Genomic DNA, 70,498 nt, shown 5'->3' on the forward strand with positions numbered 1-70,498 from the left:
GGAGGCCGTGGGAACGGGCAGTGGAATTAAAACAGTTAGCCACTGGGAAATCCTGCCTGTTGCAGGGGGAGCGAAGGTGCTTAATAAATCGGAGCCCCGATCAACATCGAGTAATGTTGGTCAAGTGTTGGGCCAGGGCCTGATATCACTTGGGTTGCCTTTAAATCTCTGCCCTCGCCCCTGAAACCTGTGCCCTCTGGTTTTAGACTCTCTTACCCTGAGAGGGAAATAATAGACACCCACCTTATCTACAACCCTCGAGCTTTTGTAAAGGTGGTTAGGTCACCATTAGCCCCTTTTGCTCCGGGGAAAGCATCCCACCTGTCCAGTTGTCATCGCAGATTAACTGGGCTCTGGAAGCTCACTTGTAGCCAGGGAGAGCAGCATGGCCCCGGTCGCCCACGCTGTCCTGGAGTTTGGCTCTGTCCCGGACGGGCAGAAATCGGGGAGGGTGTGGGCTGGGGAAGCTGCTGCTGATGGAATCACTGAGGCTGTCTTCCGCAGGTGGTTCGGCAAATGTTGGTACATTCACGAGCTGCTGAAGTACGAGTTCGACATTGAGTTCGATGTGAGTGGCGATGTCATTCCCTCGGAGACTGAGCATTTGTCCACCCTTCTGCTTGGCACCTTGTTCACCCCCTCCCCCCACCTTTTGCCCTGACACTTCTCTACTCTTACTCCTCTCTCCCCCTCCTTGTCAGCCCCCTCCCATCAACTGCCCTGACCCTTCTCCGTTCTCCCACGCACACCTACTCTCTTTCTGCCATCCTTCTCCCCTCTCCAACTGCACTGTCACTCCCACTTCCCTCCCTCCTCCATCACACATTGCTCCCACCCATCTACCTCCTTTTTCCTCCCAACTCCCCGTCACTCCCACTCCCCTCTTTCTCCCCCTTCTCATCCCTCGCCAGTTGCTCCCACCCGTCTACCCTCTTTTTTACTTCCCCTCTAACTCCCCCGTCACTCCCACTTCTCATCCCTTGCTGGTCACTTCCACCCTTCTCACCTTGTTCTCCCCCTGCCTGTCACTCACACCTCCCCCACTTCTCCCTCTCCCCACTTCCTTTCCCCGAATGGTCCCAACTACCACTTCCCCCAGTCAGTCAGCACGTCCCCCAGCACTCCCACTCAGCCCCCTTTGTCTCCCCACTCTCCCCCTTATCACTTCCATTCATCACCCTTCTATCCCCTTACCCGTCTCCCATTATCGCCTGACACTTTCTCCCCCGCCCCTCCCAGCACACGCCTTTCTCCCACCCCCTATAATTCTTTCATGTTGCTCCCACCTCCCCTCTTTCACCCTCCCTCTCCACACCCACTCTTCTCCCCACCCCTCCCATTCCCAGCCCCCCCATGTCTCCCGGTGCCACGTCTTCTCCCCACCCTCCTCCCTCCTGCCTCATTCCATCTCCTCACTTTTCTCCCCCTCTCCCTTATTCCTCCGGGTGATGGCAATGGTGTTACAGAAGGAGGGAGTGGGTAGCAGAGGGTAGTGGGGTTACGGGGGGGGGGGAGTTGTGGAGTGGGTCAAAGAGAGTAGTGAGGAGAGGGAGTGGGTGAGAGAGGGTGTTGGGGTTACCGAGGGGGGAATAACTAAAATAACTGGGCCCAGAACACACACACTCTTATGACTCAAAACACTCTTTTTATTTTACTTCTGCACAAGGTTTACAGCATGGCCCCTGTCACCCACACCGTCCTGAAGTCTAAGCAGAAATCTACTAATTTTAAACAGAATTGGCTTATCAGTTACGGATTTTATTTATTGTAAATGGTATACGTGTGAACTGACTCACAAGATCAATCGCCATTCACAATAGAGGTGCTAAAGTCAATCGAAACTTTAAGCAGAGAGCCGATGATATTTTGCAGTTAGTGAAGACAATCGAGCCTTAGTTGTTGAGTACATTTCACATCCATCCTTTATTCTTATCTCACCTGTCTTCGCTATATCCTATTGTGTAAAGGGAAGCTTATGTTTTAGGAAGACCTTTCTGTAAAAGTCTCACTACAGAGGCCTCTCTCGTTTGGGTTGAGTATACACTATCTTGTCTAGTAAGTTTCCGGCAGTCTGACTTCAAAGGTCTAGCTTGACTATAATGGCCCCAGGCTATCCTTGCCTTTCCATGGCTTCCACTGTAGGAGAGGGCAGTGGAGTTGTGGGGTTAAGGCTGATTTATACTTCTGCGTCAAATGACGCTGTACCCTATGCCCTACCCTACCCCATAGCCTGACGCGCACCTCTCCAAAAATGTAACCGCGCGTCGTGGTGACGCAGACCGCTACAACTGTGATTGGTCCACTTTGGTAGCATCGGATTTCCTCCTGGCTCTAGGCATACTGTGCGCACACTGATGCAAAATAAATGGTTGGAGACGGTGAACCAAATCGTCAAGCCTACCATCCGAAAATATTTGAAATGCATTTCCTTGTCCATGTCTTTCAGTGGCCGGACAAGCACACAAAATTCACCCTCCTTCTGCCTGAATCTGTTCAATGGTCATACACACCATCTCCTCCGACGTCTCCTCTCTTTTCTGCGTTGCAGTAATTTCAATAAAAGTAACCCTTGTTCAACATTTATTAGCTCCAACTCCAACATGATGCACTCAGTCACCATTAGAAACTAGCGTTTTGGCGGTGAATTGCAGAGCGATGCAGGCACAACAACGCACAGGTGTAAATGCTCACAGTGGCACAGGCTGCTTATGAAGGCTGCGGCGTAGCCTACTACGCAGAAGTACAAATCAGCCTTTATGTGGGGGCGGGGGGAGGAGTGGGTGGGGGAGGGAGGTGGGGTTACAGAGGTGTCTGGGAGATGCTGTGAGGGTTTGGGCTGGTGCTGGGATTGTGTAGGGAGTGGGGCGCGGAGGAAACATGCCAGGGAGGAAGTTGGGGGCTGGGGGGAAAGGGGTGTGTAGTGGTCAAGCAGAGATGACAAAACCCCTCCTTTCCTGAACCTCTGCAGATTCCCGTCACGTACCCCACGACGGCCCCCGAGATCGCCGTCCCAGAGCTGGACGGCAAGACGGCCAAAATGTACAGGTAGGAAGTGTGGGAGGGGTGTATGGGATGGGTGGGGGGAGTGGAACAGAGAGGGAGGAAGGAACACAAGAGTGTGGAAGGGGGGGAAGTAATGCACAGGAGGGGGAATAAGAGAGGTGTATGGGAGGGGAGATGGTAGTGTGTGATGGGGGAGGGGGAGAAAGTGGTGCACATGAAGGAGAGGAGAGGAGGGCTGAAGGATGTATGCAGGGGAGAAAGTGAGTGGGAAGGGGCGTATAGGGTGGAGGCAGAGAGAGGACAAACAAGGTGAATTTTGCACTGTCATATCCTTTCCCTAGCTCCACCATCCCCACCCCACCCCACTCCAGGGCAGAGACTCTCTGCTCTATTCTGTGCCTTGGGGAGCTACACCGCACAGAAAGATCCCACAGAGCGCTGACGAATCAGGAGCGGCCTCTCCTTGCACGTCCCAGCTGCCCTCCTTGGCACTCCCTCCTGATGACCCACCCTGTTGAATGCACCAACTCCCCCTACCCCCGACAACCTTCCCTCCACTTGACCCCCAACTCTCCCCTCCGTGTCGGGCACCTTGGTGACCTTCCTTGTTGCCACCCCCGACTTCACCCATTCCGCAACCTCCTTCCCCAACTGCAGCTGTGTCGTAGTACCACGCTGGAGCCTGACAGGATTACAGAATCAGGATTAATCAGAATCAGGATTAATGTCGTTGGCACATGTTGTGAAATTCGTTGTCTTTGAGGCAGCAATACATTGCAACACATCCTAGAATAAAATGTGAATTACATCGGTGAGGCCAAATTTGGAGAATTGTGTACAGTTCTGGTCACCGAATTAAAGGAAAGATGTCAACAAATTAAAAAGAGTACAGAGGAGATTTACTAGAATGTTACTTGGCTTTCAGCACCTAAGTTACAGAGAAAGGTTGAACAAGTTAGGTCTTTATTCTTTGGAGCATAGAAGGTTGAGGGGGGACTTAATAGAGGTATTTAAAATTATGAGGGGGATAGATAGAGTTGACGTGGATAGGCTTTTTCCATTGAGAGTAGGGGAGATTCAAACGAGGACATGAGTTGAGAGGTAACTCAGAGAGTGGTAGCTGTGTGGAACGAGCTTCCAGCAGAAGTGATAGAGGCAGGTTTGGTTTTGTCATTAAAAAAAAAAATTGGATAGTTATATGGACAGGAAAGGAATGTTATGGGTTGAGTGCAGGTCGGTGGGACTAGGTGAGAGTAAGCGTTCAGCACGGACTAGAGGGCCGAGATGGCCTGTTTCCGTGCTGTAATTGTTATATGGTTATATATTTTAAATAGTTAAATAGGAAGTGTTAAAAACAGAAATAAAAAAAGTAGTGAGATGGTGTTCATGGGTTCAATGTCCATTCAGAAATCGGATGGCAGAGGGGAAGGAGCTGTTCCTGAATTGTTGAGTGTGTGTCTCTTCAGGCTCCTGTACCTCCTTCCTGATGGTAGCAGTGGGAAGAGGGCATGTCCTGGGTGGTTGGGGTCCTTAACGATGGATGGTGCCTTTCTGAGACATCGCTCCTTGGAGATGTCCTGGATGCTATGGAGACCAGTGCCCATGATGGAGTTGACTGCGATTACAACTCTCTGCGGCTTATTTCAATCCTGTACTGTAGCCTCCATCCCCCCCCCCATACCAGACGGTGATGCAGCCAGTCAGAATGCTTTCCACGGTACATCTGTCGGAACTTTTGAAAGTTTTTGGTGACAAACCAAATCTCCTCAAACTCCTAATGAAATATCGCTGCTGTCATGTCTTCTTTGTAGCTTTGCCACATAGACATAGGTATAAAGTCAGTAGAGCAGGGCAATAAGCACACAGGACTGTGGTTATTGTGCCAATGTGAGCTCAGTGGGGTCTGTCAGCTAAGATATCGAGGATCCGGGTGTACAGGGAGGTACCGAGGGCCAGGTCATGGGGTTAGCGAGGATATTATTGAGTAATACTAGGCTTTACAGCATACAGAGTCCGTGCCAACTATTTATACCGATCTCATCTTAAACCCCCTATTCCCATTGTCCTCCCCCCTTATCCACATGGGCACTGTGGAGACAATTAACCCACCAGCTCCGCATGTTTGTTGGGATGTGGGACGGGAACCTACTGGGCCACAGGGAGGGTATGGAGACATCACACGCAGACACACACACAACACACAAAAAGCCCTCTCTGCAGGAGTAAATCTCCCTCTCCCTCCCCCTGTCCCTCTCCCCCCTCTCTCTCTCTCACACACACACACACACACTGTAATCACATTTCCCTCTGAAACTTACTGGATACTAGAAGGCCTGGATAGAGCAGATGTGAAGAGGAAATTCCCATCAGCGGGAGAACCTGGAAACTGAGGGCACAGCCCCAGTATAAGGAGACGTTCCTTCAGAACTGAGACGAGGAGGAGCCCCTTCACCCACAGGGTGGTGAATCCGAGGATTTTGTTGGCGCATAGAGCTGCAGAGGCCAAATTATTGGATGAATAAGGCAGAGATTGATGTGTTCCTGATTAATAGGGAGTGGGGTGGTCGGGAGTTACCGCGAAAAGATGGGCAAATGGGGCTGAGAGAGAAACGAGAACTGTATGGGGAAAAAAACTCATAGAACAGTATAGCATTTGATGTTATGCTGAATACTTAACTTTCTCCACCATCAATTTAACCCTTCCCACCATAATCCTCTGTTTTACTTACACGTGCGCATAGAAAAAATACAGCTCAGAAACAGGCCCTTCGGCCCATCTAGTCCATGCTGAACTATTTAAGCAGCCTACACCCATCAACCTGCACTGGGTCCATACCCCTCCCATTGATACACCTGTCCAAACTGCTCTTAAACGTTGAAATCAAGCTCGCAAGCACGACTTGTGCTGGCAGCTCATTCCACACTCTCACCACCCTCTTGAATGAAGAGGTTTCTCCAAATGTTCCCCTTAAGTGTTTCACCTTTCACCCTTAACCTCTGGCTGTAGCCCCACTCAACCCCCAGGGAAATGTCTGCTTGCATTTACCCTGTCTATACCCCACATAAGTTTGTGTCCCTCTATCAAATGTTCGCTCAATATTCTCGGTTCCCTGAACTCTAGTTAATCTTTCACTGATCCTGTTATAGTTACTATTCTATAGATTTGCTGAGTATGCCCGCAGGAAAATGAAAATGGGTTGTATATGGTGACATATATGTACTTTAATAACGAAATTTACTTTGAACTTTGAATAAAGTCAGAACCTATTCAATCTTTCCTTACGAATTAAATAATCCAGTCCCAGCAACATCCTTGTAAATTTTCCCTGTACTCTTTCATGCTTATTTACATCTTCCCTGTAGATAGGTGCCCAAAAGCTGCTCACAATACTCAAAATGAGGCCTCACCAGCGTATATAAAATTTCAGCATAACATCCCATCTCCTGTACTCAGTACTTTGATTTATGAAGGCTGATCTGCCAAAAGCTTTCTTATTACCCTATCTATCTGTGACACCACTTTCAATGAATTACGGATCTGTATGCACACCTCAGTCCCCTACGATTATCTAAGAGTGTCTTAAATATCTCTATTGTTCCGATTCCCATTCTGACGAGTTGGTCCAAGCGAACTGGCATGTGCGAAGATGAGTCCACCCTCAGGGTGGAGGAGCAACACCTTGAATTCAATTTTGGTTCCCTCCAACTCGATTATCGATTTTTCCTTCCTCTAAACATACCCCCCTCATTCCCCACTCTGACCTTCTACTTCTTCTCACCTGCTTATTACTTCCTCCTGGGTCTCCTCCTTGCCTTTCTCCTGTGGACCAGTCTCCTCTCCTGTCAGATTCTTTCTTCTCCAGCCCTCGATCTTTCCTACCTACCTGGCTTCACCTGTCACCTTCCAGCTAGCTGCTTTCCTGTTCCCCTCCCTTCTCAGTCCTCAAGGATGGTCTTGGCCCGAAACGTCTATGCTGCCTGACCTGCTGAGTTCTTCCAGCACTTGTGTGTTGCTTTGGATTTCCAGCATCTGCAGACTTCCTCGTGTTCATTGTTGCATCAGCCTCTACCATTACCCCAGCAATGTGTTCCATGCTTAGAATAAATCTGACCTCTCCGCTGACCATTCCTCCACTCACCTTTAACAGTTGTCCTCCAGTATCGGCCATTGCCGCCCCAGGAAAGATGCCTGACCTTCCTTAGGCACATCTTAGATATCTCAGTGAACTCTGTAACGGTTACATTCTGGGAGCCCTGTTTACCAGTGGGTGACAACTCGCCACTCCCATTCTGATTGTTCACACTGCTTCTTTGTTCTCCATGCAGAGGGGGGAAGATTTGCCTGACGGACCACTTCAAGCCACTGTGGGCGCGCAATGTGCCGAAGTTTGGGCTGGGGCACCTGATGGCCCTTGGGGTGAGTTCCTGAAGAATGTCTCTTCTTGGTTGGGCAGCTTCACTCCTTGTCTGATCCAGGGAATGTGTGATGGGATGGTGGGGACGGAGCTTCACTCTGTGTCTGACCCCAGGAGTGAGTGATGGGACGGTGTGGAGGGAGCTTCACTCTTGTGTCTGACCTCGGGAATGTGTGATGGGACTGTGTGGAGGGAACTTCACTCTGTGTCTGACCCCAGGAGTGTGTGATGGGAAGGTGTGGAAGGAGCTTCACTCTGTGTCTGACCCCGGGAGTGAGTGATGGGACGGTGTGGAGGGAGCTTCACTCTGTGTCTGACCCCGGGAGTGTGTGATGGGACGGTGTGGAGGGAGATTCACTCTGTGTCTGACCCCGGGAGTGTGTGATGGGACGGTGTGGAGGGAGCTTCACTCTGTGTCTGACCCCGGGAGTGAGTGATGGGACGGTGTGGAGGGAACTTAACTCTGTGTCTGACCCCGGGAGTGTGTGATGGGACGGTGTGGAGGGAGCTTCACTCTTGTGTCTGACCCCGGGACTGTGTGATGGGACGGTGTGGAGGGAGCTTCACTCTGTGTCTGACCACGGGAGTGAGTGATGGGACGCTGTGGAGGGAGCTTCACTCTGTGTCTGACCCCGGGAGAGTGTGATGGGACGGTGTGGAGGGAGCTTCACTCTGTGTCTGACCCCAGGAGTGTGTGATGGGAAGGTGTGGAGGGAGCTTCACTCTGTGTCTGACCCCGGGAGTGTGTGATGGGACGGTGTGGAGGGAGTTTCATTCTGTGTCTGACCCCGGGATTGTGTGATGGGACGGTGTGGAGGGAGCTTCACTCTGTGTCTGACCCCAGGAGTGTGTGATGGGACGGTGTGGAGGGAGCTTCACTCTGTGTCTGACCCCGGGAGTGTGTGATGGGACGGTGAGGAGGGAGCTTCACTCTGTGTCTGACCCCGGGAGTGTGTGATGGGACGGTGTGGAGGGAGCTTCACTCTGTGTCTGACCCCAGGAGTGTGTGATGGGAAGGTGTGGAGGGAGCTTCACTCTGTGTCTGACCCCGGGAGTGTGTGATGGGACGGTGTGGAGGGAGTTCATTCTGTGTCTGACCCCGGGATTGTGTGATGGGACGGTGTGGAGGGAGCTTCACTCTGTGTCTGACCCCGGGAGTGTGTGATGGGACGGTGTGGAGGGAGCTTCACTCTGTGTCTGACCCCGGGAGTGTGTGATGGGACGGTGAGGAGGGAGCTTCACTCTGTGTCTGACCCCGGGAGTGTGTGATGGGACGGTGTGGAGGGAGCTTCACTCTGTGTCTGACCCCGGGAGTGTGTGATGGGACGGTGTGGAGGGAGCTTCACTCTGTGTCTGACCCCGGGAGTGTGTGATGGGAAGGTGTGGAGGGAGCTTCACTCTGTGTCTGACCCCGGGAGTGTGTGATGGGACGGTGTGGAGGGAGCTTCACTCTGTGTCTGACCCCGGGAGTGTGTGATGGGACGGTGTGGAGGGAGCTTCACTCTGTGTCTGACCCCGGGAGTGTGTGATGGGACGGTGTGGAGGGAGCTTCACTCTGTGTCTGACCCCGGGAGTGTGTGATGGGACGGTGTGGAGGGAGCTTCACTCTGTGTCTGACCCCGGGAGTGTGTGATGGGACGGTGTGGAGGGAGCTTCACTCTGTGTCTGACCCCGGGAGTGTGTGATGGGAAGGTGTGGAGGGAGCTTCACTCTGTGTCTGACCCCGGGACTGTGTGATGGGACGGTGTGGAGGGAGCTTCACTCTGTGTCTGACCATGGGAGTGAGTGATGGGACGGTGTGGAGGGAGCTTCACTCTTGTGTCTGACCCCGGGACTGTGTGATGGGACGGTGTGGAGGGAGCTTCACTCTGTGTCTGACCCCGGGACTGTGTGATGGGACGGTGTGGAGGGAGCTTCACTCTGTGTCTGACCCCGGGAGTGTGTGATGGGACGGTGTGGAGGGAGCTTCACTCTGTGTCTGACCCCGGGAGTGTGTGATGGGACGGTGTGGAGGGAGCTTCACTCTGTGTCTGACCCCGGGAGTGTGTGATGGGACGGTGTGGAGGGAGCTTCACTCTGTGTCTGACCCCGGGAGTGTGTGATGGGACGGTGTGGAGGGAGCTTCACTCTGTGTCTGACCCCGGGAGTGTGTGATGGGACGGTGTGGAGGGAGCTTCACTCTGTGTCTGACCCCGGGAGTGTGTGATGGGACGGTGTGGAGGGAGCTTCACTCTGTGTCTGACCCCGGGAGTGTGTGATGGGACGGTGTGGAGGGAGCTTCACTCTGTGTCTGACCATGGGAGTGTGTGATGGGACGGTGTGGAGGGAGCTTCACTCTGTGTCTGACCCCGGGAGTGTGTGATGGGACGGTGTGGAGGGAGCTTCACTCTGTGTCTGACCCCGGGATTGTGTGATGGGACGGTGTGGAGGGAGCTTCACTCTGTGTCTGACCCCAGGAGTGTGTGATGGGACGGTGTGGAGGGAGCTTCACTCTGTGTCTGACCCCGGGAGTGTGTGATGGGACGGTGAGGAGGGAGCTTCACTCTGTGTCTGACCCCGGGAGTGTGTGATGGGACGGTGTGGAGGGAGCTTCACTCTGTGTCTGACCCCGGGAGTGTGTGATGGGACGGTGTGGAGGGAGTTTCACTCTGTGTCTGACCCCGGGAGTGTGTGATGGGACGGGGTGGAGGGAGCGTCACTCTGTGTCTGACCCCGGGAGTGTGTGATGGGAAGGTGTGGAGGGAGCTTCACTCTGTGTCTGACCCCGGGACTGTGTGATGGGACGGTGTGGAGGGAGCTTCACTCTGTGTCTGACCATGGGAGTGAGTGATGGGACGGTGTGGAGGGAGCTTCACTCTTGTGTCTGACCCCGGGACTGTGTGATGGGACGGTGTGGAGGGAGCTTCACTCTGTGTCTGACCCCGGGACTGTGTGATGGGACGGTGTGGAGGGAGCTTCACTCTGTGTCTGACCCCGGGAGTGTGTGATGGGACGGTGTGGAGGGAGCTTCACTCTGTGTCTGACCCCGGGAGTGTGTGATGGGACGGTGTGGAGGGAGCTTCACTCTGTGTCTGACCCCGGGAGTGTGTGATGGGACGGTGTGGAGGGAGCTTCACTCTGTGTCTGACCCCGGGAGTGTGTGATGGGACGGTGTGGAGGGAGCTTCACTCTGTGTCTGACCCCGGGAGTGTGTGATGGGACGGTGTGGAGGGAGCTTCACTCTGTGTCTGACCCCGGGAGTGTGTGATGGGACGGGGTGGAGGGAGCGTCACTCTGTGTCTGACCCCGGGAGTGTGTGATGGGACGGTGTGGAGGGAGCGTCACTCTTGTGTCTGACCCCGGGAGTGTGTGATGGGACGATGTGGAGGGAGCTTCACTCTGTGTCTGACCCCGGGAGTGTGTGATAGGAAGGTGTGGAGGGAGCTTCACTCTGTGTCTGACCCCGGGAGTGTGTGATGGGACGATGTGGAGGGAGCTTCACTCTGTGTCTGACCATGGGAGTGTGTGATAGGAAGGTGTGGAGGGAGCTTCACTCTGTGTCTGACCCCGGGAGTGTGTGATGGGTTGGTGTTGATGGAACTTGGGTGTTCCGTGGTTTCAGACAAGACAGTGACTGAGCAGCCCTTCAGGTTTGGGGAGGGGAGGGGAGGGGGTATTCTCCTCATCCATTGACTGGCTTTTTTTCTCTCTCCCCCAGTTAGGACCGTGGCTGGCTGTGGAAATTCCTGATCTAATTGCCAAAGGGCTCATCCAGCACAAGACAGCAACGGACAAAGCGTAGGGGGTGGGCGAGGGGAGATCCTTGGAGGCGAGGTGACACAGTGCTTGGGCTACTCTCCGTGGCAGAATGAGTGCCTCCTCACTGTTCATTGCCCTCTGTACAAATCGCTTGGAGCTATGGTCCATTCTCCTGTCCTCGTCCTACTCTTGACCCGTCCATCCATCCCCTTCTCCGTCCTTTCATTCCCTTCATACTTCCACTTCTCGGTTGTTCCCTCTTGGGTGGGGACGAAGGCACAGGTGTGCTTCCATCCAGGGTGGAGAGGATTGGCACACAGATTCGGGATGGAGATTGGTTGGGAGGCCTGTGGCCCACGGTGGCTCAGCGGGTAGAGCAGCTGACTCAGGAGATCCCGGTTCGATCCCACCCTCTGCCGTTGTGTGTCTGTCTGTCTCTCTTTCATTGTCTGGGTAACACACACACACTAAATGCTGGAGGAACTCAGCAAGTCAGGCAGTTTCTAAGGAGGAAAATGAACAATTGATGTTTCCGGCTGAGACTCTTCACTGGGTGTGGAAAAGGGGCGGGGGGAGAGGCTGAAAAGTCAGCTGTTTAATTCCCTCCATAGATCCTGCCTTCCTTGCCGAGCTCTTCCAACATTCAGCGTATATTGTTCAGGCATTCCTGCGCCGACAGAATCTCGTGTTTGTGCGTGTCTTTCTCCGTGTGTCTACCCCGTGTATCCCTCCCACCTCCCAACTTCTGACGGCGAGTTAATTGTTCCCCCACCCCCACCTTGTTTATGGACGAGGGGGAGAGGTGGGTTTGATGTTGGATCAGTGTAAGTAAGTGGCTGAAGGCCGGGCGAAGACTCTGGGCCGGGAGGCCCATTCCCCGTGATATCCTTCCCGATTCTGCTCTCTCCCAACCCCCTGTGTTGGGAGGTGCCCGAATTGCATACGTGGGGAAGAGCGTGGAATGCTCCGACTCTGGCCCTGGTGCGGTTCGAGTATACAGCCCAATCCCAGCCTCTCTGCCTCAATTCCACATCATTCGGGGTGACACCTCCCAAAAACAAAAACAGGGAACACAGCCCTGCACTCTGTGGATCCTCGACCTCCCAAATCCTTCAACACTGCGGGCATTCCTCTGAGCGCCATCCCCCTGTCAGGCTGTTCCTCTCCCTACCCCACACAGACCCTTTCCCCTGCCCGGGGTTAACAGGGCCGGGATTTTTGCTGGCCTGGAGGTTTAGGTCGGAGCTCTGACCGCCGTTCCGAGGACCAGCCTCTGTGCCGAGGGCAGGGGCTGGAACGGTGGGCCGGGGTGGGCAGTGATTTCATAAGGGGCGGCTCACCTGGTTGACACCTTCTCACCTGTTGTGTCGTGTAGAATGTGTAATAAAGTGTGGCAGACTGTTTTGCCGTCTGTTTGATTCCTTTTTTTTTTGTAACACAAGTCATTTGTGGTGGTGATTAGCCTGTGTCAATCAGCGCATTGAGTACAGGAGTTGGGATGACATGGTAAAGCTGTACAAAATGTTGGTGAGGCCTAATTTGGAGTATCATCTGCAGTTCTGGCCACTTACCTACCGGAAAAATATTAATGAAAGAGTAGAGAGAAAATTTACAAGGATTTTGCCAGATTTGAGGATGAGTTATGGGGAAAGGTTGACTAGGTTAGGACTTTATTCCCTGGCGCACAGGAGAATAAGAGGTATACAACGTTATAGGATATATGCAAGTAGGTTTTTTTCCCCACTGATGTTGGGTAAGACTAGAACTATAGGTTAAGGATGAAAGGGGAACTTGAGAGGTTGGTGAGAGTGTGGAACGAGCTGCCAATGGAAGTGGTTTCGACGGTAACATCTAAGAGAGGTTTGGATAGGTAGCTGGATGGAAGGCGTTTGGACACATATTATCTGAGTGCAGGTAGATGCAGACTGAGGATCAGACCGGCTTGGGCCAGATCGGCCAAACGTCCTGTTCCGGTGCTCTATAACTAACTGATAATCGGCTGTTGGGAGTTCCCGGTTAACTGAGCAATGGTTTTCACATTCACTGGAATCCCAGTTCCTACTGCCCTTAAAACTGATTGACTGGAAAATATTATAATACAATGCAATGTATTTATTTTGAGATACGACACGGTGACAATGCCTTCCAGCCCAACGAGTCTGCCCTGCCCAATTACACCTATGTGATGAATTAACCTACTAATCCCGTGCGTCTGTGAAATGTGGAAGGGAATTGAGACCTGTGTGATAGTGTTATGATAACCGCTAAGCTACTGCCCCAAAACAATGTGAATTAAGTGTATGTTTTGTGAGGTAGTACAGAACATAAACAGGCCCCTCTGTTCAACCTGACCAGGTAGAAATACCTCCATAACTTGTTCCCATTGGCCTGCTTTTGGCCTGTACTCTACTAAGCCTTTCCTATCCATGTACCTGTCCAATTGCCTTTTAACTGTGCCTGTCTCAACCACTTCCTCTGGCAGCTTCTTCCTTGTTCTGTATGAAGAAGTTGCCACCTCAGGTCACTTGATTAATCTTCCCCACTCACTGTAAACCAGCGTCCTCTTTATTCCCCAACCCCATTGTCCCTATCTACAGCCCTCGTGATTTGATCTATCCCTCCAATATCAACCCTTAGTCTCCTCCTTTCCAATGTAAGAAGTCCCAAGTTGCCCAGCCTCTCCCTACAACTCAATCCCTCCAGTGCCAGCACCATCCTCGTAAATCTCCTCTACACTCCTAGTTTAACGGTGTCTTTCCTATAGTGGGGCGACCAAAACCGGACAAAGTACTCCAGATGGGGCTTAATCAATGTCTTTACCACTGCAACATAACCTCCCAACCCCTGTCTCAATGCCGTGACTGATGGAGGCCAGTGTGCCAAACGTCTTCGTCTTGGAGTCAAAGAGTTATAGAGTACTACAGCACAGGTCACCATGTCTAGTCCCAACTTCTGTACCCAGTGACCTGATGGGGATAAGGGTCGACGTGCCAGATCTGTGGTATGAAGAGCGATGGCATTCATGTGAACAATTCAGCTTCTGTTTTGGGAAATCTGGCCACTTAGTCGGCATGGATGAGTTGGGACTGAAGGATCTGTGCTGCATAGCTCCACGAATCTGCATCACGGAGCTCTCCTGGGTGGGGGGGGGGGGGGTGGTGTGGTTTGGAAGGGTGAAATTTGCGATGTACACGGGATCTGGTCGTGGGAACAGAGTTGGTGCCCAAACCCAAGGGGAGCAGAGGGCAAGCGGGAAAGAGAAGGTGGCATATGTTCCAATAAAACCTCGCAGACACTAGAATTCTGAAATGAAATCAGGGTGTGCTGAAAACGTTCAGCAGATTATTTAGTGGCTGCGGAGAGAGATTCGGTTCAACGTTGCAGTTGCTAGACACTTTACTGAACAGAGAAAGAAGGGACACTGGTTTGTTTCATCAGCAGAGAAGATAGACTAAGAGAATACCTCTGATAGGGTGAGACCATATGGCATATGACAGTTTATTTCATCATTCAGGAACTTGATAACTGGGGCACTGTGGTCGCATAGTGGTTCGCACAACACTATACAGCTCAGAGCTTCAGAGTTCAATCCCTGTGTCCTCTATAAGAAAGCTTGTACGTTCTTCCCATGTCTGCATGGATTTCCTCCGGGTGCTCTAGTTTCCTCCCATGTTCCGAAGACACACCACTTAGTAGATTAATTAGTCAATGTAAATTGTTCTGTGGTTAGGTTAGGGTTAAATAGATGGGCTGTTTGGCGGTGTGGCTCTTCGCACTAAATTAAATTTAGCAAGACTTTGTGGACTGAAGAGCCTGCTACCCTGCTGTACTATATGCTATGAACTTATCCTATATTCTTCAGAATTAGTTTTAATCACTGACTTAAATGACGTGAAATTTGTTTTACTATGGCTGCAGCACTGTGTAAAGGCAAAATTACTCCAACTTTACAAAGCAGTGGCAAATAAATACGTAACACACACAAAATGCTGGAAGAACTCAGAAGGTCAGGCAGCATCCATGGAAATGAATAAACAGTCGACGTTTCGGGCTGAGACCCTTCTTCAGCACTGGAAAGGAAATGGAAAGAATTAAAAAGTAGGGGAGGGAGGAGGATAGCTAGAAGCTGAACAGTGAAGCCAGGAGGGTTGGAAAGATAAAGGGTTGAAGAAGAAGTAACCTGACAGGAGAGGAGAGTGGACCGTGGGAGGAGGTGGCCCAGTGGAAGGTGGCAGACAGGTGAGGAGTTAAGAGGCCAGAGTGGGTAAAGAAGGGGGCAGAGGAGTTAATAAATAGATAACACTCATGGGTTCCTAATTGTTTGGAAATCTGATGGCAGAGGGCAAGAACTTGTTCCTGAAACATTCAGTGAGAGTTTTGAGACTCCAGTACCTCCTTCCTGATGGTAATAATGTGAAGAGGGCACATCTGGATGGTGAGGGTCTTTGGTGATGGATGCCGCCTCTTAAAGATGTCTGCAATGGTGGGAAGGCTTATACCTGTAATGGACCTGGCTGAGTCTACAGCCCTCTGCACCCTCTTTTGATCCTGTGCTTTGGAGCCTCCATACCAGATGGTGATGCGACCAGTCAGAATGCTCTCTACATCTGCAGAAATCTGCGCTTGTTTGGTGACAATATCGAATCTCAAGCTCCTAATGAAGTAGAGCTTCTTCATGAGTAGGCTCAGGATAGATCCTTTGAGATGTTGACCCCTCAGTGAGAACTGGTGTTTTCTCCTGACTTCCTCTTCCTGAAGTCCACAATCAATTCCTTAGTCTTGCTGACACAACATTGTTACGACTCACCTCGACTGGCCGCCATGATCCAGAATTCAAAGTTCAAAAGTAAATTGTATTATCTGAGTACATACATATCACCACATACAACCCTGAGATTAATTCCCTGTGGGCATACTAAGCAAAGCTATTAGAATAGCAACTATAACAGGATCAATGAAAGATCAACCAGAGTACAGATAACAAACTGCAAATGCAAATATAAATAAATAGCAATAAATAACAACAACAATAAAGAGTCCTTAAAGTGAGATCATTTGTCGTGGGAACATCTCAATGGATGGGCAAGTGAGTGTAGTTGTCCCCTTCCATTCAAGTTACTGATGGTTGAGGGGTAGCAACTGTTCCTGAATCTGGTGGTGCGAGTCCTGAGGCTCCTGTACCTTCTACCTGATAGCAATAGGGAGAGAAGTGTACGGCCTGGGTGGCGAAGATCTTTGTCGATGGTTGCTGCTTTCCTACAACAAGGTTTCATGTAGATGTGTTCAATAGTTGGGAGGGCTTACCCGTGATGTACTGGGCTGAATCCACTACCTTTTGTGGGATTTTCCTTTCAATGGTATTGGTGTTTCCATACCAGGCCGTGATGTGGCCAGTCAATACACTCTCCACCACGCACCTATAGAAGTCTGCCAACAACAGCGGTGTCAGTGGTAAATCTGCAGATGTGTGCGAGTTGTCTTTAGCCACAGTTCTTGTGAGATGGATGACACTTGTTTGGACTGTTCAGGGAGGGAAGGATGGGGCAAAGCCAGGGGAGATCCCAGCCTGAACACAGAAGCTCTCTGGGCCACGGTGGCTTCAGCTGGAAATAGTTCTGTTTGAATTTGAACACTGGACGTAGGTATCCTCACCTTTTGAATAATAATTTTAATCAGACAGCATGGTGTAAAACCACGGCTTCCCAGAGACGGAGACCCACTTTGATCTCGACACTCGCCTCCCTGTGTTCGTGGAGTCTGCACGTTCTCCCTGTGACCCTGTGGGTTTCTCACACATCCCAACGAAGTGGGGGTTGATGGGCTAATTGCCCACAAGACCATGAAACAAAGGAGCAGAATATGCCTTTCGGCCCATTGAGTCTGCTCAGCCATTAACCCTCTCATTATCCTGCCTTCTCCCCATAACTTTTGACAGCCTTACTAATCAAGAAGCAGCTATCAACCTCTGCTTTAAATATACCCAGTGACTTGGCCTCTACAGCCGTGTGTGGCAATGAATTCCACAGATTCACCACCCTCCGAAATAAAAAAAATTCCAAAGGGACGTCTTCCTATTCTGAGGCTGTGCCCTCTGGTCCTAAATTTTCCCACTATTGGATACACAAACTCTTTCAGTATCTGGTGTGTTTCAATTGGATCTCCCACCACAGCCCCTTCCTTCTGGACTCCGTCGAGGTCCATGAGATATCAAATGCGCCTCACAAGTTAACCCTTTCATCCCCAGGATAATTCTCATACCCATTGTGAGAGAATCTGGGGTGGTGGTTAGAGAAATGGGAACAGTGTACAGATAGTCATACACCACAGGAACAGGCCCTTCGGCTCAACTTGACCATGCTGACAGCCAGAGCTAGTTCAGCCCATATCCCCCTGAACCTTTCCATGTGTCTCTTGTAAACGTTATCCCCTGGCAGCGTGCACGATAACCCTCCCAACCTCTAAGTGGAAACTGACCCCTCAGATCCCCTTTAAATCCCCCCGTATCCCTTTAACCCGCTAAGCGAATGGGGTTCTCCCCCAAAAGGATCCCCCCCCTCCTCAATCCTGGGGAAAATATTGTGACCATCCACCTTATCTATGTCCTTCATGGTTTTATAAACCTCTATATGGTCACCCCTCCGCCTCCTTTGTTCCAGGGAAAACAGTCCCGCCCTGTCCAGCCTGTCCTTATAACTCAATCCCTCCAGTCCCAGGAACATCCCGGTGAATCTTCCCTGCCCCCTCTCCGGCTTATTGACATCCTTCCTATAGCAGGGCGACCAGGACTGCAGAGTACACCAAGTGTGGCCTCACCGACGTCCTATACGTTTGAAACACTATAGGGAAAAGGCGATTGCTTTCTGTCAGAGGCACAAGAGATGCAGCAGACTTTGGAAATCTGGATCATTACAGAACATTTTGGTTGTTGACAATCTGAGGGTGTGGCTCCATTATCCCCTCTCTTTCCTACATCTTGCCCTTACAAACTGCCCCTCAACTTCACCTTCCTCCCTTTGGAGACCCTCTCTCCTTTCCTTTCTCCCATGATCTACTCTCCATCTTCTTCAGCCCTTCACCTCTTCTGCCGATCACCTCCCAGCTTCTCACATCCCCCGACCCACATCCTTCTGTCATCCACCTCCACTTCCCACTCTGTTCCTCCCCCCACCGCACACTCCTTTTATTCTGGGCCTTTATCACTTCCTTTCCAGTCCTGATGGAGGGCTTCCTTCTCCCACAATTTGCCCCATCTTACCCCACCACAGTCCTCCTTCCATCCTCCCACACACCCACTTCCTCTCCTATATCCCCTCTTCCCTTTCTCATTGCTGCCCTTTTTACCCCCTACCCATCCCTCTCTTCCCACTGACAAACCCACCTATCTACCATTTCGCTCCACAATCACCACTCCCCCTCACGCTCTCTCCCTTTCCTCTCATCCCTCCCCTCTTCACCATCGCTTCCTTCATCCACCTACCTTGCCCTCTCCACACTCGCACTCTTTCCTCTCCCGTTCTACCCCCACCATTCCCTTCTCCTCCACCATTCCCCTTTCATCGCATCCCTCCCTTTCCACTCCCTCTCCACCTTCCTTCCCCCACCATCCCCTTCCCCCTCTCCACCACCCACCCTTTCCACCCCTTCCCCCCTCTCCACCACTCACCCTTCCCTTTCCCTCTCCAACACCCAAACCTCCCCTCCACCACCCATCCATTCCCCTCCCCTCTCCTCCTCCCCTTCCCCTCCCTCTTCCCCTCCCCCTCTTCCCTCCCTTCCCTCCCCTCTTCCTCCCCTTCCCTCTCCCCTCCTCCTCTCCCCATTCCTCCCTTCCCTCCTCCCCTCTCTCCCCCCCTCCTCCCCTCTCTCTCCCTCACCTCCTTCCCCCTCCCCTCTCTCCCCCTCTCCTCTCTCCTCCCACCCCTCTCTCCCCCCACCCTTTCCACCCCTTCCCCCCCTCTCCACCACTCACCCTTCCCTTTCCCTCTCCACCACTCACCCCTTCCCTTTCCCTCTCCAACACCCAAAACCTCCCCTCCACCACCCATCCATTACCCTCTCCTCCTCCCCTTCCCCTCCCCCTCACTTCCCTCCCCCTCTTCCCCCTCCCTTCCCTCCCCTCTTCCTCCCCTTCCCTCTCCCCATTCCTCCCCTCCCCCTTCCCCCATTCCTCCCCTCCCCCTTCCCCCATTCCTCCCCTCCCCTTCCCCCTCTCCTCCCCTCCCCTTCCCCCTCTCCTCCCCTCCCCCCTCTCTCCTCCCCCTCCCCCTTCCCCTCTCTCCCCCCTCCCCCCTCCCCCCCTCCCCTCCCCTCTCTCCCCCCTCTCCCCCTCCCCTCCCCCCTCTCTCCCCCCCCACCACTGGTACTGTCAGCTGATGAAACTGTCAGCCGCTTTAACCTGCACCAATCGCGAGGCAGAGTTTACCCGGAAGCGCAGCAGCGCCAGCCAATGGACGCCGGGGGGAGGTCGGTGATGAGAGCGGCTTCCTTTGTCTGTGTCCGAGCCCGGATAGCTGGGGGAGGGGTGAAAAGTGCGAGTCCTTCCCGACCGTCCTCGGAAGCGCAGTGGTCACTGGCAGTCCGTGCAGGTCCAGTTGGTAAACCAGCAGTTCCAGTAGCGCTTCAGTTCTCACAGCCCCTGCACCACAGCAGTTCCAGTTCGTGATACAGCAGCCTGTACGCCAACAACACTGCAGCGTCTGACCTCCCAGCTGGCCCAGCACCCACTCCAGATTCCCAACAGCATCTCTGCACGAGTAAACCAGCAGCAGTTCTGCTCTTCGTGCAGCTCCCCAGCAGCACCTTGAGCTCTCTCACCACCTGCCCCCCGGCTCTACCGGGCAGCAGCTCATAGACCAGCAGCCCCAGCAGCAACGCCCGTCGCCAGCGGCCTGCTCCACCGGTGACCAGCAGCATCCCTCGGCTTCACCGGTAGCGACTGGAGCCGCGGGAGTCATGGCCAGAAGGCCGCCCAGCTGCAGCAGCAGAAAAACCTGACACCAGCAGCAGCACCCGCTCGAGGCTTGGCCCTTCACCACCACCATTGGACCAGCAGCCCACAACCACACCAGCAGCAGCTACGGGAGTCCCCCAGCTGCACCAGCACCGTTCGGCCACACCAGCAGCGGCTGCGGAGCCCTGGCCAGCAGGCCACAAGTAGAAACACCCGGGCTAACCAGCTGCTTTTAGCACACCGCTCGGCCTCATCACCAGCAGCTCCAGCACCACCAGCAGCAAGAGCGCGCAGTGGAAACGGCGGTGGCTGGAACTCATTCCAGCAGCATCAGCAGAAGCCGCAGCAAGCCGGTGGAGACGGCGGCATAGGCGTGAGACCCCGTCCTGCTTCGACAAGAGCCGCGCTCCCGGTCAGTCTGGTTCCCTAAGGCAGCCTTCAATCTGCAGCTATTCGACTATAGCCGCTTCATTCCAGCAGCGCCTCTCTCGATTCTCGTCTGGTTTATCATCGGAAGCTTTATCTGCACCAGCGCTGTGAGTCCTCCCGCAAATGTTCGGCAGCTCCGCAGATACGTCGCTCGCTGAGAAGCCTAGCGGTCTGATAATTCACCTGTGGTGCGTTAAACCAGGACCATTCTGGTCTGATCTGCTTACTTAAAACCCCCGCCCAACTGCCTCCTCGCCCATCGTTTGGCGCTGGCCTCTGGGCACTGGAAAGCAGGTTCCATCATATGACCTAGGAACAGACCATTTGGCCCATCGAGTCTGCTGCTGCCATTCCATCACGGCTGAATTATTATCCCTCTCAAACCCATTCTCCTGCCTTCTCCCCGTAATCTTTGACACCCTAGCTAATCAAGAACCTCTCAACCTCTGTTTTCAAATATACCCAATGACTGGACCCTCCACAATGAATTCTACAGATTCATCCTCACCTGGGTAAATAAATTCCTCCTAGTCTCTGTTCTGAGTGGACGGGCACTCCATTCTGGGGCTGTGCCCTCTCATCTAGACTACCCCACTATAGGAAAGATCCTCTCCAGGTCCACTCTATCCAGGCCTTTCAATATTCAATAGATTTCAATGTGGTTTTTCTCCCTCCCCCCCCCCCCCCCATTCTCCTAAACCAGCGAGTAAAGGCCAACAGCCATAATTCCCCCGGCTCCCTATGTTGACCATTTAATTCCTGGAATCATTCTGGTGAACCTCCTCTGAACCTTCTCCAATGTCAGCGTATCCTTTCTTAAATAAAGGGGCCAAAGCTGCTCACAAGTGAGACCTCACCAGTGTCTTATAGCATTACAGCCTTGTTTTTATATCCTGGTCCTCTGTCCTCTCGAAATGAATGCAAACATCATCTCAACCTGCAAGTTGACCTTTAGAGAATCCTACACGTGGCCTCCCAAGTCCCTTAGCACCTTGGATTTTTGAATATTTTCCCCCTTTAGAATATAGTCTAAGCTTTTATTCCTTCTGCCCAAAATGTATGACCATGCACCTCCCGACACTATTCCATCCGTCACTTCATTCTTCCATTCTCCTGTCCCAGTCCTTCTGCTTCCTCAACACTACCTGCCCACCCATCTTTGTATCATTTGCAATCTTGGTCACAAAGCCATCAATTCCATCATCCGAATCATTGACGCACAACATAAAAAAGCAGTCCCCACACTGACACCCACTGAACACCGTTGGTCACCGGCAGCCGACTGGAAAAGGCCTCCTTTATTCCCACTCTTTCCCTCCTGCCAATCAGCCAATGCTCCGTCCATCCTGGAATCTTTCCTGTAATACCATGGGCTACGTTGAAAGGAGCAGGAGAATTGTTTTACAGAAGGGTAGCAGAGATAAAAGGGACTGAATGGTTCCTGTTTGAATTGTAATTTTCTCTAGTGTCACAGGCAGATGGGGTGGTGAGGAAGGTGTTTGGCACACTGGCCTTAATGGGTCGGGGCACTGAGTACCGGAGTTGGGACGTCCCGTTATACCTGTAGAAGACGTCGGTGAGGCCGCACTCCGAATATTGTGAGCAGTTCTGGTCGCCCAGCTATAGGAAGGATGTCATTAAGCTGGAGAGGGGGCAGGAAAGATTTTCCAGGATGTTCCTGGGACTGGAGGGATTGAGTTATAAGAAGAGGCTGGACAGGCTGGGACTGTTTTCCCTGGAATGAAGGAGGCTGAGGGGTGACCTTATAGAGCCTTTAAAAGCCCATGGGATGTAGAGAAGGTGGATGGTCACAGTTTCTTACCCCCGGGGTAGGGGAGTCTAAAACTCGAGGTTTGAGGTGAGAGGGGAGAGATTTAAAGGTCAACTTATTCCACCCAGATGGTGGTGGGGATATGGTACGAGCTGCCAGGGATGGGTATAATTAAAGAATTTAAGTAGACAGGGACAGAGATAGGAAAGATTTTGAGGGATATAGGTCAGATACGGGCAAATGGGAGCTCAGGTGGGTATTTGCAGGTTGGGCTGTGCAAGTCTTGGGAAATCCGTGTTTCTCAGGGAAGTTTTCCCTATTTATTTATTCGGGAATACAGCTTGGAAGAGGTCCTTCCAGCCCAAAGAGCCACTGTCAGATAACCCACCTATTTAACCCTAACCACAGGACAATTTACAATGACTAATTAACCTACTCACCAATATGTCTTTCGACTCTGGGAGGACACTAGAGCACAGAAACAAAATCAAGTTTAATATCACTGGCATATGTTATGAAATTTGTTGCTTTGTGGCTGATATATATTACAAAGTTTCTTAAGTTTATAAAGTTTGTGAACCCTTTGTAGTTACCTGGTTTTCTGCATTAATTACTCCTAAAATGTGGTCTGATCTTCACAATGATAGACAAACATAATCCGCCCAAACTAATAACACACAAACAATTGTACTTTTCATGTCTTCATTGAACACATTGTTAAATCATTCACTGTCCAGGCTGGAAAAAATATGTAAACCCTTGTATTGAATAACTGGTAGAACTTCCTTTAGCAGCAATAACCTCCACCAAACGTTTCCTGTAGCTGCTGATCAGACTTGCACAATGGCAAGGAGAAATTTTAGACCATTCCTCCATACAAAACTTTCAGGTCATCAATATTTCTTCCATGAACAGCCCTCTTCAGGTCATGTCACAGCATCTCAGTTGGGTTAAGGTCTGGACTCTGACTTGGCCATTCCAATACAGGAAATGTCCTCTTTTTAAGCCATTCTGTTCCAGATTTACTCTTGTGTTTTGGATCATTGTCTTGTTGCATCTTGCAACTTCCATTAAGCTTCAGGTGATGGACTGCTACCCTGACATTCTCCTGTAAAACGTCTTGATACAATTTGAATTCACTGTTCCCTCAGTGATTGCAAGCTGTCCACCTTTTATCTCATTGATTGAAACACCTGACTCCAAATAGCTTTGGTAGAAGGCATTACCCCAGAGGTTCACATACTAAACTGTGATTGTTTAAATGGTGCATTCAGTATTGATGTTTGTGTGTTGTACACACAGAATGCTGGAGAAACTCAGCAGGCCAGGCAGCATCTATGGAAATGAGTACAGTCGATGTTTCAGGCGGAAACCCTTCGGCAGGACTGGAGAAAAAAAAGCTGAGGAGTAGATTTAAAAGGCTGGGAGGGAGGGGAGAGAGAGAGAGAAACACAAGGTGATAGGTGAAACACGCTGGAGGAACTCAGCAGGTCAGGCAGCATCCGTGGAAATGAACAGTCAACGTTTTGGGCCGAGACCCATCGTCAGGGAGGGGGCAGGGGCCCTATAAAGAAGGTGGGGGGAGGGTGGGAAGGAGAAGGCTGGTAGGTGCCAGGTGAAAAACCAGTAAGGTGAAAGATCAAGGGGTGAGGGAGAGGATAGGCAGGAAAGGTGACGAAGGAATGTAAGGGAAAAGCACTATGGGTCGTAGAAGGAGGTGGAATCATGAGGGAGGTGTAAGGCAGCTGGAAGAGGAGGCAGAGTGAAAGTGGGATGGGGGAAGGGAGAGGGAGGGATTTACTGGAAGTTGGAGAATTCACATGCCACCACTAGAACCCTCTGTCTCCCCTTCCCCCACCGCCACTCCGCAATCCCATCTCTCTCAGGTGTCGCACCTGCAGCTCCCGGGTCCTCGGAGACTCCATCTTCCTCTCACCCCATCCCATACCATCCTTCTGCTCAGACACAACCCTCCCACTCTGATCCCAGTTCTCATCCATAATCCCCTCTGACCATCTCCTCTCTGAGGCAGAGCGTTCTGTCCTCAGCAAGGGCCTCACCTTTGTGAGTTGTGAGTGAAGTTACTCACGCTGATTCAAGGGGCTCTGGGAGGGGAGAAGCATTGTGCTGGGGAAAGTTCTGTACTGAGTGATGCCTTCGAAGAGTGGATCCTGCGGATTTGGGGGGGGGGGGTAATGGGAGTGGGGAGTTCTTATTTTCCCTCCCCGATTAACCAACGTCCCGCTCCCCTGCCCGCAGGTCGCCAGGGATGGAGGGGGCACTGGCCAGGAGCTCGGACGGAGGGCACCCGGAGCCCAGCGAGGAGCGGGCCTACCGCTGCGCCGACTGCGGCAAGGCCTTCCACCGGCCGTCCTCCCTGGAGATCCACCGGCGCAGCCACACCGGCGAGCGGCCTTTCGCCTGTCCCGAGTGCGGCCGAGCCTTCAGCCAGTTGTCCAACCTGCGGACGCACCGACGGATCCACAGCGGCGGGACGAAGGAGGCCCTTCCCGAACTGCCTCCCCTCCCGGGCCCTGACACCGGCCCGGAGGGGGCTGAGGTGGTGGTGGAACTGGAAGGGGATGGGGAGCCCCTCCGGCCCTTCCGTTGCCTGGCCTGCAGCAAGGCTTTCGCCAGCCGCTCCCACCTGCGGGCTCACGAGCGGGCCCACACCGGTGAGCGGCCCTTCGGGTGCCCGGCCTGCGGCAAGGCCTTCGCCTGCTCCTCCCGCCTGCTGAAGCACCAGCGCAGTCACACCGGCGAGCGGCCCTTCGCCTGCCCGTCCTGCCCCAAGCGCTTCTCCTGCCCCTCGTATCTGCAGGTGCACCGGCGCGTCCACACCGGCGAGCGGCCCTTCGCCTGCCCGTCCTGCCCCAGGCGCTTCGCCTGCTCGTCCAACCTGCTCACCCACGGCCGCGTCCACCGCGCCGAGCTGCACGGGCCCTTCATCTGCTCACAGTGCAGCCGCGGCTTCAAGTACATGCGCAAGCTGGAGGCGCACCGGGCCACGCACGGCGCCGGGCGCCCCTTCACCTGCCCAGAATGCGCCAAGCAGTTCGACTACCCGTCGCAGCTGGAGACACACCCGGCGGGTGCACACCGGCGAGCGGCCCTTCGCCTGCCCCTACTGCACCCGCCGCTTCAGCCGTTCCTACCACCTGCACATCCACCAGCGGGTGCACACCGGCGAGCGGCCCTACAAGTGCTCGCATTGCGCCAAGGCCTTCACCTGCTCTTCCTCCTTGCTCAAGCACCAGGCCACACACTCCTGCACCTGAAAATGGCCCCGAACCTGTTGTCATCCTCGTCCGGTGGAATCCATTGTCTGGTATCCCTCTGATACAAGTGACTGAAGTAAAGATGCTTCACCATGATCTCTATCTCTCTCTCCCTCCCGTTCTCCTCCTCCCCTCCATTTCTGCCTCTCCCTCTCCCTTCCACCCCTCCATTTCAGCCTCTCCCTCTCCCTTCCCCTCCCAATCCATTTCTGCCTCTCCCTCTCCCTTTCCCTCCCCTCCATTTCAGATTCTCCCTCTCCCTTCCCCTTCCCTCCATTTCTGCCTCTCCCTCTCCCTTCCCCTCCCCTCCATTTCTGCCTCTCCCTCTCCCCCTCCCACTCCCAATCCATTTTTGCCTCTCCCTCTCCCTTCCCCTCCCCTAAATTTCAACCTCTCCCCCTCCCCTCCATTTCTGCCTCTCCCTCCCCCTCCCACTCCATTTCTGCTTCTCCCTCTCCCTTCCCCTTCCACTCCATTTCACTCTCCCTCTCTCGTCCCTTCCCCTCCCACTCCATTTCAGCCTCTCTCCCTTCCCTCCCCCTCCATTTCTCCCTCTCCCTCCTCCTCTCTTTCTCCCCCTGTCTCTTTCCTTCTCTTTTACTCTCTTTCTATTTCTTTCCCTCTCTCCACAAAGTAAATTTATAATCCAGTTACACATACAGTGTGCCACCATGCACTACCTTGAGGTCACTTTCTTGCAGACGTTTACAGGAACAGAAAACCAATACAATAAAATTTATGGGAAAAAAAAAAACTACAAGCAGACCAAGACTGACAGACGACCAACATGGAAAAGACAAACTGTACAAATAAAAGATAATTCTGAGAACAAGAGTTGTAAAGAGTCCTTGAAAGTGAGTCAGTAAGGAGATGCAGGTCAGAGTGGAGGTGAGTGAAATTAACCGTGCCAGTTCAGGAGCCTGATGGGGAAGGGTAATAATGCTTCCTGGGACTTGTGGTGTGGGACCTAAGGCTCCTGTACCTTTATCCTGATGGAGAAGAGGATTGTGGGGGTCCTTAATTATGGATGTTGCTTCCTTGTGGCAGCACTCCTTGTAAATGTGGTCAGTGTTGGGGAGGGCTTTTCCTGTGATGGATTGGGCTGCACCCGTTAACTTCAGTGGCTTTTTTTTCCATTGCTGGAGGTTGGTGTTCTCCTACGGGGCTGTGAAGCTTCTCTGTCTCTCCCTTTCTGTGCCACCGGGGGAGTCGGGATATCTGTGGCTGCGCGCCTGAAGACTCGAGATCTTCGCGATCTTCTGGGACAGGGCTCGAGAAAGGCGGCGTAACGGACTTCTGTCATCGTAAACCAGCGAGTTCTTTGTTATGTCACCCCGCTCGCTGGGAAAACGGAGACACCTTCTCCCTTATTAGGGGGAGAGAGAGAGAGAGAGTCTGTGGTATGTCGTATACTGTACCGGGTGAAAAGCGAAGTCTTTGGGGTAACTGCAAGTCTATGTCTTTGCTGTTGCTTTGCTCGCTCTTGAGAGCTCGGTGGTGAGTGCCAATGCTTTTTTTTGCCGGTGGGGGGGGTGGGGGAGGGATTGTTACCTGCTGCCGCTTACACACAGGAGGGAGGGGAGCTGAGGGGGAGCTTTGGGACTGTCATTAATTCTTTGGGGCACTCCTCTTTTCGTGGATGTTTGTGAAGAAAAATGTATATTGCATACATTCCTCCGACATTAAGTTGGACCTTTGAACCTTTGATTTGGGATGGATGGTTTCCTTATCCTGCTCAAGGGATTTCCCCGCTGCAGGACTTAGAAAGCAAGAGGGTTGGTGGGACCACGCCATGGTGCTGGGACATAAGTGTCTGAATTATAGGAAGAGCTTGGACAGGCTACGAATTCATTCCTTGATGGCGGCTGCATAGCGATTATATATTTATTTATTGAGAAACAACATGGAGTAGGCCCTTCCAGCCGTGCTGCCCAGAAAACTGATTTAACCCTAGCCTAATCCTGGGACAATTTGCAATGACCGATGAACCAACCAACCAGTATTTCTTTGGAGTGTGGGTGGAAACCGGAGCACCAGGAGGAAACCCACGCATCCATGGGGAGAGCGTACCAACTCCTCACAGACAGCAGTGGGAACTGTACTCGGAAGCGTTGTGCGAACCACTACGCTACCGCTGTGACGCTATTACAGCTCGGGCTGGCGGAGTTCGGAGTTCCAGCCTGGCGTCTTCTGTAACGTTCTCCCCTTGGAATGTATGGGTATCCTTTGGGTGCTCCTGTGTCCTACCACACTCCAAAGGTATACTGGTTAGTAAGTTCACAAGCACGAGAAAATCTGCAGAGGCTGGAAGTCCAAAGTGTGTGTGTGTGTCTCTCTCTCTCTCTCTCTCTCTCTCTCTCTCTCTCTCACACACACACACACACACACACACACACACACACACACACACACACACACACACACACACACACACACACATACACACTATCACAATGCTGGAGGAACTCAGCAGAACAGGCAACATCTATGGTACACTGTCGATGTTTCGGGCCAAAACCTGAGTCCTGTTGAAGAGTCTTGGCCCAAAACGTCATCAGGACTCAGGTCTGGGTCCCAAACGTTGACAGTTTACTCCTTTCCATGTTGCTGCCTGTCCTGCTGAGTTCCTCCAGCGTTCTAAGTGGTTGTAGGGGAATTGGTCATTGTAAATCGTCCCATGATTAGGTTGGGAAGTTGTGAGGGATTGTTGGGTGGTGCAGCTTCAAAGGAACGGAAGGGCATATTTAGCATTGTACCTCTAATTAAATCATTCAGGATTGTTTAAAATCACTTCCATTACACAATTGTGACGAGGGCGACGGATGAAGGTAGGGCAGTGGATGTTGTCTGCATGGATTTTTAGTAAGGCGTTCAACAAAGTCCCTCATGGAAGGCTAATCCTGAAGATTAGGGTGCACGGGATCTGCGGCGAATTGGTTGTGTGGATTCCGAACTGGCTTGCAAACAGAAGACAGAGGATAGTGGTTAAAGGGACGTATTCGAGCTGGAGGTCTGTAATTAGTAGAGTTCTGCACGGCTCCGTGCTCGGACTCCTCCTGTTTGTGATGTATACAAATGACCTGGATGAAAATGTAGATGGGTGGATTAGTACATTTGCAGGTGACACCAAGGTTGGTGGAGTTGTGGATGGTGTAGAAGACAGGCAAAGAATACAACACAATATAGATCAGTTGCAGATATGGGCTGAGCAATGGCAGATGGAATTTAACCCAGATAAACGTGAGGTGTTGCAGCTCAAATGCAAAGAAACAGTACACTATTAAGGACAAGGTCTTTAATGGTGTTCCTGAGCAGAGAGATAAAGGAGCCAAGTCCATAGCTCCTTGAAAGTGGCTACACAGTTCGATAAAGTGGTTAAGAAGACTTGTGATTTTAAAAAAAAATTAGTCGAGGCACTGAGTTCAAAGGTTATATTGCAACTATATAAAACTTGGGTTAGGCCACATTTGGAGTACTGCATACAGTTGTGGCTGCTGCACTGTAGGAAGGCTGTTGAGGGTTTGGAGGGGGCGCAGAAGAGGTTCACCAGGATGCTGCCTGGGTTAGAGGGCATGTGCTATCTTTGGTTAAAGTTGGGTTGTTTTCTCTGGAGTGTCGAAGGCTGAGGGGGAGTTCTGAGAGAGGTTTACAGGATTATAGAGTGGACAGAGAGTATCTGTTTCCCCGGGGTTGAAATGTCCAATACCAGAGGGCATGCGTTGAAGGCGAGCGGTAGGCTTTTTACCCAGAGAGTGGTGATGCCTGGTATGGTGCTGAAGGCAAATACTTTGGAGGCTTTTAAGAGATGTTTGGGTAGGCACATACACTCGAGGAAGATGGAGGGGTATGGACATTGTGTAGGTAGGAGGGGTTAGTATTTGGGTGTTTTTGATTTGCTTTTTAGCTGGTTCAGCAGCACATTGTGGGCCGAACGGCCTGTTCCTGTGCTAAGTGTAAAGGAGAACGAAATAATCGTTACTCCGGATCTGATGCTGCTGCAGCCACACAGATACGCACAGGCAGATTCTCATCTCTACCCCAGCTCGGTCCCGCCGGTTAATCAGCCAGGCAGGTATCCGGGAAGGTCCACCGAACACGTCAGAGCTGGACGGGAAATGACAGCATCCCTGTTGGCGTTCGAGCATCTGGTGATGAGCCTCCGCAGTCACGAGATCACAGAATGATAATCAGATTTATTATCACTGACAGATGTCTTGAAATCTTCCGTTTCCTGCTAGGGAGGAGGAGGACCAAGGTGGTGGTATGGTGGCGTAGTTAATGGCGTAATGGTATGAGCACCAGCAACCCCAGTTCAAGTACTTCTGCTGACTGTAAGGAGTTTGTATCTTTTCCCCCGTGTCGGCACGTTCCCTCCGTGTGCTCCAGTTTCCTCCCACAAATTAAAGTCATTACGGATTCATAGGTTAATTTGTCGCACGGGTGTAATCGGGCAGGGAGGGCCTGTTACTACCTGTATTTCTAAAAAAAACTTCTCCAAGGATGGTCATCTTGCCATGGTGGAGAGGCCCGTGAGTTTCCTGAGGTGTCAAGAATGGTGCCATCTGGTGCTTAGTTCAAGGTAGAGTCAGCCAAGAGGGTAAAGGTGAAGGGTGAGGTTCCAGACAGAACGATCCAAACAAGACCTCAGCGGCGGAGCTGGCGGAAGGTGATGACACATCACAACGGCAGTGCAGACGGAGGAAGGCTCTGATCTGTCAAACACCGTGTAAGTTGCCCCGTAATTAGGCTAGGATAAAATCGGGGGATTGCCGGGCGGCACGGCTGAACGGGCCGGAAGAACCTATTCCGCACCGTATCTCAGTTAAAGAAATGCGATCTAAGTGACTCTGACTGTGGGATGACTGCTGGTGACAGATGGGGTGGTTGGAGTATGCAGAAACCGCTCACCTCCTCGGCTTTTCACGCAACGAGCTTACAGAGAGTGGTGAGAAAAGCGAGAAAAAAAGAGTGGCGGTTCTGCGGGTGAAAACGCTTCGTTAACGAGAGAGGTTAGATGGGAATGACCAGACTGATTCAAGCTGAGAGGGATGACAGTAACTCAGATAACCACTCGTTACAACAGTGCCGTGCAGAGAAGGCACAACACCGCTAACCTTGAGGTGGATGGGGCAACAGCAGCAGAAGAGATACGCAGGTAAACATGTGCATCTAATAAAGTGGTCATTGACATGTTCTGTACGTAATTTGATAATAAATTTACTTTGAGGATGAATTGGAATTGGTTTATTATTGTCACAGGTACCGCGATGCAGTGGAAAGCTTGCTAGCTGTTTACACAGTGCACTGAAGTAGAAGAAGGCAATACAATAACAGAATGCAGAAGAAGGTGTAACAGCTACAGATAAAGTGCTGCGGAGTTTCACAATAAAGTGAAAGATCACAACACAGAACGTGGAAGTCTACATTCGGCCCACAATGTTGTGCCAACCATGTAACTACTCTAGAAACTGCCTAGAATTACCCTGCCACAAAGCCCTCTATCTTTCTAAGCTCCATGCACCTATCTAAGAGTCTCTTAAATGTAATCCGCCTCTCCCACCATTGCTGGCAGTACATTCCATGCACTCACCGCTCTCTGTGTGGAAAACTTACCCCCGACGTCCCCTCTGTACCTGCTTCCGAGCACCTTAAAACTATGCCTCCTCATGTTAGCCATTTCAGACCTGGAAAAAAAGCCGCTGGCTATCCACACGATCAATACATCTCATCATTTTATACACCTCTATCAGGTCACCTCTCATCCTCCGTCAGTCCAAGGAGAAAAGGCCGAGTTCACTCAAACTATTCTCATAAGGCATGCTCCCCAATCCAGGCAACATCCTTGTAAATCTCCTCTGCACTCTCTCTATAATATCCACATCCTTCCTGTAGTGAGGTGACCAGAACTGAGCACAGTACTCCAAGTGGGGTCTGACCAAGGTCTTGTATAGCTGTAATATTACCTCATGGCTCTTGAACTCAGTCCCATGGTTGATGAATGGCAACACACCATATGCCTTCTTAACAACACTGTCAAACTGTGCAGCAGCTTTGAGCGTTCCATTGACATAGACCCCAAGATCTCGCAGATCTTCCACACTGCCAAGAGTCTTACCATTTATGTTGTATTCTGTCTTCAAATTTGACCTACCAAAATACACTTCACACTTATCTGGGTTGAACTCCAACTGCCATTTCTTAGCCCAGTTCTGCATCCTATCGATGTTCCCCCCCCCCCCCCGTAACCGTTGACAACCCTCCACAACACCCCCAACTTCTGTGTCATCAGCAAACTTACTAACCCACCCTAGTGAGATGGACTGTGAGGTCAAGAGTCCATCTTATACGAGGGAACCATTCAATAGTCTTATGACAGCGGGGTAGAAGCTGTCCTTGAGCCGAGGGGGAGTTCCCGCCACCCCCCCCACCCCCCCGGCGCTGTCGCTCACATTACAGAAGCCCTGCCTTTTCTGATACGCGAAATGCTGGAGTAACTCGGCAGGCCAGGCAGCATCTATGGAAAACAGTAAACAGTTGATGTTTCGGCCCGAGACTGGAAAGGAGGGGGAAAAGAGTAAGGTGGGGGGAGGGGAGGAAGGACAAGCTGGAGGGTGATAGGTGAAACCGGGAGAGGAGGAGGAGGAGGAGTGAAGAGGTGTGAAATTGATTGGTGAAAGAGATAAAGGTCTGTTAGGAGAGGACAGAAGACCATGGGAGGATGGGAAAAGGGAGGAGCACCAGAGGGAGGTGATGAGCAGGTAAGGAGATAAGGTGAGGGAGGGAAACAGTAATGGGGAATGGTGTAGGAGGGAGGGAGCAATTACCGGATGTTCGAGAAATCGACGTTCATGCCATCAGGTTGGAGGCTGCTCAGACGGAATATGAGGCGTGGCTTCCTCAGCCTGAGTGTGGTCTCATCGTGGCAGTACAGGAGCACACGGACTGAGATGTCGGAATGGGAATGGGAGGTAGAATTGAAATGGGCGGCCACCGGGAAATCTCCCTTTTTGGGCGGATGGTGCGAAGGTGCGCTTCGAAGCGGTTTCCCAATCGTCGCCGGGTGTCGTCGATATACAGGAGGCCACACCGGGAGCACCAGATACAGTAGATGACCTCACAGACTCACAGGTGAGGTGTCGCCTCACCTGGAAGGGCTTTTTTGGGGCTCCGAGTGGTAGTGAGGGAAGAGGTGTTGCACTTGTTCCGCTTGCAAGGATACGTGCCAGGAGGGAGATCAGTGGGGAGGGACGAGTGGACTAGGGGGAGATCCCTGCGGAAAGTGGGGAAGGGAAAGATGAGGTGGGATCCCATTGGAGACGTCGGAAGTTACGGTGAATTATGTACTGGACGGGGAAGCTAGTGGGGTGGTAGGTGAGGACCAGAGGAACCCTATCCCTGGTGTGGCGACGAGAGGATAGGGTGACGGCAGACGTGCGCTAAATGGAAGGGATGCGGGTGAGGGCGGTGTTGATGGCTGAGAAAGGAAAACCCATCTCTCCGAAGAGGGACATAACAGTTGTTCTGAATGAAAAGCCTCACTCAGAGGGCAGTTACGGCGGAGACGAAGGAACTGAGGAAAGGGAATGGCATTTTTACAAGTGTCAAGGTGAAAAGAGGTATCGTTCACGTGGCTGTGTGAGTCAGTGGGTTTATTAAAAGATACCAGTTGATCTAGAGATGTTGTCAGGGAGATCGAGAAACGGAAGAGAGGTGTGAGAAATGGACCAAGTAAAACTGAGGGCAGGCATTTTGAGAGTGTTGGTTTGAATTTCCAGCATCGACAGATTTTCTCGTGTTTACCGTCTTCCACGCCGTCACCTGGACGCTGTCAATCATGTTACAGCAGCACCGCCTCTTCCACACCGTCACGTGTTACACAAGCCCCGCCCCTTTGTTAATCAGGGGGAACTTCGAAGTTTCTGCGTGTGAACATCTCTGAGGATCTCCCCTGGGCCCAGCATGTCGTTGCAGCCAAGAAGGGACGGCACCGGCTGTATTTCACTAGGAGTTAGAGGAGATTTGGGATGTCACCGAAAATATTCGAAAGTTTCAACGGTGTACCGTGATGAACTTTCTAACTGGCTTCAACTACAACACAGAGTGTTGCCATCTTCAGAAGTTTTCTGATGACTGCCATAGTTAGATGCATCAGCAAGGTAAATGAGGCTGAGTACAGGGCTATGGTGGGATACTTTGTCACATGGTGCGAGCAGAATCATCTACAGATTAATGTGAAAAAGACTAAGGAGCTGGTGGTGGACCTGAGGAGGGCTAAGGCACCGGTGACCCCTGTTTTTCCATCCAAGGGGTCAGTGTGGACATGGTGGAGGATTACAAATACCTGGGGATACGAATGGACAATAAACTGGACTGGTCAAAGAACACTGAGGCTGTCTACAAGAAAGGTCAGAGCCGACTCTATTTCCTGAGGAGACTGATGTCCTTTAACATCTGCCGGACGATGTTGAGGATGTTCTACGAGGCTGTGGTGGCCAGTGCTATCATGTTTGCTGTTGTGTGCTGGAGCAGCAGGCTGAGGGTAGCAGACACTAACAGAATCAACAAACTCATTCATAAGGCCAGTGATGTTGTGGGGATGGAACTGGACTCTCTGATGGTGGTGTCTGAAAAGAGGATGCTGTCCAAGTTGCATGCCATCTTGGACAATGACCCTCATCCACTCCATAATGTACTGGTTAGGCACAGGAGTACATTCAGCCAGAGACTCATTCCACCGAGATGTAACACTGAGCGTCATAGGAAGTCATTCCTACCTGTGACCATCAAACTTTACAACTCCTCCCTCGGAGTGTCAGACACTCTGAGCCAACAGGCTGGTCCTGGACTTATTTCCACTGGGCATGATTAACTTATTATTATTTAATTATTTATGGTTTTATATTGCAATATTTCTTCACTATTCTTGGTGCGGCTGTAACGAAACCCAATTTCCCTCGGGATCAATAAAGTATGCCTGTCTGTCTGTATCACCGGCTGGTATAGGCAGGGAGGGGGCGCTATCGCACAGGATCGGAATAAGCTGCAGAATTAGAAACTTAATCAGCTCCACACCGGGCACTTGCCTCAAAAAGGCGGCATCCATCATTAAGGGCCCCCATCACCCAGAACAATTTCAATGCTACCATCAGGGAGAAGGTACAGGACCCTGAAGGCTCACACTCAACGATACAAGAGCAGCTTCTTCCCTTCTGCCATAGATTTCTGAATGGACATTGAACTCATGAACACTATTTCACTATTTTTAAAATTTCTATTTTTGCACTACTTATTTAATTTACTTAATATATACTTACTGTAATTCTCGGCATTGTGCTGCTGCCGCAAGGACAACACATTTCATTAGACTTCCATCAGACTTCCAATATAACTCGGAGTCCTGCCATGTGCAGAAGTTCGCTGACGACACGGCCATAGTGGGGTGTATCAGGAATGGACAGGAGGAGGAGTATAGGAAACTGATACAGGACTTTGTGATATGGTGCAACTCAAACTACCTGCGTCTCAATATCACCAAGACCAAGGAGATGGTGGTGGACTTTAGGAGACCTAGGCCTCATATGGAGCCTGTGATCATTAATGGAGAATGTGTGGAGCAGGTTAAGACCTACAAGTATCTGGGAGTACAGTTAGACGAGAAGCTAGACTGGACTGCCAACACAGATGCCTTGTGCAGGAAGGCACAGAGTCGACTGTACTTCCTTAGAAGGTTGGCGTCATTCAATGTCTGTAGTGAGATGCTGAAGATGTTCTATAGGTCAGTTGTGGAGAGCGCCCTCTTCTTTGTGGTGGCGTGTTGGGGAGGCAGCATTAAGAAGAGGGACGCTTCACGTCTTAATAAGCTGGTAAGGAAGGCGGGCTCTGTCGTGGGCAAAGTACTGGAGAGTATAACATCGGTAGCTGAGCGAAGGGCGCTGAGTAGGCTACGGTCAATTATGGAAAACCCTGAACATCCTCTACATAGCACCATCCAGAGACAGAGAAGCAGTTTCAGCGACAGGTTGATATCGATGCAATGCTCCTCAGACAGGATGAAGAGGTCAATACTCCCCAATGCCATTCGGCTTTACAATTCAACCGCCAGGAGTAAGATATGTTAAAGTGCCGGGGTTGATTGTATTTAATGTATCTAAGTAAACTACTTAAGAACTTTTTAAAAGCTATTATTAATGCTTTTTGAGAGAGTGATTTAGATGCATATCATACAGCAAGTGTATGGGACATTGGAAAAAAAAAGTTGAATTTCCCCATGGGGATGAATAAAGTATCTATCTATCTATCTATCTATCTATATTTTTACTGAGTAATTTTATCTAATTAGTTTTGCTAAAACAAGTGTATGGGACATTGGAAAAAATGTTGAATTTCCCCATGGGGATGAATAAAGTATCTATTACATGTATATACACCAGATTCTGATTTTGAAAAGCCCTGCCCCATCGTCCCTACCACTGCTAACATAAGCCCCGCCTCCTCCGTGCCGTCACTCAAGCCTACTTGCGAAGGGAATGCCGGTCCCCGGCACCCACGCATGCGCGCCTGGGGCGCGGGACCAGCCGGAGGCCTGAGGCCAGGGGTCGCGGCCGGACACCGGACCAGGGTAGGTGGCGGGGGTGACTAGGGTCCGGAGAGAACCGGTGTCGAGGGGAGGTGGGGGCAGGCGGGGTAGACGGGGGACCGGAGAAAGCCGGGGAAGCCCGGGAAAGGTGAGGGACAGCGGGGGACTGTGATAGGTGGGGGGTGCCGGGGGCCGGAGCTCATGGCCCGGGTGGGATGAAGGGGCCGTGCGTCCGTCCCCACCAGTTGCAGCGATCTGGAGGAGAGCAGAATCGGAATCTGGTTTAATATCACCAGCATATGCCGTGAAATTAGTTGTCTTAATGGCAGCAGTACAATGCAATGCATAATTCAAACTATAAACTGCAGCAAGCGTGTATATATATTTATATAACATAAATGAGTAGTATAAAAAGAGAGCAAACAAAAGTGACTTAGTGTTCATGGGTTCATTTCCCATTCAGAAATCTGATGACAGAGGGGAAGAAGCTGTTTCTGAATCTCTTGAGTGTGTGTCCTCAGGCTTCTGTACCTCCTACCTGATTGAGGCAATCAGAAGGGGGCATGTCCTGGGTGACGGGGGTTCTTTAATGATTGGTTGCCACCTTTTTGATACATTGCTGTTTGAAGTTGTCCATGATGCTGGGCTGGCTAGTGCCGATGATGGAGCTGGCTAAGTTTGCAACTTTCTGCAGCCTTTTCCGATCTTGTGCCAGACGGTGATGCAGCCAATTAGAATGCTCCCCACAGTAGATCTGTTTAGTAATTTACAAGAGTCTTAGGTGGCATACCGATTGTTCTCAAACTCATGATTAAATATATCGGCACTCGTGCCTGCTTTGTAATTCCATCAATAGCAACACACACAGGTCAGGCAGCATCTATGGAAATGGATAAGCAGTCGACATTTTGGGGCGAGACCCTTCTTAAGGACTGGAAAGGAAGGGGGAAGACACCAGAGTAAAAAAAAAGGTGGAGGAGGATAGCTAGAAGGTTGTAGATGAAGCCAGGCAGGTAGGAAAGGTAAAGGGCTGGAGAAGGAATCTGATAGGAGAGCACAGTGGACAATAGGAGAAAGGGAAGGAGGAGGGGACAGTGCAAAGTGATAGGCACGAAGAGGTAAAAGGCCAGAGTCGGGAATAGAGGAAGGGATTTTTTTTAAAACTGGAAGGAGAAATTGATATTCACACTGTCAGGTTGTGGCTACCCAGATGGAATGTAAGTTGTTGTTCCTCCACCCTAAGGGTGGCCTCATCTTGGCACAGAGGAGGCTATGTACTGACATGTCAGAATAGGAATTTGAATTAAAATGCTTGGCCACCGGGAAGTTTTGTTCTTGGCGGATGGATCGTAGGTGCTCGATAAAGCGTTCCCCGCCCCACCCCCAATTTACAATGGGTCTCACTGAAAGGAGGCCGCATCGGGAGGTACCAGACACAATAGATGACTGCAGCTGATTCGTGGGTGAAGCGTTGTCTCAGCTGGAAGGGCAGTTTGGGGCCCTGAATGGAGGGGAGGGAGGAGGTGTATGGGCAGGTCACTCGCAGGCGTAAGTGCCGGGAGGGAGATTGGTGGGGAGGGGCGAATGGATAAAGGGAATTGTGAAGGGAGTGATCCTTGCAGAAAGTGGAGAAGAGGAGAGGTAAAGATGTGCAGTGGTAGTTTCCCTTTGACACCCAGGAGCTTGAACTGCTCACCCTTCCCACTGCTGACCCCTTGACGAGCACCAGTGTGCGTCCCTTGCAGAGGATGATGTGTTGGATGCGGAGGCTCACCGGGTGGTGGGTAAGGACGAGATGAACCCTATCAGTGTTAAGGCTGTTGGGAAAGTGGGGTGGGCATGGATGTTTAGGAACTGGAGATGCAGGTGAGGGAGGGAAACTCTGTTCTTTGAAGGAAGAAGACATCTCTGATGTCCTGGAATGGAAAGCTGTGTCCTGGGAGCAACAGATGAATTGGAGACAAAGGAGCTGAGAAAACGGAATAGCATTTTTACAGGAGCGAGGGGTGGGAAGAAGTGTCAAGATAACCATGGTTTATAAAAGATAACAGAGATGGAGACAGAGATTGTGGAAGGGTAGAGTGGGAGGTGGACCGAATATCAATATGTTGGTTCCACATTAGATCTTCAGAGATGTTGACACCCAGGAGCTTGAACTGCTCACCCATCCCACTGCTTATCCCTTGATGAACACCAGTGTGCGTCCCTTGTCTTACCCTTTCTGAAGTCCACGGTCATTTTGTTTTTCGTACTGGCGTTGTGACAGCACCCAGTCAGCTGATCCATCTCATTCCTGTACGCTTCCTCACCGTAGCAGAAGTCTAAACCGGCTTCCACTCCTGTAGCCACTTTATGAGATACATTGAGTGTACGTCATTCCAAGCCAATGTATCTAGAAAGGATATTGCGCTGAGCAAATTGATGCAGGGGTGCAAGAGAGACTCTGTAGATGCTGGAAGTCTTGAGCAGTGCACACACCACGCTGCCAGAACTCAGCAAATCAGGTGGCACCTGTGGAGAGGTATAAACAGTCGATGTTTCATGAGGTCTGGGCCTGAAACGTTTGACTGTTTATTTCCCTCCTCAGCGGATGCTGCCTGACTTGCTGGGTTCATTGGCATTTTGTGTGCATTGAATTTGATAATGGGCTCCCTGGGTGATGGAAGTCTTCTTCCTCAGCCTGTCATCTCTACTGGTTCATAGACCACTGACAACAGCTCGTCAGAGTCCTCAGTTCTGGGCTGATTGTCCCTGTGCCTTTCCTTTCACCACACCACTTCACACGTCTACTCGGTGAAGATCCTTCCTCTGCCAGGGATGAGGTCTTTGGAGCTACTTGTGGCGTTTCTGTAGCTCTGGGTTTTTACGGGATGGGGTTGCTACTTTCTATCACAGCTGAGGTAGGCACCATCCGCGGCAGTGTTTCGTGGAAGTTTGGCCTTACACAAGTTCTCCCATACTTTTTTAACAGCACGTAGTGCAATTACGAAGAAACCACAGCAGCGCCTCTACTTCCTTAGGAGTTTGCAGAGCTTCAGCATGACGTCTAAAACTTTGACAAACTTCTATAGATGCATAGTGGAGAGTGAATTGACTGCATCCCGGCCTGGTATGGGAACACCAATGCCCTTTGATTGAAAAATCCTACGGAATGTAGTGGATATGGCTGAGTTCTTCACGGGTCAAAAGCTCATTGAGCACATCTGTATGAAACCTTGTAGGAGAGCAGCATCCATCATCAGGTAACCCCACCACCCAGGTCATTCTGCCTTCTCGCTGCTGCCGTCAGGTAGAAGGTACACGAGCCTCAGGATTCGCACCACCAGGTTTGGGAACAGTTACTCCCCCTCAATCGCCAGGCTCTTGAAGCAAAGGGGATAACTTCACTCGCACCGTCATTGAAATGTTCCCACAACCTATGGACTCGCTTTCAAGGACTCTTCATCTTATGTTCTCGATATTTATTGCTAATTCATTTAATATTATCGTTACTTCTTGTATTTGCATAGTTTGTTGTCTTATACGCCCTAGACGGGTGGTCTTTCATTGATTCTCTTATGGTTATTATTCTATAGATTTGTTGAGTTTGTCCACAAGGAAATGAATGTCAGGGCTGTATATGGGGTATAAGGTATTATGTACCTTGATAATAAATTTACTTTGAATGCTGAACTTTATTACAGCTAGTGATAATCTTTCCTGTAGGCAGTATATAATCCTTTTGTTTAATTACACTGGACAACAAAGATTTTACTTCCTGAATACCTTTAGCTGTATCTTCTGAATTTTGGGCTTCTGATCATGAAAATCACCATGAAATTTCCCTATCGTGCAGCATTTTTAAAAATAAATGTATGTTTATTTATTATTTCAATTCATAATTCAAGTCAGTTAAAATGTTGCCTACAATGTCAGCTGGAAAGTTTCCTATCTTGTCCAGGCGTGCTTAGGTGGTGCGGCTGCTGCACGGCAGGACAGGTTTTAGTAATAATTATTGGCTTCAGAACTGTAAGGATGGAATTTGCTATCACCAGGCACAAACATTTCTTTAAAGGATCTTGGTATTTGAGACAGATGCTTCCCAGAATAACTGATGCCAAGATTAAGGAAAGCATTTTTGTTGGTCCACAAATCAGACAGGCAATTTGAAGAATTTCCAGTGGGACTGGAGAAAATCACATGGAAGGCATTCAAGGAAGTTGTTGAAATTTTTTCTCGGCATCTACAGAGCACCAAACTACATGCAGCTGGTTGAAAGCATGCTTCAAGCATATAAAACCACGAAATGCAACATGTCACTAAAGATTCATTTCCTGCATTCCCATTTAGACTTCTTCCCTGCAAATCTTGGTGCTATTAGTGATGAGCATGGTGAAAGGTTTCACCAGGACATTGTGGTCATGGAGAAAAGATACCAGGGAAATTGGAATCCATCAATGCTGGGTAATTATTGTTGGACTCTTAAGCGAGAAGCCTCAGACACTGAGTACAAATGAAAATCATTAACAAAATATTTTACGGGTGGTTACACTGGACAACGAAGTTTTTCAAAAGTGCTGCTTCCTCAGAATTTTTTTTTGTTTACGATAGCCTGCTTGAGGATGACCACAAATATAATTTCAGAATATTTGTATCACGTAGGAATTTGGAGAAACAGCAAATTAACTTCTAATGAATTTAATGTGTTTAATTGCATAATGGTGCTGGTGCTTTGCAATAGTTCAACTAAGTTAAAAATGTTTTGTTAAAGATTTATTTTTGTACTCAGTGTCTGAGGCTTCTCGCTTAAGTGTCCAACAATAATTACCCAGACATGGGAGCAGAATTAGGCAAATTGGCCATTGAGTCTGCTGTGTAATTCCATCGTGGCTGATTATTAACCCTCTCAGCACCATTCTCCTGCCTTTCCCCCGTAACCTTTGACACCCTTACTAATGCAGAAGCTAGCAACCTCCACTTTCGATATACCCAATGACTTGTCCTCGACAGCCGACTGTGACAACAAATTCCACAGATTCACCACCCTCAGGCTAAAGAAATTCCTCCTCATCGCTGCTCTAAAGGGATGCCTATCTATTCCGAGGCTGTTCTCTGGTCCTAGATTTCCCATCGTCTCTACCGAGGCCTATCAACATTTGATAGGTTTCAATTAGGTCACCCCTCATTCTTCTGATTTCCAGTGAATGCAGCCATTCAATCCTGTAAATAATCTTCATGAACCTGCTTTGAATCCTCTGCAGTCAGCGTATCCTTTCTAAGCTAAGGGGCCCAAAACTGCTTGCAATACTTCAAGTGAAGCCTCATTAGTGCCTTACATTGCATCTGCCAGTCAAGAGGTGTGCAGAATCTATTCGAGTTATATGGAATCGTGATTGGATTCCCATGGAAAGGGAGCCAAAACCAGGGGTGTAGGTTTAAGATGAGGGAGAAGAGATTTAAAAAGGAGCGAGGGGCAATTTACTCACAGCGGAGGGTGGTGGTTGTGTGGAACAAGGAAGCAATAGAGGCAGGTACAGTAACAGCATTTAATATGGACCGAGCTGCCAGACAAACTGGTTGAGGTAGGTACACTACTGTGCAAAAGTCTTGGGCACATATATATAGCTAAGATGTTTGCACAGTACTTTATTTGACAATGTGGAACGGAGAGGTAGTTTGTAAATCTGATAGGGAGCATGAGATGTTGGGAATGGTGAGTGTGGGACAGTGGCAGAGGAGGAGTGCCAGGGGCTGGTGGGAGGTGGGTGTAGACACACCCAGCCCAGAGACACCAGGCAAGGTAATTTGATTCCGAACAATTGGTTTATTGATCATTACAGAATGTCTCTCTGGTCCTTCCCGCTCCCCCTTTTTCTAACTGTGTGACAACTCCTTCCCACTCTCAGTCCACAACAGAGACCCCTGTCAGAATCAGGTTTATCATCACTCACACATGTCATGAAATTTCTTTCTTTTGCAGCAGTGCAGTACAAGCGTGGCCAAGTGGTTAAGGCGTTCGTCTAGTGATCTGAAGGTTGCTAGTTCGAGCCTTGGCTGAGGCTGTGTGTGTGTCCTTGAGCAAGGCACTTAACCACACATTGCTCTGCGACGACACCAGTGCCAAGCTGTACGGGGCCTAATGCCCTTCCCTTGGACAACATCGGTGGCGTGGAGAGGGGAGACTTGCAGCTTGGGCAACTGCTGGTCTTCCATTTAAAAATAAACCTTGTCCAGACCTGCGCCCTGGAAACTCTCCAAGGTGCAAATCCATGGTCAGTCGAGACTAACGGAGGCCTACACACTACACAGTGCAATACTACAGAACTGTGCAAAAGTCTTGGTTACCCCAGTACCTATATATCTAAGACTTTTGCACAGTACTGTAGTAATTTTATGTATTGCTGCTAAAAAGCAAATTTCATGGTGTATGTGAGTGATGATAAACTGATTCTGATTTGGGTCTCTAATGTAGGCATCCTATGTGCCTAAGATTTTTGCACAGTACTGTACATTAGCAATATTTAAAAGGCACTTGGACAGGTACACGGATTTGAAAGCCTCAGAGGATATGGGACAAATGCGGGCAAACGGGCTTAGGTGGGAATTGTGGTTGGCATGGACAGGTTGGGCCGAAGGGCCTGTTTCCTCATGCTACGGGCACGGGTTGTATCGTAAGCTATGATGTGAAATGGAGAGGAAATCGCAGATTGGTTGTGTGGCGAGCTCTGTGCGTTGTGGTCTGGAATTTTGCCTGCGTCGGCTAATAAAGAGGATCGAGATCTACATGTCTGTTCACAAAATTATTTGCAGAAGTCCACACTCCTAGGAACTCTCTTGCATGCCACATGTTAGCTTGCACTGATGCCCAGTTGAATTTGTGCCCCTCTCGATCATCATGGGTAGAGGCTAGGGAGAGTTGGCCACTTTACAGCCAGTTGATATTAGTATATCCTTGTGGATAGTTTTCTCCTGGTTTGGCTGATGTAATATTTGCTGCAGCCCCCCCCCCCCCCCTCAGTTTGTAGACCACACTGGTCTTGTCCAGTCGCTTGGTTCGCTTTTGAGTCTGCAGAGTGTCTCGTTAGTCTAAATAGACCAGGGCACAAGCCTGGGCAAGGTTTTTTTTATCGAAGACTGGCAGTTGCCCAAGCTGCAAGTCTCCCCTCTCTACGCCAGCAATGTTGTCCAAGGGAAGGACCCATACAGAGCAATGTGTGGTTAAGTGCCACACGCAAGCCTCAGCCAAGGCTCGAACTAGTGACCTTCAGATAATTAGACAAACGCCTTAACTACTTGGCCACGCGCCAACACTCTGCAGTGTACTCTCCTCAACATTGCTGTTGTGTATGTCCTACTGCTGAGATATGTCCGAGGATGTGCTGGGACACATCATCAGTGGGGTCATTGGGTATTTTGTGTCTTTCAACATCAGGCGACCGAGCCAGGGCTGATCAGGCCCCGGCTTGCGTCCCAGCAACATTGGTCCATGGGTCACTCTTGCTGTTCCTATAACAGTGAGTGGGTCTCTTCAGGCTCCTGTACTACGTCCTTGATGGTAGCAATGAGGAGAGGGCCAGTTATCGACGCCATTTGTACCCGATTAGGCCACTCGGCCCATCAAATCTGCTCTGCCATTCCATCATGGCTGATTTATTATCCCTCTCAACCCCATTCTCCTAAGCTTATCCAGGCTCTGTGGCTCATGAATTCAAAGTACATTTATTATCAAAGTATGTAGAAATTATACAACCTTGAGATTCATTTGCTTCCTGGCAGCCAGTAAACAAGAAACCCGAAAGAACCAACTTAAGAAAGACCAACACCTGATACACAGAGGCTGAGGGAAAAAAAACACAAATGGTGCAGACAGTAAAAGCAGGAGCACTTGGAGCAGCTGGAGTAGGCCCATAGCCTCAGTAAATCGCAGCTGAGATTGCAGATATGGAGCCTGAGCAGGCTCATAGGCTTAGTGCCACAGAGAGAGGAGTAAACGTCATGGAAGAGTGAGCAGAATTGGCCTGACCCTTGCCCTCCATCCAGACACTCTGCCTTTTCAGTTTATCTGTCTGCCGGTGTTTAAATTGTCCACATACCAGGCCACTCCCGACCTTTCTGAATAGTCTCGGTACTTAGATGGATTTGACTTTGCTCCGGGTTTAGGTGGACGGGCTCCTCCGACTCCGACTCGAGCTGACCTTGAGTTTGCTCTGACCACTTCTGCATTGCACCCGCACACCTCAACCCTCGAGTCAGCCTCGCCTTTGCTCGCCTCTTCATTGTTTGCAGTGACAGCTTACCACAATTTGCCACAGAAAAAGTGCTGTTAATATTGAAAGATTATTTGGACAGGTACGTGGATAGGAAAAGTTCAGAACAGGGGTTCCCAGCCTTTTTTATGGAATGGACCCCTACCATTAAGCAAGGGGTCCTTGGACCCTGAGTTGGCAGCGACTGGTTTAGAGAGACATGGGCCAAGCGTGGGTGGATGGGACAACTTGGATGGGACTCTTTTGGTCATTACAGACGAGATGGGCCGAAGGGCCTGTTTCTGTCCTGAACTGTTCAACAGCAAAAACACACAAAATGCTGGAGGAACACATCAAGTCGGGCAGCATCTCTGGAGGCACATTCCAAAGAGGTATGGGTTAGTAGTTAATTGGTCACAAGCTGTAATCGGGCTTGTTGGCCGGAGGGGCCTACTGCATCTCTAAATACTTAAAAAAATATGAAAGGAGTCTGTTTCAGACCGAGTCCCTTCACTTGTTGAGTTCCTCCAGCACTTTGTGTGTGTTGTTCGAGATTTCCAGCTTCTGCAGAATCTGTTGTGTTTTTGTGCCCATTTCCCTGACCAGGACAATGTAATCGGGCCTCTGACCCAGGGGTTCCCAACTTGGGGCCCACGGACCTTGTTTAATGATATTGGTCCATGGCATTAAAAAGCTTGGGAACCCCTGCACTGGACTGTTTTGAACTCACAGGCTTCGTCTGGTGTTTTGTGATGGGGATTCATCGTGTGTGAGAGAGAATGCGTGTGAGAGAGAGAGAGAGAGCGCTTGTGTGAGAGTGAGTTGGTGTGTGTGCGCGGATGAGAGAGAGTGAGAGCCTCTGTGTGCATGTAAGAGAGAGAGCCCTTGTGTGAGAGAGACGGGCAGAGAGAGACACTGTGTGTGTCAGAGAGAGAGAGAGAGTGGAGAGCCCCTGTGTGTGTGTGTGAGAGAGAAAGAAAGCCCCTGTCGCTGTGTTAGAGAGAGCCCATGTGTGTGTGTGTGTGAGAGAGAGAGAGAGAGAGAGAGAGAGAGACAGTTGAAAAAGAGAAAAGGGGCTGAAAGAAAAAAGGAGAGGGGGGGAGAGCTCCTGTGTGTGTGTGTGTGTGTGTGAGAGAGAGAGAGGGAGATCCCCTGTGTGTGTGTGTGAGAGAGAGAGAGAGCCCCTGACTGTACATGTTAGAGAGAGAGAGAGAGGGAGATCCCCTGTGTGTGTGTGTGTGCATGTGTTAGAGAGAGAGAGCCGTCTGTATGTGTGTTGTTAGAGAGAGCCCTGTGTGTGTGTTAGAGAGAGAGAGAGCCCTGTGTGTGTTAGAGAGAGCCCTGTGTGTGCATGTATTAGAGAGAGCCCTGTGTGTGTGTGTTAGAGAGAGAGAGCCCTGTGTGTGTGCGTATTAGAGAGAGAACCCTGTGTGTGTGCGTATTAGAGAGAGAGAGCCCTGTGTGTGTGCGTATTAGAGAGAGAGCTCTGTGTGTGCGTGTTAGAGAGAGCCCTGTGTGTGTGTGTTAGATAGAGAGAGCCCTGTATGTGCATGTATTAGAGAGAGCCCTGTGTGTGTGTTAGAGAGAGAGCCCTGTGTGTGTGCGTATTAGAGAGAGAGCCCTGTGTGTGCATGTATTAGAGAGAGCCCTGTGTGTGTGTTAGAGAGAGAGCCCTGTGTGTGTGCGTATTAGAGAGAGAGCCCTGTATGTGCATGTATTAGAGAGAGCCCTGTGTGTGCATGTTAGAGAGAGAGAGCCCTGTGTGTGTTAGAGAGAGAGAGCCCTGTGTGTGTTAGAGAGAGAGAGCCCTGTGTGTGTTAGAGAGAGAGAGCCCTGTGTGTGTGCATGTGTTAGAGAGAGAGCCCTGTGTGTGTGTTAGATAGAGAGAACACTGTGTGTGTGCGTATTAGAGAGAGAGAGCCCTGTGTGTGTGCGTGTTAGAGAGAGAGAGAGCCCTGTGTGTGTGCATGTGTTAGAGAGAGAGCCCTGTGTGTGTGTGTTAGATAGAGAGAACCCTGTGTGTGTGTGTGTTAGAGAGAGAGCCCTGTGTGTGTGCATGTATTAGAGAGAGAGAGCCCTGTGTGTGTGCGTATTAGAGAGAGAGAGAGAGCCCTGTGTGTGCGTATTAGAGAGAGAGAGCCCTGTGTGTGTGTGTTAGAGAGAGAGAGCCCTGTGTGTGTGCATGTGTTAGAGAGAGAGAGAGAGAGAGGGAGCCCTGTGTGTGTGTTAGAGAGAGAGAACCCTGTGTGTGTGTGTTAGAGAGAGAGAACCCTGTGTGTGTGTGTGTTAGAGAGAGAGCCCTGTGTGTGTGTGTTAGAGAGAGCCCTGTGTGTGTGAGTGTGTTAGAGAGAGAGAGAGCCCTGTGTGTGCGTGTATTAGAGAGAGAGCCCTGTGTGTGTGTGTTAGAGAGAGAGCCCTGTGTGTGTGTGTGTTAGATAGAGAGAGCCCTGTGTGTGCGTGTATTAGAGAGAGAGCCCTGTGTGTGTGTGTGTTAGAGAGAGAGCCCTGTGTGTGTGTGTTAGAGAGAGAGCCCTGTGTGTGTGCATGTGTTAGAGAGAGAGAGAGAGAGCCCTGTGTGTGTGTGTGTTAGAGAGAGAGCCCTGTGTGTGTGCATGTGTTAGAGAGAGAGCCCTGTGTGTGTGTGTGTGTTAGAGAGTGAGAGAGCCCTGTGTGTGTGTGTGTGTTAGAGAGAGAGCCCTGTGTGTGTGCATGTGTTAGAGAGAGAGCCCTGTGTGTGTGTTAGAGAGAGCCCTGTGTGTGTGTGTGTGTTAGAGAGAGACAGAGCCCTGTGTGTGTGTGTTAGAGAGAGCCCTGTGTGTGTGTGCACGTGTTAGAGAGAGAGAGAGCCCTGTGTGTGTGTTAGATAGAGAGAACCCTGTGTGTGTGTGTGTGTGTTAGAGAGAGAGCCCTGTGTATGTGTGTTAGAGAGAGAGCCCTGTGTGTGTGTTAGAGAGAGAGAACCCTGTGTGTGTGTGTGTTAGAGAGAGAGCCCTGTGTGTGCATGTTAGAGAGAGCCCTGTGTGTGCATGTTAGAGAGAGAGAGAGCCCTGTGTGTGTGTTAGAGAGAGAGCCCTGTGTGTGTGTGTGTGTGTGTGTGTGTGTGAGAGAGAGAGAGAAAGAAAGCCCCTGTCTCTGTGTGTTAGAGAGAGATCCCCTGTGTGTGTGTGTGAGAGAGAGAGCCCTGTGTGTGTGTGTGTGAGAGAGAGAGAGAGAGAAAGAAAGCCCCTGTCTCTGTGTGTTAGAGAGAGAGCCCTGTGTGTGTGTGTGTGTGTTAGAGAGAGAGCCCTGTGTGTGTGTGTGTGTGTGTGAGAGAGAGAGAGAGAAAGAAAGCCTCTGTCTCTGTGTGTTAGAGAGAGATCCCCTGTGTGTGTGTGTGAGAGAGAGAGCCCTGTGTGTGTGTGTGTGAGAGAGAGAGAGAGAGAAAGAAAGCCCCTGTCTCTGTGTGTTAGAGAGAAAGAAAGCCCCTGTCTCTGTGTGTTAGAGAGAAAGAAAGCCCCTGTCTCTGTGTGTTAGAGAGAGAGATCCCTGTGTGTGTGTGTGTTAGATAGAGAGAGCCCTGTGTGTGTGTTAGAGGGAGAGCCCTGTGTGTGTGTTAGAGAGAGAGAGCCCTGTGTGTGTGTGTGTGTGTGTGTGTGTGAGAGAGAGAGAAAGAAAGCCCCTGTCTCTGTGTGTTAGAGAGAGCCCTGTGTGTGTGTGTGTGTGAGAAAGAAAGCCCCTGTCTCTGTGTGTTAGAGAGAGAGAGAGCCCTGTGTGTGCATGTTAGAGAGAGAGAGCCCTGTGTGTGTGTGTGTTAGATAGAGAGAACCCTGTGTGTGTGTGTGTGTGTGTGTTAGAGGGAGAGCCCTGTGTGTGTGTGTTAGAGAGAGAGCCCTGTGTGTGTGCATGTGTTAGAGAGAGAGCCCTGTGTGTGTGTGTGTGTTAGAGTCAGAGAGCCCTGTGTGTGTTAGAGGGACAGCCCTGTGTGTGTGTGTGTTAGAGGGAGAGCCCTGTGTGTGTGTGTTAGAGGGAGAGCCCTGTGTGTGTGTGTGCATGTGTTAGAGAGAGAGCCCTGTGTTTGTGTTAGAGAGAGAGCCCTGTGTGTGTGTTAGAGAGAGAGAGCCCTGTGTGTGTGTTAGAGAGAGAGAACCCTGTGTGTGTGCATGTGTTAGAGAGAGAGCCCTGTGTGTGTGTGTTAGAGGGAGAGCCCTGTGTGTGTGTGTTAGAGAGAGCCCTGTGTGTGTGTGTTAGAGGGAGAGCCCTGTGTGTGTGTGTGTATTAGAGTGAGCCCTGTGTGTGTGTGCATGTGTTAGAGAGAGAGCCCTGTGTTTGTGTTAGAGAGAGAACCCTGTGTGTGTGTTAGAGAGAGAGCCCTCTGTGTGCATGTGTTAGAGTGAGCCCTGTGTGTGTGTTAGAGAGAGAGCCCTGTGTGTGCATGTTAGAGAGAGAGCCCTGTGTGTGCATGTTAGAGAGAGAGCCCTGTGTGTGTGCATGTTAGAGAGAGAGCCCTGTGTGTGCATGTTAGAGAGAGAGAGCCCTGTGTGTGCATGTTAGAGAGAGAGCCCTGTGTGTGCATGTTAGAGAGAGAGCCCTGTGTGTGCATGTGTTAGAAAGAGCCCTGTGTGTGTGTTAGAGAGAGAGCCCTGTGTGTGTGTGTGTGAGAGAGAGAAAGAAAGCCCCTGTCTCTGTGTTAGAGAGAGATCCCCTGTGTGTGTGTGAGAGAAAGAAAGCCCCTGTCTCTGTGTGATAGAGAGAGAGAGCCCTGTGTGTGTGTGTGTGTGTGTGTGAGAGAGAGAGAGAGATCCCTGTGTGTGTGCATGTATTAGAGAGAGAGAACCCAGTGTGTGTGTGTTAGAGAGAGCCCTGTGTGTGTGTGAGAGAGAGCCCTATGTGTGTGTGAGAGAGAAAGAAAGCCCCTGTCTCTGTGTGTGTGTTAGAGAGAGAGAGAAAGGGCCCGTCTCTGTGTGTTAGAGAGAGAGAGCCCCGTGTGTGTGAGAGAGAAAGAAAGCCCCTGTCTCTGTGTGTGTGTGAGAGAGAGAGCCCTGTGTGTGTGTGTGTGTGTTAGAGAGAGCCCTGTGTGTGTGTGTGTGTGTGTGTGTGTGTGTGTGTGTGTGTGTGTTAGAGAGAGCCCTGTGTGAGTGTGCATGTGTTAGAGAGAGCCCTGTGTGAATGTCTGTGTCTCCAGGTCAGGGTGATGCACGTTCCTTGTCAGATGGTTGTGGAGGCCAAGTCATTGGATATATTTATAGTGGAGGCTGACAGATTCTTGAAAAGCCAAAGTTTATGGGGTGAAAACAGGAGAACTGGGTTGAGAGGGTTAATAAATCAGCCATGTGGAATGGCGGAGCGGAATTGATGGGCCAAAAGGTCTTACGTCTGATGTCTGTGTGTCTGTGTCCAGGTCAGAGCGGAGCACTTTCCAATGAGATGGAAATCCTGAAGGAGGCGGAAGTGCTGCCAGAGGACGAGCCGGGATCCTCGGGAGACGGCAACGTGGCGCGGCCGGCCCCCAGCTCCCAGCCGGACGACTGCTTCCAGTGCTTTGTGTGCGGCAAGGGCTTCCGATGGGCCTGCCTCCTGAAGCGGCACCTGCGGGTGCACACCGGCGAGAAGCCCTTCGAGTGCACCGTGTGCAAGCGCTGCTTCAGCAAGTCCAGTAACCTGACGCGGCACCGGCGGTTCCACACCGGCGAGAAGCCCTTCGAGTGCGGCGTGTGCGGCAAGCGCTTCTCCACCTGCAACGACCTGCGGGTCCACCAGCGGATCCACACCGGGGAGAAGCCCTTCGAGTGCGCCGTCTGCCAGAAGCGCTTCTACACGTCCGGCCACCTGATCCGCCACCAGAGGACTCACAGCGGCTAAAGGGAGAGCGCTGTCTGCCGTCGTCGGCCGAGCGCCAACCAGCCAGCCCGTTTTTACTGGGGGAAGCAGGGGTGAGCTGATTGAAAAGCGCCAGGTGAGACTCTCTCACTGGTCAAGCGAGCCCCCTCAATCCCAGAGGGCGTTCATGCTTATTGGGCCCAGGGTGGGGTGCAGCTGGTGGCGGTGGGAGCTTAACGCTTCCGTAGCACTCTCAACACCCATGACCCGGGATGTCCCAAAGCGGTGATTGGCCGCCCGTTACCTTGTGGGGTCAGCATTGTGGCTCGATCCACCTGTCTGATCCTCGCGGAAGTACCCGACGGGCAGATAGTTTAATAAAGGGCAGCTGAAAACATGGACACTAGAGTGAGGTGCGTCTGGGTCGCGAGAGGCTTCTTCAGTTGGGACAGATTAGTCACATGACAGGCATGGGCCAAGCCTGTGGCAGAAGGCTGGGCGTACGCCATTTCGAACTGAGCAAACCCAGTTGGTGTTACTCGCTCCTGGCAGACCCCCCACCTCCGCCCACCCAGGCTGCTCCAGGTACATTCCGTCCAAGTTTTTGAGTTGCCAGAGATTTGGTACAACACTCGTAACCTCAAGCTGCTCCAAGTACATTCCGTCACACATTTTAGTCGGAGATTGGGTAACTTCAGCTCTTCTGGACTATTTTGCTGAATTTCTTTCTGTCTGACAAGAGTCACTTCCTCCTCCCGTCTCTGGGTCTGGTACTAAACTCAGCCGCCCTTGATTTGCGCCTCCCGCTTGGTCCCTGGAGCCTCTTTGAACGGGGAGTGAATGCGCTGTGGGAACTTAATAGACGGTTGCGGCTGCGTGGTAACTAGTGACCACACCACTGGGTCTGCCCCACTGCAGGGTCTCGGTCCGAAGCAATGACGGTTCCTTCCCCCTCCCCACACAGACTCTGACTCGCTGAGATCGTCCTGCAGATAGCGTGTCCCCATCCTGCTCAGTGCGGTGAGGGCTTTTGCCGTAGCCACCTTTGTAAACAGCTTGTTTCAGGCCTCCTAGAACCCAACGGGTGCCAAAAATAGGGGATTTTCCACAGACTAGGGCAACGTGGTGGTGTAGCGGCTAGAGCAATGATCTGCGGCACCAGCGACCCAGGTTCAATTCCCGCCACTGGCTGTAAAGGGTTTGTACGTTCTCCACGTGACTTCGAGGGTTTCCTCCCACATTCGGGCTTGTAGGTTAATTGGTGACATGGATGTATCTATGCGGCTCAGGCCTGAGAGGGCCTGTTACCAGGTTGTATCTCTTTAAAAAAAGACCACAAAAACAGGAGCCAAATTAAATAGATCAGAATATTTACTATGGAGTTAGGATGTTATGCTGAAGTTGTATGAGATGTTGGTATTGTGTGCAACTTTGGTCGCTTACCTACAAGTAAATAAGATTGAAAGGGTACCGAGGAAATTTACAATGATGTTGCCAGGACTGGAGGACCTCGGTTATAAGGAAAGATTGAATAGGAGGAACTTCATTCCCTAGAATGTAGAAGATTGAGGGGAGATTTGTTAGAGGTAGACAAAATAATGAGGGGTATAGATAGGGTAAATGCAAGCAGGCTCTTTTCCACTGGGGTTGGGTGAAACTACAGCTAGAGGTCATGGGTTAAGGGTGAAAGGTGAAATGTTGAAGGGGAACATGAGAGGAAACTTCTCCACTCAGAGGGTGGTGAGAGTGCGGAATAAGCTGCCAGCGCAAGTGGTTGAAGATGTTGAAGAGAAGTTTGGATAGGTACATGCGTTGGAGGGGTGTGGACTGGGTGCAGGTCGATGGGACGAGGCTGTTAATGTGATTCAGCGCGGCCTAGGTACACCGAAGGGCTTATTTCTGTGCTGTGATTGTCTATGACTGATTAGGCCATTCAGCCCATCGAGTTTGCTCGGTCTTCGATTATGGTTTTTTCCCTCCTCCTCCTCCTCCTCCTCCTCCTCATAGCCTTTAACCTCCTTACTAATCAAGGACCGACTGACTCGCAGTGACTTGACCTCCATAACTGTCTGTGGCAATGAATTCCACAGACTCAGATTGAGGAAATTCCTCCTCACCTCATTTTACAGTGGCTTTATTCTGAGGCTGTGCCCTCAGCTCCTTGTGCCTTCTGCTGATGATCCTTCTCCACGTCTGCTCTGTCCAGGCCTTACAGTACCTGGTAGTTTTCAATTAGATCCCCCCCACCCTTCATCCTTCTGAACTCCCTTGAGTGCGGACCCAAATATATCAAACACTCCTCGTGCATTAAGCCTTTTGTCCCCAAGATGGTTATTGTGCACCTCCTCTGGACCCTCTCCAGTGTCAGTACTTTTTCCCTCCAGTTCAGTTACTTAAATAGCTTTGAAGAGTATTGATAATGGCTGGGGTCACCCCTCTTGTAAAGACCGTCCAGAGGAAGTCAATGGCGAACCACCTCTGTAGAAAAATTTGCCAAGAACAGTCATGGCCAGGGAAAGACCACGACGTGGCACATATTGAATGGGGGATTTTACTTTTTGGCACAAAACAGGACGAGAGGTGACTGGATCGAGCAATAACAGTTGATAAGAGGCATAGATAGAGTGGACAGTCAGAGACTTGTTCCCAGGGCAGAAATGGCTAATACGAGGAAGGAAAATGGTAAGGTGATTGGAGGAAAGTATATGGCGTCGGAGGTAGGAGTAGTGGGTCTGTTGAACACTCTGCCAGGAGTGGTAGTGGAAGCAGATAAACGAGCATTTAAGAGACCCTTCGAGGGGCACATGAGTGATACAACTCCGAGATCTGTCTTCTCCAGATAGCCACAGAACAAAGAAAACCATGTAGGGCCAAGTGGGAGAGAAGGGTTAGATTGATATTGGAGTAGGTTGAAGGGTCGGCAGACATTGTGGGCCGAAGGGCCTGTACTGCTCTATATTTAAATCTACGCTCTCTGGTGTTTTACCGTCCGTGTGTGAGGGAATGGTTCCTTCCTGGTCAACCTGGTAAGACTCTGCTCGGTGTTAATACCTCAGTGGTCTCCTTTCACCCTTCTCAGTCCCAAGGTAATACCCCAAGCCTATCTAATAGACCACTAAGAGAGACCCAGTGGGTCAGGCAGCACCTGAGGAGGGAAGTAGACAGAATCTGCCTGACCTGCTGAGTCCCACCAGCAGCATATTTATTGAGATACAGCATGGAATAGGCCCTACCAAAATCATGGGAAAATTTACAATTAACCTACCAACCCGAACATCTTTGGATTGTGGGAGGAAACCAGAGCACCCCGAGGAAACCCACATGCTCACGGGGAGAATGTACTAACTCCTTACAGGTAGTGATGGGAATTGAACCCCTATCGCCGGTACTGTAAAGCGATGTGCTAACCACTATGCTACCAGGCCACCCCTTTCTGTGCTCCGGATTCCAGCGCCCGCAGCCCCTGATTGCCCGATCTGTTCTCGTCTCAGAGTTTCAGGCCCAGGCACCACCTTAAAACTTGTCCGCACCTTGCCTCCAGTGAAGTCTTGTCACCCCTGTCGTGAATAGGCTTGCAAGCATCAGACAGCGCGGTGTGTACGTGTTGCAAGTGCAATTTCTGCCAGTGCCTAAAGGTGGCAGTATTGTAAGGCAGTTAAATATCCCGTATGACTTTTCAACCACTTAGTCTCCTGACCTGCCAACTACACAGAACTTTCTTTCTTTCACATTTCCATCTGAGAAGCTTCCAACCTGATGGCATGAACATTGATTTCATCCTACTTCTGGTAATTTTTGCACACCCCCATCCCCCATCTCTCGATCTATTCCCCATTCTAGCTTCCCTCTCACCTCATCTCAACTGCCCGTCACCTCACTCTGGTTCACATCGTCCTTCCTTTACTCCTTTGTTCTCCTTTTTCAGCCCTTTACCTCTTCCGCTGATCACCTCCCAGCTCCTCAAGTCCACTAGGCTTTCTCCATTGAGGTTGGGTGGGACTACAGCTAGAGACAATAGACAATAGGTGTAGGAGTAGCCATTCGGCCCCTCGAGCGAGCACCACCATTCACTGTGATGATGGCTGATCATCCACAATCAGTACCCCCGTTCCTGCCTTCTCCCCATATCCCTTGACTCCGCTATCCTTAAGAGCTCTATCTAACTGTTTCTTGAAAGCATCCAGAGAATTGGCCTCCACTGCCTTCTGAGGCAGAGCATTCCACAGATCCACAACTCTCTGGGTGAAAAAGACCATGGCTTAAGGGTGGAAGGGGAAACTTCCTCACTCAGAGGGTCCGGAGAGTCTGGCGTGAGCTGCCAGCACAAATAGGGCATGCAAGCTCGATTTCAACACTTAAGTTTGGATAGGTACACAAGGGGTATGGAAGACTATGGTCCGGGTGCAGATTGATGGGAATAGGCAGTTCAAATAGTTCAGCATGGACTAGATATTTCTGTACTGTACTACATGGGTTTCCTCCTGTAGTCCAAGCATGTACCAGTTGGTAGGTTAAAGACACTGACGTATCTTCCCCTCACTCTTCACCTTCCCCCCCCCCACCTTACTCTGGTTTCTCCCTCTTTCCTTGTCAATCTTGATGAGGGGTCTCGGTCCGAAGCATCTCCTCCATAGATGCTGCCTGACCTGCTGAATTCCTCCAGCGTTTTGTATGTGTTACTCTGGCTTTTCAGTATTTGCATAATCGTGGGACAATTTGCAATGACCAATTAACCTACTGACCCATACGCCTTTTTGGACTGACGAAGGAAACCCACGCGGTCATGGGGAAACCATTCAAACCCCTTACAGGCAGCAGCGGGAATTGAACCCGGGTCGCCTGTACTGTAAAGTTTTGTGCTAACCACTATACTCCCATGCCACCCTTTTATGTGGGGAGATTGGAGAAACTGAGCATGTTTTCTCTTGGCTGTGACCTGTGAAAGGCTGTGACCTTTCAGAAAACTGTATGGGCTGGTTATTCAGTTCCACAGCTGCAGCTTGACCTGTCAAGTCTCGCTGTAGTGTTTCGTGTGTGTGGCTCTGGATTTCCGGCATCTGCAGAATCTCGTTGTGTTTATGATTTTCCGATCAGTCTGGTTTATACTTTCCCTGTTGTGTCTCCCCATAAAGCCCACATTGGCGGGCTTTGCCCCGAATGAAATGCGTCTTGCTGCATCTTCTCTGCCCAGCTATCCATCGTACTTCTGTCAGCAGTGTCAACTTCACGCCCAGTGGCTGTGTCATCTATAAACATTAATGGGTGCTCAGCACAGACTCTTGTCAGTCAAATACTTGTTGACACTGCGTCCATTGAATAGAACACTACATCACTGAACTTCAGGGACTTCAGACCAGCTAGCCTGTTCCCACCTGTTTTTCCTGCCTATTCCCGTCTACTTGCGCCCGGACGGTATCCTTACCATTGATTTCCCTGTCCATACTTCTCTAAATGTTGCAATCAAGTCCACGTCCACCACTTCTGCTGACAGCTCATTCCGCTCTCGCACCACCCTCTGAGTGAAGAAGTTCCCCCTCAGGTTCCCCTTAAATATTTCAACATTCACCCATAATGTGTGACCTCTAGTTCTAGTCTCACCCAACCTCGATGCAAAAAGCCTGCTGGTCTTCACCCTGTCTATACTTGTTATAGTTTTGTATGCTCTGTCAAACCTCCCCTTATCCTCCTCCATTCCAGGGAATAAAGTACTAAGCTAGAGTCATAGAATACAGCATAGAAACTGGTCCTTCGGCCCATCTAACCCATGCCATAAATTTATATATGAAAAGAGGTATCTATTCAACCTTTTCCTAAAACTCAGATACTCAAGGCCCGGCAATTCCTTGTAAATTATCTCTGTGCTCTTTCAAGCTCATTGATATTTTTCCTGTAGGGAATAGGTGACCAGAACTGCATACAATACTCTAAATGTGGCCTCTTACTTAATTGCCCATTGCGCCACAGGCATTTAGGACAACCGTGAAGGTCCTTCATCTGTCTGTCCTCGGCTGCTCAGATGTAGAAGGATTCTTCACGGCCGTTTCCGTAACAGGTTTGTTTGACCAGTCAGGGTTGTTAGCTTTGAGCTGAGCCGGTGGACCACTCTTAGTCTAGTCTCTACCCTTTGACCTGTTGGCATGGGTGATCCTACGAAGAGCCAAGGCATAAAGCCCTGATTCCGACCAGCATAGTTCTTTGAGTCATTGAGGCACGCAAGCCTCCCAACTATGACATGGTTGTGGTCCTCCTGGAGGAAATTTGGCCTCCTTAACATCTTAACTTCAACAAAACATGCAAACTCCTGTAACTTCAATAGCACTTGCTATTCTTTCTGGAACTCATGGCCTTTGTCAAGGAGAATGCTACGTCCAATGCACTGCTCTCATTTGCCTGGAATCCAATCAGGTCGGTTAGCCCTGACCTTCCCTTGTATGTACTGATCCTAATTTAATCTTGCATCTCTAAATCAGTTAGGGTGGATACAATCAACTTGAAACACAGAGTCAGTGCAAGAGTGGAGCTTTTGTACTTCACCGTTGAATGTAATCGTGGCTGGTCCCATCCCTCCTGCCTTCTCCATCCCATTATCATTCAACAAAGATGACTACAGCACGAGATGACTACAGGTCCTTCAGCCCACAGTGTTGTGGCACACTAATTAAAGGCCTGACTGAATTAATCCCTTCAGCCTGCATGACACGTATATCCCTCCATTCTCAGTGGGCGGCATGGTAGTGTCGCGGCTGGTGCAGTCGCTTTACTGTGCCAGCGATCACCGATTGGGGTTCGATTCCTGCTGCTCTCTGTAAGGATTTTGTATGTTCTCCTCGTGCCCGTGTGGGTTTCCTCCCACGTGCTTAAAGGCTTTGGGGTTAGTCATTTGTGGGCATGCTACGTTGGAGCTGAACGTGTGGCGACATCCTTGGACTGTGGTAATTGTTGATGCAACAAAAAAAAACTGCATTTCACTGTATGTTTCGATGTACATTTGACAAATAAAGCAAATCTGTAATCCAGGTGCCTATCTTAGAGCCATTAAATAATTTCAGTACCACCCCTGTCAGCACATTTTGGGCAACCACTGCTCTGTGTTTAAAAACTCCCTGCAATCTTTGAGCTCACTCCTTCTCATCTTAAATGCATGCTCTCTTGCATTAGATGTTTTGACCCTGGGTAGAAAGGACTCTGACTATCCATGCCTCTTGTAATTTTCCAAACCTCTTATACTTAGTATCCGCTGTTCCAGAGAAAATGATCCAAGTCTGTCCAATCTTGTCTTATCGCTCACACTCTCTAATCCAGGCAACATTCTGGTAAACCTCTTCTGCACCCTCTCCAAAGCCTCCACGTGCTTCTTGTAATGGGGCAGCCAGAAATGCATGCAAGTGAGCTTTAACCAGAGTTTTATACCGCTGCCACTCACATGCTGACCTTTGAGCTCAATGCCTTGACTAGACATGTTCAGCACAAATATTGTGGGCCGAGTGGCTTGTCCCCGTGCTAAACTTTTCCATGTTTTATGAGCTTCAAAAGCATCGACTTTGCCCGGACCCTCGAAATGTTAAAAGTTTCAATAAGACCACTCAACATTCTTCTGGTAATTCTCCCGCTCCCACTCTTCTATTTTCCATCTGGCATCACTCCTACCATTCCCCTTCTCACCTGTCCATCACTTCCCTTTGGTGTCCCCCCTTCCTTTACTCCCATCGTCCACTCTCCTATCAGATTCTTTCTAGAGACCTTTACCTTTTCCGCCTATCACTTCCCAGCTTCTCACTTCATCCCCCTCTCACCCACCTTCCCCCCTCACTTGGCTTCACCTATCACCTTCCAGCTTGTACTTTCCCCTCACCCCACCATTTTCAAACTTCAATGTGAACTTATTATCAGATTGCATCTGTGTCACCATGCATCAGCCCTGAGATTTATTTTCTTGCAGGCATACTCAATAAGCCCACAATCGAACCTACTCGTTAGGCAAAAAACGGCAGACTGGAAATGCAAGAAGAGAACCAATGATAATAAATAAGCAATAATTATCGAGAACATGAGGTGGGTCCTTGAAAATGAGACCGTAGCTTATGGGGACATTACACTGATGGGGCGGGTGAAGATGAGTAAAGTTATCCCTTTAAGAGCCTGATGACTGAGGGGTGGTAACTCCCTGAAGATGGTGTGGGACCAGAGGCTCCTGTTACCCCCTTCCCGATGGCAACAGCGAGGAGAGAACATGATCTGGTTGGTGGGGGTCCCTGATGATGGATGCTGCTTTCCTGGGGCATGCTTTGTATAGATGTGCTCAATGATTTTACCTGTGATGGACTGGGCTGTATCCAGTACTTTTTGTAGGATTATTCTTTTCCTGGTTTCTTCCTGCCCCCCAAGATCCCGATAAAGGGTATCAGGCCCAAAGCAACACGTACAAGCAAGCCGAATGAACTCAGCAGGTCAGGCAGCATCCGTTGAAATGAACAGTCAACGTTTCGGGCTGAGACCCTTCGTCAGGACTGAAGAAAGAGGGGACAGGGGCCCTATAAAGAAGGTGGGGGGAGGGTGGAAAACCAATCGGGAAAGATCAAGGGGTGGGGGAGGGGAAGCAGGGAGGGGATAGGCAGGAGAGGTGAAGAAGGAATCTAAGGGGAAAGCACTGTGGGTAGTAGAAGAGGGCAGAATCATGAGAGAGGTGATAGGCAGCTAGAAGAGGAGACAGTGAAAGTGGGAGGGGGGAAGGGAGAGGAAGGGAATTACCGGAAGTTGGAGAATTCGATGTTCATACCAAGGGGCTGGAGACTACCCAGACAGTATATGAGATGTTGTTCCTCCAACCGAAGTTTGGCCTCATCATGGCAGTAGAGGAGGCCATGTATGGGCATATCCGAATGGGAATGTGAAGCAGACATGCTGAGCTCATCCAGCTTGTTTGTACGTGTTGATTTGACCACAGCATCTGCAGTGTACTTTGTGCTCAGGCCCAAAGCGTTTGCTGCTCATTCCCCTCCATAGATGCGGCCTGACCCGCTGAGTTCCTCCAGCGTTTTGTGTGTTTCTCCCCACTCTTCTTTAGGTCTGAAGCTTTGAACACCTCCTGGTGAGACACCCCCCCCCCCCACTTCCCAGGAGTTAGACTAGTCCCTTAATTAGCAATTTTTGTTTTCTGTAGCTGCAGTGTGCCTGCTGTAGTTTAACAGGAGCCTGAGATAGAGTCATACAGCACAGACTGCTCCATGCCGAAGGTATTGCCCAACGAGCTTGTCCCACCTGCCCGGATTTGGCCCGTAGCCCTCCAATAGCCCCCTCCTCCCATCCATGGACTTGTCCAGATGCCTTTTAAATGTTGCTGATGTGCGCGCCTCAACCACTATTTCCGGCAGCTCAATCCAAATGCACGACACCCTTTGTGTGAGCAAGCTGATCCCGACGTTCCTTTCCAATCTTTTGCCACTCGGCAGAATGATAGGCACAGACTGGATGGCCCAAAGCACCTGTTTCTGTGCAGTAGTCCTTTATGACTATAATCTTAAACCTAGGCCCCATTGCTTTTAGCACCCCTCCCCATATGGGTGGTGGGGTGGAGCTGCGTCTCTACCAAAGGAGGTGTAAGGACCTCCTTCCCTCCGCTAGCCTGCAGGTCACCCTTGGGCAAGGTGTAGCACCTGTTTGCCCGGCCCCCGGTCAGGGTCACTTCTTCACTCAGAGGGCAGTGAGAGTGTGGAGCTGGCTGCCAGCACGTGTGGTGCGTGCAAACTCGACTTCAGCACTTAAGAGAAGTTTGGATATATATGTGGATAGTAAGGGTATAGAGGGCTATGGTCACGGTGCAGGTCAATGGGGGGTAGGCTGTTTAAATGGTTCAGCATGGGCTTGATGGGCCAAAGGGCCTGTTTTTGTGCTGTACTTTTTTAATGACTATGACGTTAAGGCCGTGGACACAGGTGGTGGATGGTCCTATGAGCAGCTGGTACAGATCACAAGGTCAGGTTATGAGACTACTGACGCCAGGCAGACAATCTCTGAAGAGTATTGACAATATCTGGGGGTCACGCATCTTGTAAAGACTCTTCCATAAGAAGGCAATGGCAAACTACTTCCAGATAAAAATTTGCTGAGACCAATCATGGTCATGGAAAGACTATGATTACCAACAACATAAGACATGGCACATATCTGAACAAGCCTTGGGAAGGGCTATACACTTTCAACCTGTCCCCATCCATATCTCTATCAGCTCACCCTCAATTTCTAACATTCCAGGAGAGAAAGGACATATTCTAACATGCTAGTTGTACAATTCAGTGGCCTCTTTATTAGGTACACCTGCTTGTTAATGCAAACATTTAATTGGCCAATCACGTGGCAGCAACTCGATGCATAAAAGCATGCAAACATGGTCAGTTGTTGTTCAGAGCAAACACCAGAATGGAGGAAGAAATGTAATTTAAGCGACTTTAACCACGGAATGATTGTTGATGCCAGGCGGGGGTGATTTGAGTATCTCAGAAACTGCTGCTGATCTAGGATTTTCACGCACGATAGTCTCTAAAGCAAGAGCTCCCAACCTTTCTTTAATGTCATAGACCCCCTAGCATTAACCGAGAGGTCCGTGGACCCCAGTTGGGAACCTCTGCTCTAGAGTTTCTAGAGAAATCTGTGAAAAATAAAACAAAAATGAAAAACAGCCGGTGAGCGGCTGTTGAGCGAGTCAAAACGCCTTGTTAATGAGAGAGGTCAGAGAAAAAGGGGCAGACTGGTTCAAGCTGACAGCAACTCAAATAACCACACGTTACAACATGGTGTGTAGAATAGTATCTCTAAAAGACAACACGATGAACCTTGAAGTGGACGGGGCTACAGCAGCAGAAGACCACGAACATGCACCCAGAGCAGGGCAAAATACGAAGAAAAAATAGATCAAATGAGGCCTGACCGCTAAAAGGAACCGCAACCACTGTGATCTAGTTGTCTGTGTGTGTGTGCGTGTGTGTGTATATATATAAACACACACATATATATCAGTGGGAGATTGTGTATGTGTGCATGCACGTGTGCTTGTGTTTGTGTGACCTGTGTGTGTGTGTGTGTGTCCACGCACGTGTCCCTGTGTCTGAGACAGATATAGACCCCAGAGCATGCAGCAGCCATTCCTGCCTTTCTGACACCAAGTCTCCATGGAACAGCGTCGTCGTTCCACGTACTGAGCCGTGCTCTGAGCTTATCACCCTTGTACCCGGTACTCGTAGCAAAAATAGACACGCTTCAACCCATCCCACTGACTGCAATTTTGCTCTGTCAACATCCTGTCCTTCCTCACAGCCTCACTACACTGTATCTACCTGTATACCAACTGCCCCATCCTCTGACCTATAACCCTGGTCCTCATTCCCCTGCCAAACTAGTTAAAACCCCTCACAAACAGTTCCAGCAAACCTGCCCTCAAGGATATTGATCCCCTTCAGGTCCAGTTTAACCCGTCCTTTTTATCCCAGTGATTCAGAAATCTGAAACTCTGTCCCCACACCAATTCCTCGGCCACATCACCTGCCAAATCGTCCTTTTCTTACCCTCACTGGCGCATGGCACAGGCCACAATCCGGAGATTGACACTTCTGCGGTCCTGCTTTTCGCTTCCTACCCAGCTCCCTAAATTCTCTTCAGGACCTCATCCTTTTTCCCACCTATGCTGTTGATACCACCATGTATCACGACTTTTGACTGCTCAACCCCCCACTTTAGAATGCTATGGATCCAATCCCTGACCCTGGAACCTGGGAAGCAACATACCATAGGGGTGTCTTTTTCCTGTCTGCCTCCTCTAACTATTGAACACCCTATCACACTGCACTCTTCTTCACCCCCCCCCCCACACCAACCCTTCTCTCTGAGCTACAGAGCCCCAGGCTCAGTGTCAGAGACCTGCTACTAGTAGGCTGCGTCCCCAACAATATCCAAAGCAGTATGCCGGTTATTGAGGGGAACAGCCATACGGATACTCTGTTTTCGGATCGAGATCCTTCCTCCAGCACTTTGTGTGCATTGCTCAAGTTTTCCAGCATCTGCAGAATCTTGAGTTAATAAACACGAGATTCTGCAAATGCTGGAAATCCAGAGTAACAATGGAGGAACTCAACAGGTCAGGCAGCTTCTATGGACAGGACGCTTCGGGCCGAAAACCTTCATCTTGTGTTTATAGTTTTTTATTCCCCCAACATGGTGTTCAACATCGTGTCTGTTCCCTTTCTGTGCTTTTAAGGATTCACGAGAACACAGTAGCCGATTGACCCATCGATCCCGCTTAGCGTTGGGTTGTGGGAGGAAACTGGAACTCCAGAGAAAAACCACACGGTCACAGGAGCACTCAGTTCCTCTCAGAATTGAAACGGTGAATTCTTGTTCCTCTCCCTGCTACACACAGCGGCATCTATATTTAAAAGGGGGAATCTGATTGTTTGGAACTCTTTCAAATTTCAGAATAAGAACTTTAAACCGCCACCGTGCCAGATCCGCAGACTCTTATCTCGGCCAACACTCCTTCCTGGTCAAATTCCCACCCCGCACCTCAAACTACCCTCAACATTAACGTGGCTGAGGACACTGATGTTTATTTCGAACATGCCAGCTTGCAGATGAGACCAGGATTGGTGTCTTAGTGGACAGTGAAGATGTTTGAGGAAATTGAAAGACTATGGGGAGGGTCAGACGAGGTTCACAAGAATGATTCTGGGAATGAAGGGGTTAATGTATGAGGAGTGTTTGGCAGCTTCGGACCTATACACTGGAATTTAGAAGAATGTGGGGGGTGGGGGCAGTGGTGGAATCTCATTGAAACCTACTGAAAGTTGAAAGGACTCGATAGGATGAATGTGGGGAGGATGTTTCTTATGGTGGGGGTGTCCAGAACTAGAGGGCACAGCCTCAAAATTGAAGGACAATCTTTTAGAACGGAGGTAAGGAGGATTTTTTTTTTACCCAGAGAGTAGTGAATCTGTGGGATGGTCTGTCACAGACTGCGGTGGAGGCCAAGATTGTGAACATAAGAACATAAGAAATAGGAGCAGAGGTAGGCCATCCAGCCCATCAAGCCTGCCTCACCATTCAATAAGATCATGGCTGTAAACTCAGCTCCATCTACGTGCCTTTCCCCGTAACCCTTAATTCCCTTATTATGTAAAAACCTATCTAACTGTTTCTTAAATATATTCAGTGAAGAAGCCTCAACTGCTTCCCTGGGCAGAGAATTCCACAGATTCACCACTCTCTGGGAAAAATAGTTTCTCCTCATCTCGTCCTAAATCTTCTCCCCTGAATCTTGAGGCAATGTCCTCTAGTTCTAGTCTCACCTACCAATGGAAACAACTTTCCTACTTCTGTCTTAGCTATCCCTTTCAAAATTTTGTATGTTTCTATAAGATCCCCTGTCATTCTTCTGAACTCCAGAGAGTGTAGTCCCAGGCAACTCAATAGCTCCTCATAGGTTAACCCCTTCATCCCTGGAATCAACCTGGTGAACTTCCAGTTCTCCAGAAATCTGAAACGATTGCTAACAAAGAACACCTTCTTCTCAGCCTTGTTGGTTATCCCGGTACCAAATTACTTAATACTTAAAAAATAATTTTGTGATAAAGCACGGTAACAGGGCCTTCAAGCACAACGAATGTGCATCACCTAATTACACGCATGTGACCAATTAACCTACTGAACCATACGTCTTTGCACTGTGGGAGGAAACCAGAGCACCCAGAGGAAACCCACGCGGTCATAGGGAGACTGTACAAACTCCTTGTAGACAGGAATTGAACCCGCTGCCGTAATGCTAACTGCTATGCCACCTTGTTAGCCCACATATTCTGCTTCCAAGTCTTAGGCTATGTTCCCCATGGAAAATAACCTCCTGGCATCGGACCTGAAACCCAACCACCCCCCCCCCCCACCAGCCCTTCTCCATGGGTTATGAGAAGTTTCAAAGTGTCTGAAGCTACATACATTCAAAGTGCTGCAGGAACTCAGCAAGTCAGGAAGCATCTGTGGAGGGGAATGGAGAGTTGGTGTTCCGGGCCCAGGACCCTTCATCAAGAAGGGAGCAGAGATAAAATAAGAAGGTGTGGGGAGAGGAAGGCATACAAGCTGACAGATGATAGGTGACCAGGTGACACGGAAGGAGGAGGGGTGGTTTAAGAGTTTGGCAGGTAAAGGCATGGACATAAATGTCTCTAATTTCTGGTAATATCTCCTCTCCCTCTTCACTGTCCATTCCCTATTCTGGTTTTCCTCTCACCCTTTCTCTTCCCCTCACCTCCACCTGGTAGCTCTCCTCATTCCTTTTCTCCCATGATCCACACTCACCTGCTAGCAGATTCCTGCTTTTTCCTCAGCCCTGTACCACTTCCACATTTCACTTGGTTCCTGGCGCAGCTGGGTTCTTTTGAACGTCATAAGACACAGATCCTTGAATCCCCGAAAGTCACCTTAGGTAGATAGGGTTGTAAAAAAGAACCTTTTGGCTCACTGGCCTTCATAAATCAAAGTATTGGCTGTTGTTGTAACGTGCGGTCGTTCGAGTTACTGACAGCTTGAGCCAGTCTGGCCATTCTCCTCTAATTTCTGTCATTAATAAGCTGCCTTTGCTCAGAGAGCTGCAGTTTTCTTTTGTTTCTCGCACCAGTGTCTGTAAATTCTGGAGACTGTTATGCGTGAAAATCCCAGACCAGCAGTTTCTGAGATACTCAAACTACTCCTCCGGCATCATCAAGTCAAAGTTACCTATATCATATTTTTTCCTCTTTCTGATGTTTGTCTGCACAGCTGAAGCTCATGACCATGACGGCATGCTTTTAAGCATTGAGTTGCTGCCACATTTGAACCAAAGTTACTCAACTTCACTTGCCCCATCGCTGAATTGTTCAAGAACCTATGGACTCACTTTTAAGGATTCTTCATTTCCTGTTCTCGATATTTAAGGCTTATTTATTCGTTATTATTTCTTTCTTTTCATATTTTCTTTTGCACACTGGTTAACGCCATAGTTGGTGCAGTCTTTCATTGATTCTATTATGGTTATTATTCTATTATGGATTTATTGAGCATGCTCACAAGAAAATGAATCTCAGGGTTGTATACGGTGACATATATGTACTTTGATAATAAATTTACTTTGAACTTTGAACATGATTGGCTGATTAGATATTTGCACTAACAAGCAGGTCTGCAGTTGTACCTAATAAAGTGGCCACTGAACGTGCACTCTTGGATAATGATTTTACTTTGAACTTAGTGTGGAAGAAAAAAATTGTCCTGCATATCTCCTGTAAACACCCCCCCCCCCCCCCCGCCCCACCGCTCTGTCTGTGACCAACAGAAACCCACAGGGAGCTGTGGGCACAGCTCAGCACATCACAGAAACCAGCCTCCCCTCCATTGACTCTGTCTACACTTCTCGGTGCATCAGTAAAGCAGCCAGCATAATCAAAGAACCACCCCCCCCCCCCCACCCTCCAGCCACCCCTTTGCTGGAGGGTGTGACTCTGAAAGTCTTGGATTCTGTGAAACTTAGTTCTACAACATAGGAATGGCTTCTTCCCATCTGTCATCAGATTTCAAGAACCGACAAGCACTCCCTTGTTTTCTTGTAGTGTTTATTGATAGTCATAATTGAATGTCTCTGCATTAAAACCAACAGATCTCATGTCGTGATCATAAATCCAATTCCAATCTCAACTGCACCGGGCATCGCTGGACATCTGCATGCTTCAGACACTAAACGTACAAAACAATCAGCAAAATGCTCGCGACACACACACAAAGTGCCGGAGGAACTCAGCAGGTCAGGCGGCATTTATGGAAAGGAAGAGAGTTGAGGTGTTGGGTCGAGACCCTTCCTCAGGACTGGAAAGGAAATGGGGGCGGAAACCAGAATGAGAAGGTGGTGGTGGTGGGGGAGGAGTTCAAGTTGGCAGGTGATAGGGGAGGGGGCACAGGTGGGAAGTAAGAAGCTGGGAGGTGAAGGAGTAAAGAGCTGAAGAAGAAGGAATCTGGTAGGAGAGTGGACCATGGGAGAAAGGGAACGAGGAAGGGAACCAGAGAGAGGTGATGGGCAGGTGTGAAGGGAAGGGGCAAGAAGGGGGAATTGAAAAAGAGAGATCGGGTGAGTAGAAATTACCAGAAGTTAGAGAAATCGATATTCATGCGCCAGGTTGGAAGCTGTCCAACCAAAGGTGGTAACGGAATCATTTGAAGGTGAATGTTTTTCAGCCAGATTAGATTGATTTTAGAGCAGGATAAAGGGTCAGCAAAGCATCGTGGGCTGAAGGGCCTGTACTGTTCTTGGTACTATGTTCTAATACAACGATGCTAGGTACTTTCAGAGTATTTAACACGTGCTGCCAGGGGTGTTATCAAGAACAGGCATAAAGCTGGTGGACAGCCAGAGACCTCTTCCTAGGTGGGAATCGGCTGATACGAGGGGGCGTAATTTTATAGGTAATAGAGGAAAGTATAGGGTGGGATGTCAGAGGTAGGTTTTTTCCCCCCACACAGAGTGGTGGCTACACGGAACACCCTTCTAAGGGTGGTAGTAGAGGCAAATACATTTGGGGCATTTAAGAGATTTTTACATGGATGACAGAAAAATGGAGGGAAATGTAAGAAGGAAAGGTTAGATTGATTTTGGAGCATTATTGGCCAAAGGGCCTGTCCTGTCCTGTTCTATAATGGTGATTCTGTAATGACAGTCAGCAGAGCGGGGTTTAAACTCGGGTCACTGGGTTGGTATGGTTTAATTTCTGGGAGTATCAGCACGATGCTATCACAGCTCCGGGCGTTCAGAGTTTGGTGATTAATACTGGCGCCGTTCTGTAAGGAGTCTCTGTACGTTCTCCCTGTGGAATGCGTGGATTTTCCCCAGGTCCCCTGGTTTCCTCCCACAGTCCAAAGACGTACCGGATAGTTGGTCATTGTGAATGATTAGCTCAGGGTTAATTGGGTTTGTTGGGGCTTGAAGGTTGGAAGGTCCTACTCGGAGCTGTATTGTGAAACAAAAATATAGAAAAGTTAAAATAAGAGCATGAAGTTTGCTCGTGCTCGTGTGCAAGAAGTCACACCAGTTCAGTCTTGGTCACCCTGCCATGGGAACGATGTCAAACTGGAAAGAGTGCAGAACAACACACACAAAATGCTGGTGGGAGGCAGCAGGCCAGGCAGCATCCATAGGAAGAAGTACAGTCGACGTTTCGGGCCGAAACCCTTCGTCAGGACCACCAGCATTTTGTGCGTGGTTGCTTGAATTTCCAGCATCTGCAGATTTCCTCGAGAGTGCAGAACAAGATGTTTCCAGGGCTCAAGGGACCAAGTTGTGGGGAGAGTTTGGACAGGCTAGGAATTGATTCCTTGGAGGGTAGCAGATGGAGGGGTGATCTTTAGGAACAGGGTTTCCCAACCTGGGGTTCACGTACCCCTTGGTTACTGGTAGGGGTCCGTGGCATAAAAAAGGTTGGGAACCCCTGTTATCGAGGGTGTAGACTGAGTGTATTCACCCCATCCCTCTCCCATCAAAAGGGGAACCAAGAATTCGAGGGAGGGGAGGGGAGAGTTTTGATAGGAAGTTGTATGGTAACTGTTTCTCTGACCACAGTGTTACTGATGTAGAATGAGCTGCCAGAGGAAGTGGTTGAGGCAAGTAAGACAACAGCTTTTTTAAAAAGTTGTTTGGACAGTTTACACATGGATTGGAGGAGGTTTGGAGGGACACGTGCCAAACGTGGGCAAATGGGACTAGCTTGGATGGGAAGGGGGGAGGTCGATGGTGCAGCATAGAGTCAGTGGGCCGAAGGGCCTCCTTTACGCTGATTGAAAAATGTAGGGAGGTGGGTAGAATTAGTAGGTTAAAAGATTGGCACAACATCTCAGGCCGAGGGGACTGAACTATGCTGTAGGTTTCATGAGAAGAGGTTCCGTCTGTTTCAACAGTCGTCCTTGCCCACCCCGCCAGCTGCTTTCAACTCTAGCGGGAACCTCTCGGACAAGTGTGTTGTCCTTGACACCCCGCAGCCACAAATGTCACTTCCAGATTTTCACTTCCCCTCTGCACGACCAGCACATTTCCAGGATTTCTTTGCCTGTCACCCACCCCTTCCTGCATCGGAGAGCAGGACAGTGCTGACCATCGGCCACGGAACGTTTTCCTCCCACATTTCCACCAGCTTCCCCCAGACTCTCCCCTTCTCCCACACAAATACTGGGGGGTGGGCTGGGCCGATTAACCCACTGACCCCGAATGTTTGCTGGGATGTGTGAGAGAGGGAGACAGAGACACACAATGAAGGAGAGTCCCAGGAAAATGGAGCAAAATATAGAGATGGAGAGAGAGAGGGGGGCAGAGAGTGGGGGGGAGAGAGAGGGAGAGGGGGACAGAGAGAGGGAGGGGGGGGACAGAGAGAGGGAGGGGGGGACAGAGAGAGGGAGGGGGGACAGAGAGAGTGGGGCAGAGAGAGGAGGGAGAGAGAGAGGGAGGGAGAGAGAGGGAGAGGGGGACAGAGAGGGGAATAGAGAGAGTGGGGGAGAGGGGAGACAAAGAAAGAGGGCAGAGACAGAGAGGGGGGCAGAGAGAGATGGGGAGAGAGAGGGGAGGACCGAGAGAGGGGTGGGGAGAAGAGAGCAGAACCAGAGAGAGAAAAGAGGGGGCAGCGGGGTGAGCACAGAGAGGGGGGGGGGGAGAGAGGGTGGGTTGAGAGAGAGAAAGAGAGAGAGAGAGAGAGACAGAGTGAGAATGGGGCAGATGAAGACGGAGAAAGACAAAGAGGAATAGATAGGGACAGAGAAGGATAGGGAGAGTGATACAGAGAGAAACGGAGTGAGAAATGGAGAGAGTGAGAGTGACACACACACGCACACACACGGAGTCAGGACAGACAGAGCCCAGAGGTCAGGATTGATCCCTCAGGCACACCCCCTTGCCCCTACGTGCCCGAAGATTCCTGCAGCCCAGTGCGTGACGTGCTTAGACCCCACGCCAGTGGAGAGTGCTGGCCACCACATCCCAGGCCGGGACGACCGACGGGGGTGGGCCAGGTCCCTGCGCCCCTCTCAGCCCTCAGCCTGCGGGTGGGTGGCCTGGTGGCGGCGCAGGTGTGTCCGCTGCACGAAGCCCTTGCCGCAGACGGCGCACTGGAAGGCTTGCGGCCGCTGTGCAGGTAGCGGTGCTTTGCCAGGCCGCCCGCGTTGCGGAAGAGCTTGCGGCACAGGGCGCACTCGAAGGGCTTCTCCAGCGTGTGGGTGCGCAGGTGCTCCACCAGGTTGCTGGACTTGGCGAACGGCCGCTGGCACAGGCTGCAACGGTAGGGCTTCTCGCCGGTGTGGACGCGCCGGTGCTGGCTCAGGTTGCCCGACGAGTAGAAGCGGCGGGGGCACAGCGGGCACTGGTAGGGCTTCTCGCCCGTGTGGATGCGGCGGTGCCGGGTCAGCTCGAAGGCTGCGGGCGAAGCGCTTGGGGCAGGCCGGGCAGCAGTAGGGCCGCTCGCCGCTGTGGACGCGCTGGTGCTGGGCCAGGTACGAGGCCTTGGGGAAGGCCTTGCAGCAGACGGCACACTCGAAGTGGGGGGACAGGCGGGCGGGCAACTCCAGCTGGGGTGGGGCGCCGCAGGGCCGGCCGCAGAGGCAGCTGGAGCCCACGCCCAGACCGTCGTTGTCAACGTCCAGCGGGCAGGGGGCGACTGCTGCCACAACAAACGCGGCTGCCGGCGGCCCCACCTCCTCCTCCTCATCCTCCGCCGGCCCTCCTCCTCTTCCTCCGCTGGTGCATCCTCGACCCCCGCCATCATCATCTGTGAGTAGAAGGGGTGGGGCTTGTCAGTGCTGGATTTGGACAGGTGGGAGGGGCAAGATGGGAAATGGGAGAGGCAACGGATGGAAGAAGGAGACCAAAGGAGGTGCGGATGGAAGCAGTGGGTGAGAGAGGGTAGGGCGAGGGGGGAGGTAGGGCAATATGGGGGGGGCAGGGGTGATGGGGTAAGGGTGAGGGGGGTTGGGTACTGGGGGTGGCGGATGAGGGGGAACAGATGGAGAGTGAGGGGCTAGGGATGATGAGGAATGGAGGGTGGGGAGATAAGACTGAGGGGTGAGGGTAGAGGGTCAGTGAGTGTACAGGAGAGAGAGACGGATACTCTCAGGAGGTGGGGCAAGCTGGTGGGGGAGATAGACGCTGGGGGTGACAGCGGTGGAAGAGAGGGTCACAATAGAGGGGGACAGGGACTTGGCCTACGGTGGGGACAGGGGATGCGAAGCAGGGTGGCCACGGAGGGTATGCAACAGAGGGGGGCAACGGGAAGGACGT

General features: G+C 50.5%; 3 protein-coding genes across 3 annotated transcripts in view; 2 read left to right on the top strand and 1 right to left on the bottom strand.

Moving 5' to 3' along the window:
• ufc1 (ubiquitin-fold modifier conjugating enzyme 1) overlaps window positions 1-12,559 on the top strand; it is a 15,410-nt gene extending 2,851 nt beyond the window's left edge. The window contains exons 3-6 of the mRNA XM_073028600.1: window positions 505-568; window positions 2,969-3,045; window positions 7,330-7,420; window positions 11,116-12,559. Of these exons, the coding sequence (XP_072884701.1) occupies window positions 505-568; window positions 2,969-3,045; window positions 7,330-7,420; window positions 11,116-11,199 (316 nt within the window). The 3' untranslated portion in view covers window positions 11,200-12,559. The remainder of the gene's footprint in view (window positions 1-504; window positions 569-2,968; window positions 3,046-7,329; window positions 7,421-11,115) is intronic.
• A 7,063-nt stretch (window positions 12,560-19,622) lies between these two features.
• LOC140715643 (uncharacterized) lies at window positions 19,623-57,197 on the top strand. The gene is made up of 4 exons (XM_073028005.1): window positions 19,623-20,723; window positions 24,566-25,638; window positions 36,095-36,202; window positions 49,763-57,197. Exons 1-4 carry the CDS (start codon window positions 20,659-20,661, stop codon window positions 50,221-50,223), a joined length of 1,707 nt encoding a protein of 568 aa, XP_072884106.1. The 5' UTR covers window positions 19,623-20,658; the 3' UTR covers window positions 50,224-57,197.
• An 11,757-nt stretch (window positions 57,198-68,954) lies between these two features.
• The window catches only part of LOC140715644 (uncharacterized), a 17,026-nt gene continuing 15,482 nt past the window's right edge, over window positions 68,955-70,498 (bottom strand). The window contains 2 exon segments of the mRNA XM_073028006.1: window positions 68,955-69,635; window positions 69,637-69,989. Coding sequence (XP_072884107.1) covers window positions 69,126-69,635; window positions 69,637-69,989 — 863 coding nt within the window. The 3' untranslated portion in view covers window positions 68,955-69,125.

This window comes from Hemitrygon akajei, chromosome 24 (genome assembly GCF_048418815.1).
Source record: "Hemitrygon akajei chromosome 24, sHemAka1.3, whole genome shotgun sequence".
Classification (NCBI taxonomy): Eukaryota; Metazoa; Chordata; class Chondrichthyes; order Myliobatiformes; family Dasyatidae; genus Hemitrygon; species Hemitrygon akajei.

Bases quoted from the DNA above. Each gene is read 5' to 3' on its own strand.
- LOC140715643 (XM_073028005.1), top strand. From the start codon at position 20,659: ATGTTCGGCAGCTCCGCAGATACGTCGCTCGCTGAGAAGCCTAGCGGT. The intron at 25,639-36,094 runs CCCTCTGATACA...CCGTCACTCAAG, and splicing joins TGGAATCCATTGTCTGGTAT to CCTACTTGCGAAGGGAATGC. The intron at 36,203-49,762 runs GTAGGTGGCGGG...GTCTGTGTCCAG, and splicing joins CGGCCGGACACCGGACCAGG to GTCAGAGCGGAGCACTTTCC.